Genomic DNA, 72089 nt, shown 5'->3' on the forward strand with positions numbered 1-72089 from the left:
ACAGAGAAACAACATGTTTTTGGTTTTACTGTATCAGCTTAATGCTTCACAGAGAACAACATGTTTTTGGTTTTACTGTATCAGCTTAATGCTTCACAGAGAAACAACATGTTTTTGGTTTTACTGTATCAGCTTAATGCTTCACAGAGAAACAACATGTTTTTGGTTTTACTGTATCAGCTTAATGCTTCACAGAGAAACAACATGTTTTTGGTTTTACTGTATCAGCTTTTTGCTATCATTTACCAGATACTTATTTATTTATTTATTTTTATGTAATTGATTTGCAATAAAGTTTGGTCTGAAGTGAAATGTCTGACAAATGTCTACTAAGAAAAAAAAGAGAGAAATAAGATTTGTATTGCTTATTTCATGTATTTAAATCCTAGAGAAAAAACATTTGTAAATGTGAAAATCACGCTTTGCAATAATGTATATCATTTAACTGATGATGTTAAAATTATGGATGATGAAAACACCCACATGTGAGTAACATTACACAAGATGAGTTTTAGAAACTAATTTGTGATATATATATACACAAGATGAGTTTTAGAAACTAATTTGTGATATATATATACACAAGATGGACTTAAATACTTAAGTTTCCCTGATATCCTGGATGGAAAATGGTATGAGGATGAGGAGGGAGGGTTGACCTTAAGGCCGGAGAACCATCCTTGGTCTGTGTCTACAGTGAGTTTTATCTTATTTATTGTTGGGTGTCACAAAATGCTTAAACCCCTTCATTTTACAAAAACTTGACCAGAGATATGTAAGCACTACAAATCTATCACAACATTGAGAATCACAGGTAATTTCAGAAGGATAGTCTGATACGAGAATTACTTACAGTAGTAAATTGGTACAAATATGAATACACCATTCAAAAATATGTGTAGCTTCAATTAACTGCTATATAATTTGCTATATTTTCAGTACATTTTACAAAACTACACACAGGCCATTAAATAATACTGCATTTATATATTATTTTTTTTTCATTTTTATCTCTCTAAATGTTATGTCTATAACTATATGAGACAGGAACACTACAATGATATGCGTTCAAATCTCTCACATTTCTATTAGTTATATAACTCGGTGTTACTAACATCTTAGTCAGCTAATATTTGGTATAGACCTTCAAAATCAAGGCTAACAAGATGTTCTGAAGTTTCGTCATAAAAAAGACATTATGATCAATTCTATTGTATAGTTATCACATCTGTATGTATTCACAGATTTTTCATTAAGTTTCAACATTATTTTGACAGTATTTATATCCACAAATTAATTTTGAAATTTTAAAAATTACTATCAAAGTAAAGAAATATCAGGTGATTCCAACATTTTCTGTAATTTGAGCCGGTCATGATATGACCAATTTTCTGTAATTTGAGCCGGTCATGATATGACCAATTTCAGGATGACCTGAAAACCTGGTAACTGTTACTAGTACAAAACACTAATTCTGTTACAAGTACAAAAATAAACAACATAAACACTATTATTATGATACAATTAAACATCAATTTTCTTTGAATAAAAAATAAACACCTAAACGAAACTTATACAGGTTTTGAAATATAAATACATGTAAAATATAAAATTGATTTTCTTTTAACAATTTTACTTGATACAGGATTGCGTATAAGTTTCGTCTGCGTACCTGGAGATTCTGTATTTACAAGTTAATAATGTTTTAACTCTAGATGCACCAATCTAATTACATGTATATTCAATATTTATGTGATTATAAAGAATTCTGTTTTATCACCACATAATGGAATGATTCATAACTCAAAAAGACCATTTCTGGTGAATAATTCAATTTGAAATGGCAGTTTCTAGTGAAATTATCTGTACTTTTTTGGTTACTGTTTGAAATTTATTTCAAGATTACAAGACGGTATGGTCTATTAGTATGTATAAACTTGAGTGAAAACAATAAACAATATCTACAAGTATTTTTATGTAAAGGATTTAAAAATATTTGCATAGTTGAAAATACAGTTACATTGCACTAAATCTTTTTTAATTTTTATGATAATTTACATTAATTACAAAAAGGCAGGTGCCCAACATGTACTATGATTGTTTATTAAAAATTGCACAGATGGGCACCATCATTTATTATTGATGAAAAGTCTATCAAAGACCATTCCAAACCTTAAGAAAGTTATATCTACAAATATTTTCATTTCTGGATTTGTTAAAAATGTCAAAAACCACAAGATATTAATACATAACAAAAGTTTTAAAACACAGATACATGATATACTTTGTAAAAACATTTTTTGCTTTACTGGAAATGGTGAGAAAAAAAGATTCAACAAGAATATTTACTTTGATATGTAAGTATTACAATAGTAAAGGCCAAACAATGACAGACCATTACATTTTGAACATTTAAGATTTGTGATAATGTACTGTTGAACTGCGAAGGCCAATCACAGGTTCCTGCCAGCAGTACTGCTGTTCCAGCCTTTCTTCATTAATGATTTACTACACAATGTTTAACAGTCTTCAAAAGCTTGCTGAATAGCTGAGAAGGTTATATCCAAAAATTCCTGCTTCCTGTACAATTGTGCCAAAGTCAGACCAGAGGTCAGGTTAAAGGTCAAGGTCAGGTTAAACATCAAGGTAGTGCTCAAAGGTCCACTTCTGAGAGTCTTTGTTGGGTGTACAGGTCATCACTAAACTATATCCTCCAGATTCTACTTTATCACGGTCTAGACACAGTCCAGACTGTGTGTGGATGATGGTGCCAGTGTTCTACAACAGACAATCTTATGTAAAAATTTGGAACAGTGATCCTTCAAAATCAAACTTGATTTATTTTAAAACAATTGTGAAAAAAGTTATTCCAGCTTATATTTATCAATCTTGTTGACCCCAATGGAAGTGTGAGGGGTCTTACTGGAGAAGGAATTGGAGAATCGATAGAAGACCAACATTGCCAGGTAGGTAGTCCCATATCTTTTCATATCCCTTCTGGAAATCAAACCCTGGACACCTAGGTGCCACCAGACAACCTCTAGTCTGATTTTCAGACCAGTACTAGTCTGGTCAGATACTTTCCCTTTAGCCTTGTAGGATGATATATGTCCAAGGACAGAAATTAGTGGTTAAAGTTTAACCGTTTCCAACTTTTACCACTAGTACGTGGGGGAAAGCTTATTTGTAATAAATATGGTAGTACAGGTATTTGAAGAATGTTTTGCATTTTTCAAAACTATATTAATTTATTGTGTAAAGACTGTAAGAAGACAGTCGTAAATGTTGAAATTGCAGGTCTTATTAGCATTAGCTAGCGGGAAGTTCTACTTATGTTAGGATTTTAATGCTTCAGTGAAGGAGAGGTCATAAGTTATAGCAGACAATATGCATTTTCTATTTCTCAGCTGTTTGTGACCCTTTACAGAGTGTCTTCAAACTTTAAAGATCTGTAACATTTACCTTGTCATGTTTCCACTTCTGGCTAGCGGCACCATTACAGTTAACAAGCTGTGGGTGACCTCCTGTCTGTCCGTGGTATGTCATACATCCTTCCTCCCTACGCAGCTCATTATCCATACTCAAAGAAAATACCTAATGCAGCAGGTAAAAAACATTTCAAACTCTAAAAACTGATTCTTAAATTCATTTCCTAACACCAAGGTCAGTCTAAGGCTAAGAATAACTTTCAAAAACCAAGATCAGTCAATCTTTCAGCAAAATGATTGACCATTAATTATTTACAGTACATACACCTAGGTAGGAAGTGCAGAATTTGTTCATATTCACCACAACCTAATTAACTAGTTTATGACACTGAGAAATTAAACTCTGCAAAAAAGAATCTTATCATAATATTGTATCCAAACTGAAATCTGGTGTCATTTGTCTATTTCTGACACATGATGGAGATATAAGGAAAATAATTAATGAAGTTTATTACTCATGAATTAATTACAGTCAATAAGTAATCAAATGTTGACAAATTTTATCAATCGGAATACCATCAGTAAAAACATTATTTTTAATGTCTAACAAATACTTTTATTATTGTGCTCAGTGAAATGGAGATGAGAAAGAGGAAGCATACATACCTCGCTAGCACTAGCACCATTCTGACAGCTGAACAATCCCACATCAAATGTCACCTTCTCATCCTTTCCCAAGGTGTCTAAACAAAGATTACTACCTGGATTTCTCACCTGTAAAAATTACAACATACTTGTACATATATTCTCTGAGGGTTAGCAAAGGACTGTGTTAATTAAACAAGGACTCACTCTCATATCCTTAAGGTCTTTATGATTGAGTTTAATCTGAAGTATACCATATGTATGTTTGCATGCTGGGTATATTGTCCCTTGAACAGCATTCAAGGTCATTTTGAGACAAGGTCTCCTTGAAGTAGCTGGTGGCTACCTCATTGAACAAAATAATGGGAAGCCCATCACTTGCCATCCGATGCATTATGGGTAAAGAGTTTTACCCAAGGACAAAATCATGTCATCACAATCTGGTCTGTTTCTCAGTTTCCTCAGAAATACAAACCATCTGGGGTAGGAAGCCTTGAACCACACGCCGTAGATCTTCACCTAAGGATGTGTAGGCCAAAGCTCTACTGATAAATACCACAATGCTTCTCATCCTTAGACTAAGATTGTGCAACATGACTCCTGACTTTTCATCTTTATCCGCAAAATAAAAAAAATTCCTTTATCTGACTTGAACATACACCTCAATCTGAGGTGAAGACCTACCATTCCCCAAGAGTGTACATTTTCATCTGGTATGAACTTTTCTGGGTACACGTTGTCAAGGTACCATTTAAAACTTTTACACTTGAGCTTCTCACGGAGAGCCTTCCTTTCTGATATATCCCCGTAGTCTTGTCCCTGAAATTTTAATTAAGATTACATTATGATTAAAAGTGATATTATCACCCATGAAGAATGATATTACAACCCATTAAGAATGACATTATCATCCATTAAATTTATCTTATTAGCTGTTAAAATGTATAAAATCAGTCATTCAAGCTTACTTCCTTTGCCAATATCGGACAGATTTTTTTAATTAATTAGAAAATATAGAAAAGTGAATACATTTTATCATTACACAAAATATATACTAATCCCCATCAAACTGAAAGTTGGAACTTTTTAGTACTGACCAGCAGGTCCCGCCTATGACTGTAAAACAGACGTTTGTATTCGTCCATCCACACTTCTGCAAGTCTCATTGAATTTATACCATGTGTGTCCTTGTTCCCTGAAAAAGAAACATTAGATTTTTATCATGGAAGGAAATCTTACAGACAGATCAAAACATTCCATCTTTATCCCATATAACAATATATATTAATTAAGTGTAGTGTTTTACCAGTATTTCTATTCCAGTTCTATGTACATATTTAAAAGTAATTATAAAATCACCTTTATTAATAACAAAAGGAAAATGTATTTATAGGGACACAAGGCCATGCCCTGCAATAAGCCTATTAATATTCAGTACTATTTTTATAGGGACACAAGGCCATGCCCTGCAATAAGCCTATTACTATTCAGTACTATTTTTATAGGGACACAAGGCCATGCCCTGCAATAAGCCTATTAATATTCAGTACTATTTTTATAGGGACACAAGGCCATGCCCTGCAATAAGCCTATTACTATTCAGTACTATTTTTATAGGGACACAAGGCCATGCCCTGCAATAAGCCTATTAATATTCAGTACTATTTTTATAGGGACACAAGGCCATGCCCTGCAATAAGCCTATCAATATTCAGTACTATTTTTATAGGGACACAAGGCCATGCCCTGCAATAAGCCTATTAATATTCAGTACTATTTTCATAGGGACACAAGGCCATGCCCTGCAATAAGCCTATTTTTATATTACTACTATTTTTAGGGACACAAGGCCATGCCCTGCAATAACTATTTTTATAGGGACACAAGGCCATGCCCTGCAATAAGCCTATTAATATTCAGTACTATTTTCATAGGGACACAAGGCCATGCCCTGCAATAAGCCTATTAATATTCAGTACTATTTTCATAGGGACACAAGGCCATGCCCTGCAATAAGCCTATTAATATTCAGTACTATTTCTGATGCTTAGTGTTAATTATTGTCATGTAATAAGCCTTCACCCAGATCTTCAGTAAGAAATAAATGTGTTGGCCAATTTGACTTTTTACAGGATAAATATAGCAAAATGTGGATACAGTGCTAACATGAGAGTTTTATAGTTTGATACGTAGGGGGAGGGGTTACTTCACATTATGCATGGACACCAGAATGCTTACAGTCTGATTTGCATCAGAAATTTGTAAAGGGATTCTTAAATCCGAACTCAGCCCAATCCAGATTCAAGACTTTCAGGTTTTTAATTATGGCTCTCAATTTAAAAGTCCTCAGTAAGTTTTACTTCATGACCTCTGGTAAATGGCTTCATGATATGACATAGTTACCTGGGAAAGTATAGGGATGACTGGAACGAAAAATATGGCCAACTCTAGAACAAGGTATGAATTCTAATTTGCCTCCACACATCCACACCTGTTCAGATAAAATAAGGTAAATAACAATAGATAAAGATAAATATTGATAAAAAATAAATATAACAGGTCTTAAATCAACACCAGTTATCTTTAACTACAGTCTATTTTGTCCATATTGTTAACCAACATTCTATAGTGGCTAATTACTAGTAAATGTATCACAATCCTTTCTGATTTTCACATCAAAACTAGTTGTAAAAAAAACGTTTTGTGAAAATAATAATCATGACCTCTGACCTACCCTGAAAGATATCTCAAGATTTTCTCCTCCCCATACATCCATGCCATTGTCGTAAGCTCCGACCTTGAAGAAAAAGTCTCGGTCAGCTGCAAACAGTCCACCTGCCATTGTAGGGGATCTGTAATACATATATATCATTACTGAATTGTGTATGATAAAATCCATTGTACACAGCTGCACTAATTAACAATCCAAGCTGAAGTAGTAAAGGTTTTACTGTAAGCAAACATTTTCTCCTCTTGGCCTTAATAAAAATGAAATGTTTTGTTTCACCAGAACGCTATTCTACTCAACGATCTGTCAGAATGTTCTCTCAAGATTGTCCTCAATATAACCTTTATGATAGCTTATATTTTGCAATTTTAAAAAGTAAGGAAGTTTTACAAATGAAATTATCTTTTTTCAAACTACATACACATCAAAATCATGATATAATTAAACGTTACACATGGCTACAATTACACTAAAGATATTATTACATAGTATATAATACAGTTGTACAAATAGTCAAGTAAATGCAAATGTCCATCACGACAAATATTTGTTAACTATCAAAAGCCAAAATACCAAATAACATTTTAGAGTTTCACAAGAAGCAATCTGAGAAAAAACATCTTTGAAATTCAGGAGGTTATAATCATTCATCATCACTGCATGTACTGTAGACAAAGAAAATTACTTCATGGGCGCTATGACTTTATCCAGTGGGGCAGTAATTGTAAATAATTGCAACTTCTGTAATTTCAAGGGTGCAGATAAAATGACAAAGGCACTAACTATAAAGGGACCATGTCAAATGTTAAAACTATACAAACTAAAAAAAAGCTGTAAATAAGTGACAAAGTCAGTCACATCCTTAAGATCAACAGCTTTAACCCCCCAATATAACCCTTATATATCTTTAAAAACCCATATGATCTTAATATACAAGATCTATGTTTTTTTATGCTGGAAAGAATATAGTAATCATGCCAATTCTAGTATGTAGCAACTCACTGATGCACCGTCAATATGATTCAGGATCGTCCTGAACCTACTACGCACTAAATCTATATAAAGCAGAGGTGAGCCAAACGTCAAACAGTCATGCTTCTGGGCCAAATAATGATTATAACCATAAATTTAAACATATCAAGAAAAAATGTCATTTGACTTTGTTTTAACTTTGGAAATATGCAAAGATTTGGGATCTCTAGCCGGGATAAAAGCCTAAATTTGACCCAATGTATACCAAAACAATTACCTGCCTTAAGCCTAGCATATTCATTTGAACGCATGATTATAGGTAGGATTTCCAGTGAGCTGTATAAGAAATTATTAAGTGAGGTAGTTTACCTAATCATTTATGTTAAATCATACAAACTTTCTTGTCCTAAATATCACTATGATAGCTATTTAGTCCAAAATGTCTGTCAGAATTACTAATCTTGTGATAGCAAATTTTATCCAAAATCAACTACCTAAAAATGTTGTTCTTTTTTGTTTTAATCACAAATCTTGTTTTTAAGTCCAAAGTGTTTACCTTGATATAAATATTTTGATAATAAATGACAAGACATAAACACAGTCAAACCTCATTTACTTGAAGTCCTTGGAACCTTGTGAAAACTTCAGGATAGCAGAGTATTGGATTTACTTGAGTTTGAAGGGTTGGTGTGAAGTTTGGAAGGGAACAACGAAATGCTTCGAATTAAACTGGGTTTTTGAATGATAGGAGTTTGAGACACTGAAGTTTGACTGTATCTATTTCAGTCCAAACTGCTAATCTCAAGATAGCATTTCAATTCAAATCAACATACTAATTACATATACTCAGTAGCTGTATTATATTTCCAGGCTATCATCCTCATCAATAGTCATTGCCATAACAGGATCAATCATTTTTTTCTAAAGTGGAGGGACTGTTTACACAGCATGTCATAACACTGTGTTTTTATGTAGCTAACAAATGTTATCAAATATTTCCTTTATCATGCCAAATCAAATCATGAAGAGCTAAATCAATATCATTGCTCTTTTGAAAAGCGTACCCCACAGGATCTGTATATTTCCGGGAGACTGTGTCCCGCTCCGGAACATTCCTCCACGTAAAATGCATGCTCCAAGTGAACCCCCCAACTTGGTAACCTCCGTTACCGGAGTACTCAAGGGTATCAGCATCAATAGCATCCACTATTGGACACAAAACTGCCTGTGGATTAGCCTTGATTCGGGCCAGCAGCGGCTCAATCCTAGAGGTCAAAAGAGGTCAAGGTGGAGGTCATAAATATGTCAAAGAACCTTAAAACCTTACTACAAATTCTGAAAAAAATCTACAGATTGAGGCAGTGGTGAACCAATCTCTAATATTCAATGAGATAGAAATCTTTCAAACATGACAAGAAAATCCTTTATATTGAAACACCTCCAATTTAGAATATTTTCTGGGATAAACTCACTGCACAGACTGTAAATTTTCATCAAAATTTTATGACAGTAAGTCATCTACATTTTCTACCAACACCCGACAGCTTCAGAGAAATCAGCACAAACTCGATCTGAAAGCTAAATGAAATGTTCCGTTAATAATGATGGTACAGCAGCTCCTAGCAGGGTAAATGTACCTAATCGGGTCTATGTCTGACTTGCGACGGTCCCTTTCATGTTGAGGAATTGGACGCCATGAGAAGTGGAGGCTCCACCAGAAGCCACCCACGGAATAACTGCCTGTGCCTCCATACTGGAGTGTATCCTTGTCAATCAGGTCTATCTCTGGGCAGAGCACAGTAGTCGGGTCCTCTTTTATTCTACTTAGTAGGGGCTCAATCCTACCAAAGAAATTGTACAAGGGTAACGCTCACCAAGCAATCATCATTAATCTATCACCGAGACCAAGCAATAGACTTTTTACAAAGTAGCTACCAAAAATTAAATGTACACAAATCAGTTGGAAATTAAAGGTGATATGTTATCTATATACTGTAAAGTCTGTATTCACAGACATCAAGATACATTAATGAAGTATGGCATAAATAAAGCTATGTGTCAAAGAAGTATGGTGTAAATAAAGTCATGTGTCAATGAAGTATGGCATAAATAAAGCTATGTGTCAAAGAAGTATGGTGTAAATAAAGTCATGTTTCAATGAAGTATGGTGTAAATAAAGTCATGTGTCAATGAAGTATGGTGTAAATAAAGCAATGTGTCAAAGAAGTATGGTGTAAATAAAGTCATATGTCAATGAAGCATGGTGTAAATAAAGTAATGTGTCAATGAAGTATGGTGTAAATAAAGTCATGTGTCAATGAAGTATGGTGTAAATAAAGTCATGTGTCAATGAAGTATGGTGTAAATAAAGCTATGTGTCAAAGAAGTATGGTGTAAATAAAGTCATGTGTCAATGAAGTATGGTGTAAATAAAGTCATGTGTCAATGAAGTATGGCATAAATAAAGCTATGTGTCAAAGAAGTATGGTGTAAATAAAGCTATGTGTCAATGAAGTATGGTGTAAATATATCTATGTGTCAATGAAATGTGGTGTAAATAAAGTCATGTGTCAATGAAGTGTGATGTAAATAAAGTTGTGTCATTGAAGTAAGATGTTGACAAGGTCATGTGTCAATGAAGTATGGAGTTGACAAGGTCATGTGTGAGTTACATATCAGTAAAATCAGCAACTTGTAAAGTCAGATATCATTAAAGTCAGATGTCAGTAAAGTCAGATGTCAGTAAAATCAAATATCATTAAAGTCAGATGTCAGCAAAGTCAGATGTCAGTAAAATCAGATATCATTAAAGTCAGATGTCAATAAAGTCAGATGTCAGTAAAGTCAGATGTCAGTCAGATGTCAGTAAAGTCAGATGTCAGTAAAGTCAGATGTCAGTAAAGTCAGATATCATTAAAGTCAGATGTCAATAAAGTCAGATGTCAGTAAAGTCAGATGTCAGTAAAGTCAGATATCATTAAAGTCAGATGTCAGTAAAGTCAGATGTCAGTAAAGTCAGATGTCAATAAAGTCAGATGTCAGTAAAGTCAGATGTCAGTAAAGTCAGATATCATTAAAGTCAGATGTCAGCAAAGTCAGATGTCAGTAAAATCAGATATCAGTAAAGTCAGATGTCAATAAAGTCCGATATCAGTAAAATCAAGTGTCAGTAAAGTCTGATATCATTAAAGTCTGGTGTTGGTTAAGACATGTGTTAGTTAAAGGCTTTTGGCAGTAGTGTCAGGTGTCAGTAAAGCCAAGTGTTAGTAAATTTCAGGTGTCAATTAAGTTGTGTATCAGAGAGGCCAGGCCAGAGGAAATTAAGGTGTTAACACTTTCAGAGAGATACTGACAGCAATGAATATTTATACCACTGAAAGGAAAACACAAATGAAAAATCATTTCAACCCTACAACCTGGCTGTGTTGGTCTAAAATCCATTCATGTGATAAATGACTAGTTTTCACTCCAATGAACTTCTATCATCAAAAGTTTACAAATGAGAATACAAGGATATAACTATGAGAAAAGACAAGATGATTTTTTTTTCATTCTGTTGCAAGCTATGATATAGAATATACTATTTGATCCAGTGATACAGAAAATCCTTTATATACAATAAGTCAAATTCTATTTCATTTTCTCCTGTAATCAAGATTGTAATAAAATTTGCATGGAAAATTAACAAGGAAAATTGGAAATTTCACACACACTGCACAAGAGGAAAGGGAGAGAAGAAGCCCCTTAGGTTATATATAAACACTAGTGGACAGCCTGTGGTAAATGCAGGTAAATGCTTACTGACAACATTGTTTGACAATCATCTGAATATTTATATACCTTGCGATCCAAATATAGACAGAACTATTTACATAATATCATTAAAATGAAACACGACATATCAACATATCAAGTGAAGTCACATGTCAACAGGATCATTATGGCACATTTTAGCTGTGGTAGATTAAATACAAACATCCTATGGCTAAAAAGGTTTCTTTCTGAAAATATGTTATAAGATTGCCTTCCTTTACTAATTTAAAGAAATATATTCATTAAGGTAGCATGCAGATGTTTGTCAGTCTTAAAACAATTTGTTTTTCTCAAGCATAAATGATGATCAAACTAGTAACAAATGGTGAAACAAACATCATACAGAATTTACTCAGTAAATGCAATGACCAACATGGAAATTCAAGTTTTAAGTTAAAGGGTGGACCATGAAATTGTTTGTATTGTGGATGTAATTCTATTCAACAACAACATTTATGAGTAAGCTTTACACAAGCTGATGTAAATGTACATATTTTAATGGTGATATTATCTCAGTCATTTCATGCTGAAAGGATTATACTCAAATATAATTTTTACTATAATGTCAAAATGTGATGTTTACACCTGTACAGGTGTAACAGAAGCTATTTAAGTTCAATACTTTCCTTGGGAATTGAAAAACAAATAACCATGGCTTACCCAAAATATACAGTCAACTTAAAAGAAAATTGCTCGTCAAAAGTTGTATATTATAGCTTATTTACCTGAAAGACGAGACATGTTCAGAATTAATACGGTCACATACTCATAACACAAATGACTCTAAAAGCAGCTTTAATTCGATGTAGAATTATGCTGATTTTTAACACCCGAAGTCTAAAACAACATGATTCACAGAGAAACGAAATATATATATCGTATACAGAACATTAATTTTCATCATTGAGAGAATTAAAAGATCATTTTTATTACATTATCCTACAAATTTTATCCAAATGACATTTCAATGTAATGTGAACAACCAGTTGTTGATGCAGTTTCAATTCATCATGATCATTCTGCACTTTGATTACTGTATTTTCCGGGTTATAAGCTGCGACCTTTTTCCTCTGCGGTCAGGTGTGCGGCAGCATATTTAACATTATAGACACCGATGGAGATAATGTTAAGTAGTCTGTACTAAACATCAGACCCTATATCTGTGTAAAGACAACCTTTGGAGGCTACCAAGAGTTTGATAATTGCTATTCTACATCAATAAAATAAAGGATTATCTGTGTATAATTCATGTGCAAACTTGTAATAAATCTTTCACTGACAATCTTGATATTTGCCTTCCACTGTCTGTTATGTCAAAAAACTTTGGTCAACATAACAGTTACCAAATCATAAGAAAAGGTGCAACTTATAACCCAGTGCATTTTACATGTAGATCAAATCGAAAAAATAGTTAAAAACCAGCCCTGAGGCTTATACTTGGGTGCCGTTTATATCCCGGAAAATATGGTACTAACAAATTTTTCCTGCAGGTACAGAATCTGATTTGGTTTTCAATAAGCTTTCTTGAAAATTTCTGTCAAAGTAACTATGTAAAGCTATCAGGATATGAATTGAAAGTTCTGGTTCTGAACAGATTTCACAACAGAATTACTGCATACAGTTGGCTAAATGATATGTTGTACACATATGGATATGTAAGTCAAAAGGTCTTGTAAATTTTCACATAGCTTAGAGGTGCCAGTATCTTAAGGTCTCTGTCCTGTCAAGAGAATATATATAAACTCCCATCCACCAAACACTGGACAAAGTGAAAGGGCAAAGTAGGACAACCATATTAGTAATGACTGGATTAACAAAGAGGGATTGTGGAACAACCAGATTATTCATGGCTGGAGTAACAAAGAGGGATTGTGGAACATCCAGATCAGTAATGACTGGATTAACAAAGAGGAATTGTGGAACAACCAGGTTAGTCATGACTGGATTAACAAAGATGGATTGTGGAACAACCAGATTAGTGATGGCCGGATTAACAGAGAGGGATTGTGGAACAAACAGATTAGTGATGGTTGAATTAACAAAGATGGATTGTGGAACAACCAGATTAGTCATGACTGGATTAACAAAGAGGGATTGTGGAACAACCAGGTTAGTAATGACTGGATAAACAAAGATGGATTGTGGAACAAACAGATTAGTGATGCCTGGATTAACAAAGAGGGATTGTGGAACAACAAGGATAGTCATGACTGGATTAACAAAGAGGGATTGTGGAACAACCAGATTAGTGATGACTGGATTAACAAAGAGGGATTGTGGAATAACCAGATTAGTGATGACTGGATTAACAAAGAGGGATAGCAGAACAACCAGATTAGTGATGACTGGATTAACAAAGAGGGATAGCAGAACAACCAGATTAGTGATGACTGGATTAACAAAGAGGGATTGTGGAACAACTAGATTAGTCATGAGTGGATTAACAAAGAGGGATTGTGGAACAACCAGGTTAGTCATGACTGGATTAACAAAGAGGGATTGTGGAACAAACAGGTTAGTCATGACTGGATTAACAAAGAGGGATTGTGGAACAAACAGATTAGTGATGCCTGGATTAACAAAGAGGGATTGTGGAACAACCAGGTTAGTCATGACTGGATTAACAAAGAGGGATTGTGGAACAACCAGATTAGTGATGACTGGATTAACAAAGAGGGATTGTGGAACAACCAGATTAGTGATGACTGGATTAACAAAGAGGGATAGCGGAACAACCAGATTAGTGATGACTGGATTAACAAAGAGGGATTGTGGAACAACTAGATTAGTCATGGTTGGATTAATGAAAAGGGATAGTGGAACAACCAGATGACTGATGGCTGGTTTAACAAAGAGGGATTGTTAAATAACCTGATTAGTGATGTTTGGATTAACAAAGATGTATAGATGGACAACCAGATTAGTGATGACTGGATTAATGAAAAGGGATAGTGGAACAACCAGGTTAGTCATGACTGGATTAACAAAGAGGGACAGCGGAACAACCAGGTTAGTCATGACTGGATTAACAAAGAGGGATAGTGGAACAACCAGATTAGTGATGGTTGGATTAACAAGAGGGATTGTGGAACAACCAGATTAGTGATGACTGGATTAACAAAGGAACAACCAGGTGATGACTGGATTAACAAAGAGGGATAGCGGAACAACCAGATTAGTGATGACTGGATTAACAAAGAGGGATTGTGGAACAACCAGATTAGTGATGACTGGATTAACAAAGAGGGATAGCGGAACAACCAGATTAGTGATGACTGGATTAACAAAGAGGGATAGCGGAACAACCAGGTTAGTCATGACTGGATTAACAAAGATGGATTGTGGAACAACCAGATTAGTGATGCCTGGATTAACAAAGAGGGATTGTGGAACAACAAGGATAGTCATGACTGGATTAACAAAGAGGGATTGTGGAACAACCAGATTAGTGATGACTGGATTAACAAAGAGGGATTGTGGAACAACCAGATTAGTGATGACTGGATTAACAAAGAGGGACTGGGATTAGTGATGACTGGATTAACAAAGAGGGATTGTGGAACAACCAGATTAGTGATGACTGGATTAACAAAGAGGGATTGTGGAACAACCAGATTAGTGATGACTGGATTAACAAAGAGGGATAGTGGAACAACCACTGGATTAACAAAGATGGATTGTGGAACAACCAGATTAGTGATGGCTGGATTAACAAAGAGGGATTGTGGAACAACCAGATTAGTGATGACTGGATTAACGAAAAGGGATTGTGGAACAACCAGATTAGTGATAGTTGGATTAACAAAGAGGGGTGGAACAACCAGATTAATGGATTAACAAAAGGGATAGTGGAACAACCAGATGACTGATGGCTGGATTAACAAAGAGGGATTGTTAAATAACCTGATTAGTGATGTTTGGATTAACAAAGATGTATAGATGGACAACCAGATTAGTGATGACTGGATTAATGAAAAGGGATAGTGGAACAACCAGGTTAGTCATGACTGGATTAACAAAGAGGGATAGCGGAACAACCAGGTTAGTCATGACTGGATTAACAAAGAGGGATAGTGGAACAACCAGATTAGTGATGGTTGGATTAACAAGAGGGATTGTGGAACAACCAGATTAGTGATGACTGGATTAACAAAGAGGGATAGCGGAACAACCAGATTAGTGATGACTGGATTAACAAAGAGGGATAGCGGAACAACCAGATTAGTGATGGTTGGATTAACAAGAGGGATTGTGGAACAACCAGATTAGTGATGGTTGGATTAACAAAGAGGGATTGTGGAACAACCATATTAGTGATGGTTGGATTAACAAGAGGGATTGTGGAACAACCAGATTAGTCATGGTTGGATTAATGAAAAGGGATAGTGGAACAACCAGATGAGTGATGGCTGGTTTAACAAAGAGGGATTGTTGAATAACCTGATTAGTGATGTTTGGATTAACAAAGATGTATAGATGGACAACCAGATTAGTGATGACTGGATTAACAAAGAGGGATTGTGGAACAACCAGATTAGTGATGACTGGATTAACAAAGAGGGATTGTGGAACAACCAGATTAGTCATGGCTGGATTAACAAAGAGGGATTGTGGAACAACCAGATTAGTGATGACTGGATTAACAAAGAGGGATTGTGGAACAACCAGATTAGTCATGGCTGGATTAACAAAGAGGGATTGTGGAACAACCAGATTAGTCATGGCTCGATTAACAAAGAGGGATTGTGGAACAACCAGATTAGTCATGGCTGGATTAACAAGAGGGATTGTGGAACAACCAGATTAGTGATGGTTGGATTAACAAAGAGGGATTGTGGAACAACCATATTAGTGATGGTTGGATTAACAAGAGGGATTGTGGAACAACCAGATTAGTCATGGTTGGATTAATGAAAAGGGATAGTGGAACAACCAGATGACTGATGGCTGGTTTAACAAAGAGGGATTGTTGAATAACCTGATTAGTGATGTTTGGATTAACAAAGATGTATAGATGGACAACCAGATTAGTGATGACTGGATTAACAAAGAGGGATTGTGGAACAACCAGATTAGTGATGACTGGATTAACAAAGAGGGATAGTGGAACAACCAGATTATTCATGGCTGGAGTAACAAAGAGGGATTGTGGAACAAACAGATTAGTGATGCCTGGATTAACAAAGAGGGATTGTGGAACAACCAGATTAGTCATGGCTCGATTAACAAAGAGGGATTGTGGAACAACCAGATTAGTCATGGCTGGATTAACAAAGAGGGATAGTGGAACAACCAGATTAGTCATGGCTGGATTAACAAAGAGGGATAGTGGAACAACCAGATTAGTCATGGCTGGATTAACAAAGAGGGATTGTGGAACAACCAGATTAGTGATGACTGGATTAATGAAAAGGGATAGTGGAACAACCAGATTAGTCATGGCTGGATTAACAAAGATTGATAGTGGAACAACCAGATTAGTCATGGCTGGATTAACAAAGATGGATTGAGGGACAACCAGAATAAAAAGTATGGAGTGCACTTAATTTATCACTTGATCATGTTATTTTTCTTCTGATCATACAGATCCTGAGGTATATCAGAGGTATAGATACTCAAGAATACCTCATGATTAGCATGGACAAGCTAAACTAACATACAATCAAAAGTAAAGCAACACACTGTCAAACGGCAGGTTCACAAAGGCATTGTACAGGTTTCAATTTACACAAACAATATTGTAGGTTTGATAAGCAAAAGCATGCCAGTATTAAAAGCTAATATGTTTGAATTGCACAGGGAGATATCCATATTGTTATGTGTTTAATATTAGATTAATATATCAATATTTTCAGATATACCGTATTTATTTCAATAAACACCCTGTCTCTAATAAACGCCCCCCACCTGTTCTTTTAACCAAAATTTGATACTTTCCTCGTTTGCCCAGGATTTTTGTCCAGCCCCGCACATGTATACCACAATACCACTTGGTATGCCATCTTTCGGAAGGGGACGAATGCCTGGCATGTGCACAAGGGGGGCGATTTTAGTCCCATCGGCATATGCTGCCAGTGTCACCGTTATTTTTTGTTTTTCGTGGCCAGTACTGTAAACTCTGACCTCCTTTTCCCCCTTTATTGCCATTGTCGATTTTCCTGGCATGCCAAACCACACCGGGGTTTCGTCCATGTTAGCGATATGGCTATCAGGGTATTCTCATAGCTGACGCATTCTTAACACGAAATTCAAAAAACTGTCAATACGATCATCAATTAATGAAACTTCATGTTGTGCCACATGCGTAGATCGCCTGAACGAAATGTTATGTCTCTTTTTGAATTTAGAAAACCATCTATATGAGGCTTTGAACGATTGACTACCATTTGCCTTATGCATACGCAGGGCCTCAAACCGCAATGCTTTCCCAGTCACTCGTATTACGGCCTCCCGTCTGTCCTATGGCCATCTCATCAGATTTTTGTCAATATCTTCATATCTGACATGCCTTTCACCTCTTTTACAGCATTCAGATGTTTTAGAAAGATTTTTTAATTTTTCTTTGTTTTGACACCAGTCCCGCACTCGTTTTCTGTCAACACAAAACACTTTCGAGGCAGCATGTTTACCCTTCTCCTCTGCGAAGGCGATTACTTTAAGCTTGAAAGCAGTGTCGTAATTTCGTTTTGTCGCAGACATTGTTATCAGGTATGTGGAATTTATTAAGAAACAGACTGGCTTATATACTGCTGTGTTTTTTTTTATTTTGTTATGCAAACTAGGCCTACAAGCGATGATGAACATTGTGTGTTTTTGACTGAAGCTGACACGATTGACATCTTGTCATTTCATACAAGAATTCAGGTTATCAGAATGCAATTGACAACACTGTTTAAAGCTACAACGATGTTGGAATTACTGCAATTTTCAAATGCATTCTTTGCCGAGTAATTCGTTAGTTTGTTAAACAATGTTTTTAAGTGGCAGCCATGGCATGTCACGACCAACAAATTATGAAACTTTGTGTTCTATTAATCGCCCCCTGTCTGAAAAATTTCACGCCCCAGGGGCGTTTATTGGAATAAATACGGTATATATATATATATATATTTATTTGATCCATTGATGTTCTGTGTTTGTACATGTTTTACAACATACTCAGTGATTGTATTAGAGCTATAACAATGTGAAGATAACATTTGATAAGAAACATCCGATCAATCTGGACCAATGTTTTATAAAACATTCCTGAACATTCAGAGACATGGTCAAGGTTTCCACATACAAGAAAGACTTATTATTAACAAGCAAGGGGAATTTAACATAATCAAAGGTTCTTTTTAAGCAAAAATTGTGTTATTGAGTTAGGAAATGTTCATAAATCAAGGGCCCACAAAGATATATGTTCAACAAATCACAGACAACAAAATGAGAAAAATTGTGTACAGATTCCATTTTAGTATAAATCAAGCTTCAGTATTTTGCAAATTATCATTAACTTCAAAAATATAATTTCTATTTCTATCAAAAAACATAGAATTATTTTTTTCTGTAGCGCATGGCTCAATAAAAATCTATATGCAAAAAATTAGACAAAAAAAATCATTGAGCCTATTTGAGACTTTGACCATATCATAGAATACCTTGTAAATTATTTATCCGGTAGTATTACTGTTAGCCATGATCTGGAAAACTGATACCATAAAATAATTAATTTTAGAGAGCAATATATTTTCTTGGAAATTGTTAGCACTCTTGATCCACAAATTTATATGAAAAGATAAATCGATAAGAGCTGACAATGATTTTAGTACTTGTGGATTTCTTCAACAAAATTTACATGCCGCCATAACATCAAATGGAACTTGAAGTCAACAAAAATATGCCATTTTACAGCACACTAATCCGCATCTATTTCAGTGTCTGTAGGGAAGCCAACAAACGCACTGCTTATTTTTGAAGTAAGGGATAATGTGTTGGCCCCCATGCATCATTGTTAGATAAAAAGAGTATTTTCAAAAAATGTAAATCAAATAAACTTTATATACAATATGTTCAATGGTTACAAGGTCAGCTGAAATGACTTACCAACCAGTGGATGCCTCACAGTGCGAGTCAAGGAAAATGAGTACATCGCCTTTAGCTGCTACAGCTCCAGCAAGCCTAGCTCTGATTAGACCACTTCTCTCCATGGTGCGGACGATTCGAACTACACCATCTGGCCACGTTGTTTCCACATACTTGTTTAACTTTTCTCCAAGTTCCGCTGCAAACGTTAAGAATGCATGAAACCAAAATGTGTATGTAACATATACCAGATACTGAAGAAACAAAAAAATCTTAAATTGTAATACCAGTAACTGATATTTATTGGCGACAGTACATTCATCCACTACCTATACATAAAACAATTAGATCTGTCTTACCTATGAGGTTCATATAATTGATATTCAATGTTGTCAAACACTTTATAATTTTACATAAGGCCACACAAAAAAATCCCTATTTCCTGTGACACTACTTACCCTTATACTCTGTGCCTGCTGCTATTCAATGTTGTCAAACACTTTTATCTTACATAAGGCCATACAAAAAAAATCCCTATTTCCTGTGACACTACCTTCCCTCATATTTTTTGTGCCTGCTACAATAAATATTTTCAGATTGTTTTCAAAAAACCTACCTACCAACCTACCTACCTACCTATTCTTTGTTCAACATGTTACTGGAAACATTTTTGTTCTGATTTGGCCTAGCAGAGAAATAAAAAACTGTAGTATACAGCTAGCTAAATATTGAGAAAGCAAATTTTCTGGTCATATGTATATGCTTTGTTCTACAAAATATTAACATAATTATTGTACCCAAAAATTGCACTAAACAAAGATTTGTAGATAAAAAAACCATTTCCTCCCTCATTATATAATACCTACAACAATCAACATTTTTATAAAATCTGACTTGGAAGGACTGAAGAACTTACGTCGGTCACTGAAGTCGTCCAATAAGATGACCTCATGAAGGTATTCTGGGGGTGAACGGTTGACCACGCTGTGTGCTGTCCGAAGTAGAGGTGACCAAGCCTCATTATGGAAAATAATTACCACACTTGCCGTTGGTAGGCTTTTTGGATATTCTATAGATTTACATCTACAAAACAAAATACAAGGTATCAAACTTTGAGAAACAATTATAAAAAGTCTATACAAGTTTTACTACAATGATACAAATTATATACACATTTTAATATAATAAAAAAATACTGAAGACCAGACAACATCTGTAGGAAGAGTTAAAACTGTTTAATAGTTGACATGTTTCAGCATACTAGGTATGCCGTCCTCAGAACAGAGTTACTTTTCAAAATACTGCACTTATATACTTTCTCTACCTAGTAACTACACATGTTATTTACAGTTGACATCATAGATGATACACGGGTTACAATGACGTAGTCTTTTAGTGATGTCATAATGTACAAACCTTGGTTGCATTAAACTAGATACTGTAATGATACACAGGTTACAATGACGTGTATAAGTGACGTCATAATGTACAAACCTTGGTTGAATTACGTTAGATACTGTAATGATACACAGGTTACAAGAAGGTTGTGTATAAGTGACATCATAATGTACAAACCTTGGTTGAATTACGTTAGATACTGTAATGATACACAGGTTACAAGAAGGTTGTGTATAAGTGACATCATAATGTACAAACCTAGGTTGAATTAAACTAGATACTGTAATGATACACAGGTTACAAGAACGTTGTGTATAAGTGACATCATAATGTACAAACCTAGGTTGAATTAAACTAGATACTGTAATGATACACAGGTTACAAGAACGTTGTGTATAAGTGACATCATAATGTACAAACCTAGGTTGAATTAAACTAGATACTGTAATGATACACAGGTTACAAGAAGGTTGTGTATAAGTGACATCATAATGTACAAACCTTGGTTGAATTAAACTAGATACTGTAATGATACACAGGTTACAAGAACGTTGTGTATAAGTGACATCATAATGTACAAACCTAGGTTGAATTAAACTAGATACTGTAATGATACACAGGTTACAAGAAGGTTGTGTATAAGTGACATCATAATGTACAAACCTAGGTTGAATTAAACTAGATACTGTAATGATACACAGGTTACAAGAACTTTGTGTATAAGTGACGTCATAATGTACAAACCTTAGTTGAATTACGTTAGATACTGTAATGATATACAGGTTACAAAGACATTGTGTATAAGTGACCTCATAATGTACAAACCTTGGTTGAATTACGTTAGATACTGTAATGATACACAGGTTACAATGACCTTGTGTATAAGTGACGTCATAATGTACAAACCTTGGTTGAATTACGTTAGATACTGTAATGATACACAGGTTACAATGACATTGTGTATAAGTGACCTCATAATGTACAAACCTTGGTTGCATTGAACTAGATACTGTAATGATACACAGGTTAACAATATAAATAATGATAAAACAGAAATAACTACAAGTCCATATCAGTAACGTAACCCTACAGTATATATGTCTATGTAGAAGTACAAACGTGAAATATAGAACAGGTAAGTAAAATTCTATGTCAGCTATAAGAGAGCTTCCACAGGCAGTGGGCGGGTACAGAATATCTACAGGTATGTACACTAAGTTTAATATGTGAATTAGAACTATTTTCTAGATTAGTTTAATTGAAATAAAAAAAAAAATGAAATTACAGTCGAGTTGACTAGTGTCTGGTACATGGATAAAGGTGCATATAAATTAGAATAAATTAGAATTGTAATTGAAGTTAAACCATCTGTAATAAGTAGCCAAAAAAAAAATAAACGAAGTTCTTTCATTATCCTTGTCTGATATTAAGTCCTTCTGGTTCAGTGGTGTTTAGAAAGGAGATGAAGGCCTCTTCAGTGCGTAAGCATGTATTTAAGTGTTTGGAGGTGGTTCTGAGACAGATAATTTTCATATAACTGGTGTCATGTCCGGTGGATGTATAGTGTTGCAAAACTGGTTTGTGTTTATTGTTGTACAAGTATTGGTGAAATGGCCATGGAAGTGTTTGTGGATAGTGTTTCCAGTTTGTCCAATGTATTGTATTCCACATTATGTGTTGACCGTGGGAATCAAATTTAGTAATGAAAGGAACAACAGTTTTGGTGTCTGGATTGGCTTTCCTTAGTAATGATAATCTTGGTATTCCTTGCCTTTTCCTTAGTGGATTCTAAAACATTCCGTGGACAACCTCGTATTCCAAAGTTTTCACACATGGCTTTGCTGTGTTTTTCAAACTCGTTCAAAGTTGAGCATATGCAGCATACCCTAAGAAGTTGCTTTAATGGAATGTGTTGAATTTGTTGATGCGGGTGGGTTCAGTTGTAGTGTAGGTATAAGTACACATCCGTGGGCTTAGTGTATAGTGTGGTCTGTAGAGTGCCATCTTGCTCTTTGATCATCCTGGTGTCTAGGACATAAATCCGGATAGAGCTCACCTCGTAAGTAAAATGGATCTTAGGATGAAATCAGTTAAGACTATCCATGAACCCAGCAAGGTCCTCGCAGGGGAAGGTCAAATTAAAAAACACATCATCGATAAACTTCCACCAAATTAGAGGTTTGAGAGGCTGAGTCCCTATAAAATTTGTTTCGAGTTGGTCTGTAAATAATATGGTGTAATTAGGTGCACATTTGGTACCTATACTGGTACCCTGTTCTTGTAGGTAGTGTTTGTTATTGAACATAAAACAGTCCGTGGTAAAATGTAGAAATCTTAAGAGGATCCAAGTCAGTGGAGAATTGTCAACCCTGGTGTCCAGGGCTTGTTCTGCTGTGAGAATGTCATCTCTGTGTGGCACTGGTGTATAGAAAGAGGATACATCTGCACCGACTAGAAGACCATGTGTTTGGATTCGGGAAAGATTGTTAATTTTATTGAGGAAGTCTGTTGTATCTTTCAGGTATGATTTTACTCTGATCACAAGTGGTTCGAGATACTAATCGACTGTAGCTGACAACTTTTCTGTAGGTCTGCCTATAGCACATACTATTGGTCTACGCGGGTTTCCTGGTTTATGTATTTTAGGTAGGAGATAGAAAAGACAGGTCATGGCATCCCTGATAGTATTGAATGAGACAATGTCTTTCTCAAGTTTGGATTTAACTATCTGAAGAAAATGGCTATGCCCTGAGTTAGATCTGCATCTGACAGTCTGTAGTGTTCAGTGTTGCCGAGTTGGCATTTTGTGTCGGCTATATAATCACAGCAGTTAAGAATGACAATAGCTCCGCCTTTGTCAGCAGGCTTGATAATGAGATCTGTGTTCTGTTTGAGGGTGATGAGTGCTTGAGACTCTTTTGGTTTGAGATTGCATAACATGTTTTGTTTTGGGGGAGTGTTTGTAATAAAAAATGAAGTTATATTAAGGAAAGTGTCCAAATCTGCATTAAGGCCACGTTGTGGTGTCCAGTCTGACGTAGGTTTGAATGGGTTAGGAGCAAACATATTACTTATATCATTCCCATAATCCTTAAAGAAAACATGATGTCTCACTCTGGGTCGAAATAGGTTGATGTCCGTTAAACGATCATTAGGTTCTGTAATCGGTGATGTGGGACAAAAAGAAAGTCCCTTGGATGTAAGTGAAAGTTTATGACTAAATGTATGATTTTGGATAGGTTAACAACCACATTCGTGCGGGCTGTCCAGGCTTGACGTTTCCTGTATGTATGTTTGTTTATAAATCTAAGATTACGCTTACATGGAGGGATGTCCATGGTGGTCAATAAGTAGAAGACTCACAGTACCAAGCAGTTTCACTGGTGTTACCTATTTCTTTGGGCTGCGTTGTTTTTTTCATTTTGTACAGACAATTTGGTGGAAACTAGTAGATCATTTATGATTTCATCATCATAAACACCACTGAACCAGAAGGACTTAATATCAGACACAGACAATCAAACAATTTAGTTACTTATTTCATGGCTACTTATTACAGATGGTTTAACTTCAATTACAATTCTAATTTATTCTAATTTATATGCACCTTTATCCATGTACCAGACACTAGTCAACTCGACTGTAATTTCATTTTTTTTTTATTTCAATTAAACTAATCTAGAAAATAGTTCTAATTCACATATTAAACTTAGTGTACATACCTGTAGATATTCTGTACCCCGCCCACTGCCTGTGGAAGCTCTCTTATAGCTGACATAGAATTTTACTTACCTGTTCTATATTTCACGTTTGTACTTCTACATAGACATATATACTGTAGGGTTACGTTACTGATATGAACTTGTAGTTATTTCTGTTTTATCATTATTTATATTGTTAACCTGTGTATCATTACAGTATCTAACGTAATTCAACCAAGGTTTGTACATTATGAGGTCACTAAAAGACTACGTCATTGTAACCTGTGTATCATTACAGTATTTAGTTAAATTCAACCTAGGTTTGTACATTATGACATCACTTATACACAACGTTCTTGTAACCTGTGTATCATTACAGTATCTAACGTAATTCAACCAAGGTTTGTACATTATGAAGTCACTAAAAGACTACGTCATTGTAACCTGTGTATCATTACAGTATTTAGTTTAATTCAACCTAGGTTTGTGCATTATGACGTCACTTATACACAAAGTTCTTGTAACCTGCGTATCATTACAGTATCTAGTTTAATTCAACCTAGGTTTGTACATTATGACGTCACTTGTACACAACGTCATTGTAACCTGTGTATCATTACAGTATCTAGTTTAATTCAACCAAGGTTTGTACATTATGAGGTCACTAAAAGACTACGTCATTGTAACCTGTGTATCATTACAGTATCTAACGTAATTCAACCAAGGTTTGTACATTATGACGTCACTTATACACAACGTTCTTGTAACCTGTGTATCATTACAGTATCTAACGTATTTCAACCAAGGTTTGCACATTATGACGTCACTTATACACAACGTTCTTGTAACCTGTGTATCATTACAGTATCTAACGTAGTTCAACCAACGTTTGTACATTATGATGTCACTTATACACAACGTTCTTGTAACCTGTGTATCATTACAGTATCTAGTTTAATTCAACCTAGGTTTGTACATTATGATGTCACTTATACACAACGTTCTTGTAACCTGTGTATCATTACAGTATCTAGTTTAATTCAACCAAGGTTTGTACATTATGACGTCACTTATACACAACGTCATTGTAACCTGTGTATCATTACAGTATCTAGTTTAATTCAACCAAGGTGTGTACATTATGATGTCACTTATACACAACGTTCTTGTAACCTGTGTATCATTACAGTATCTAGTTTAATTCAACCAAGGTGTGTACATTATGATGTCACTTATACACAACGTCATTGTAACCTGTGTATCATTACAGTATCTAGTTTAATTCAACCAAGGTGTGTACATTATGATGTCACTTATACACAACGTTCTTGTAACCTGTGTATCATTACAATATCTAGTTTAATTCAACCAAGGTGTGTACATTATGACGTCACTAAAAGACTACGTCACTGTAACCTGTGTATCATCTATGTCAACTGTAAATAACTTGTGTAGTTGCTAGGTAGAGATAGTCTATAAGTCTGGTATTTTAAAAAGTTCCTCTGTTCTGTTATGAAATGTTACAATCAATCATTGTATAAGATGATGCTAAGCAATTACGTAAATGATCATATCAATATTCAGTGAATCCTGAACCTGATAGCAATATCTATTCATTTACTCTGCCAGGAAAATAATTCTACAGCATATAACTGCTAAGTTAATTATAGACATATAAATGATGCTAAAATCATCTTGTAAATGTTGTCCTCATCTTCATCATGCTAAAATTTTGATTATTCAAAAAATAAACACAAAAGAGTTCTCCCAATTTATAAAAATGAAAAAAAAAATGTTTATTTTTATGATTCATCTTTAAAATACAGTCCCACAAATGTTGCTATTGAAGTATAAAGTCTTTTCACCACAACATGTGATAAATCAGGTTGACCCAAACAATGGGAAATAGATTTTTCTATGCATAGACAACAGCTGGACTTGATAGATTTGAAAAGAATGAAAAAACAAATCCCATTTTCATGAATGATTTTGTATAAAACCTCCAGGTAGCTATGCAAAGATGATATCAGAGGAATTGAGTAATATACATACAAGTCCCACGTCATTTACTAAAGAATTTTAACGGGACTCAAAGATGTTTTGAAAATAGTTGAATTTAACCTTGTGGGACCTGTTGTTTTTAGCAATTCAGCTTGTATTGATAAACACCATTAGTTTTAATGTATTGGATGGAATTTATATTACAAATGTAGTTTCGATGCGATCTTGAAAGTCATGTGAAATGCATATAGCTTTTAGGCACACAGTTAGTTCTCCCTTTCGAACATAAGCCAGCATTAAAACTGATGACATTTTACCAGATCTGGAGCCTGGGAAGCAGTATCACATTTGCAACATTCATATATATATACTCCAAAGGGACTGAATATCCTAATGAAAAGCCATTCTATACCTAACACCCATCCTATAATTGATTGTGAATGTTAGCATAGGCCAACAAATTTGTTACAGAGGAGCCTCATGCCTGTTCAATTTTTAAATCAATGGTTTTAAATGATTTCTATATGCTAACACTCCTTAACCTGCTTATACATATTCATATTTCAGCTGTTTCATAGTCAATACTGAGAGATTTTCTAGCTGCAAGAACACATCTACCAGCCTCAGGCATAAAGTAAGCTATATATAGGAATAATATAACATGATCTGCATCTTTTTATAACATAAATGCTTGACATGTAACAATGTACATTAAACATGTATATGCTATTTGTCAAAAATATTTGTAGAACAGTTTCAAAGTATTGCCCCTAGCAATACATATGCTGTTGAAAATTCAGAATATTATTTGAATATTGACAACAGTTCTGTTCAAGTTTTCTAAATCATAATAATTTTTTACTAGACAACTGAAGGGTACAACTACTAAGTAGTATTATAGTAAGTATGTAAACTTGTTTATGGAAAAGATTTTCTAAAATATAAGGAGGCAATGATATTGAGTCAATAATTGAAAATAACCGTAAAATTGCTATACCTCATATTTAAGAAATAAAACTAATTAATACCAAAATTGCAAGGATCTACACAATTAACAGGTAGCGTTCAGAAATGATTCAGAGATCCCAGAAAAGCAGAAATCAAGTGACTACAGGTACATTTATTCCTGATGTAAAGTTGAAGAAATCAAGTGACTACAGGTACATTTATTCCTGATGTAAAGTTGAAGAAATCAAGTGACTACAGGTACATTTATTCCTGATGTAAAGTTGAAGAAATCAAGTGACTACAGGTACATTTATTCCTGATGTAAAGTTGAAGAAATCAAGTGACTTCAGGTACATTTATTCCTGATGTAAAGTTGAAGAAATCAAGTGACTACAGGTACATTTATTCCTGATGTAAAGTTGAAGAAATCAAGTGACTACAGGTACATTTATTCCTGATGTAAAGTTGAAGAAATCAAGTGATTACAGGTACATTTATTCCTGATGTAAAGTTGAAGAAGTAACTCATGAAGTACATATAATCAGTTAAGTAGAAAATACAAATAGTAACATATGCCAAGCATCTAGAAACATTGATTTCAACAATTACACAATTTCAATGTAAGAACAACTCCAACTTAATTTTACATTTGATATGTGATCAAATCAATCTTTTACAGATTACACAAAATTATTTAGATATACACAGGTAACAGCTGATATAAATATACTCCAAGATGAACTGGACCATTTGTCAGCTTAAAGAGATAAATGGCATGAAATTCCTTCCTCCAAAATTAAAATTAATGTATATTGGCTGGTATGGCATTGAAAGACAATAATACCTTAACAAAGAAGAATTACATGAAGTGGACAAGGAAACGAACATTGGAGTAATTAAAAATCGGTCTCTGTCTTTTTAAGATAAGTACACAAGTTAAACAAGTATATAGTATGTTAATAAGGAGAACTTTTTATTTTCTTGTAATACCTGTAGATAACACTATCTTTTACTATACAAGACACTAGTACATCTAGAGCACACAAATACTGTACGGAACCCGAATAAAATGAAACATATCGATCGAATCTGTGCAACAGGGAGCAACTAAACAGTTACCTGGATTTAGGGAAATGTCTTATTCAGGTACACTTTAAAGGCTTAGATTGCCATCATTTCCTTCACAAAGATCCAGGGAGATATGAACAAATGCTTGTGATAAAGACAGCAACAGATTTTATTCAACTCTGGAATGACATGGTCTATTAAACCAGTGGACAGGAGGACATTGTAAACTGGATATAAGGGAAAATATTTTGGTCTATGCTTAGTCAAAATATGGAACAACCTCCCAGAATAATAGAATCCCATTGGAGGTGAGATATGTAGATCTCAACCCAAGGGGAACAATTATTAAGTTAGCAAACACAAGGTTTTGCACCCTAGGATGAGACAAGGAAATCTCACAATGGTAAAATCACAGATATATCAGTCCAAGGTAAAGAAACCTTGGCACCACCAGTTAATTAATTCCCTCAAAAACAGATAAGATCAAGATCTTTTACATAATTACGAAATTTCATAAAATTTGGAACTGTTGTCATTATTAAATTTACTCAATGTAATGTTGTTATTGTATGTTTGAATCTTAAATGATTCTGTACTGGTAATAAACTTAACTTCATTTATTATGTGTATTTAAGTGTTGATTTTGAAAAAGCAACCAATTCCCATCATAGTGTGATGGCTATTTCTCTTTCTGAAAGATTTTAGACAAACATATACATTATATAAACATAATGAAGTAAACACCTTTTTTCCAGTTTTCTTAAGATTTTCATTTCTCTATTTTTTAAGGATAAATCACTTTAGCATTTTAGAGAGTGATACAGTAGAACTCCCTTAACATTATGTTCCATTTGGCAGAGGGAAAAGAGATAATAACTGTAACTTGACAATAACAGCTGACACGTTTTTCTGACATCTAAACATGCATGTTTATTTTCTGATGCACCGAAATGACTTATTTCTTAAAGAAACTGTTTTGAAGACAAAAATCAGTAATTTGCTTCCTTTTACCCTTAAGCTATGTGATTTTTTGTAACTTTTCTTTGTTGATTCTTTGAAATATCTAACCTCCTACCAAAGATTTTCATGAAAGAACATACACGTCACAATTACAGTTTACATGTGGTACAATTTGTACAAGACACTACCGTGCCATCAGCTGATATTTTGCTGCATAAATCATTTATCCAGTATTGTGTAGGCTCCATGATATTTGATCACACTAGCCTTAATACAAACATCTGGTATGTATTGATTTTATCCTCAATTTTATATTCAAAATCTACATAAAAGAGGTCACAAGATATTTGGGAACTGAATATACCTTTAGTACTTTAAATTAATGAAAATTAAATAAATTAAATAATTAGTTTCAAATACAAGGACATATGGGAACTTCCACAAAAAAAATTGTTTATCTTTTATCTCCATTTGAAACGACATTGGAAGATCATAAACAGTTATAGATTTATATAGATGTATCATGAAGACAACACTAAGATTGAAGAAGGCATTCTGATAAGGAGTTTTAAATAATGCACTACACATAATTCATTTCCACTGCCTATAGCTATTTGTATTTATGCTTGTATGTACATGCCACCAGCAATGAAGGTACATCTTTGATGTACAGGTACAATTAAATCACCTCAGGTGTAAAAATCGATGAATGTAATATACAATGATGTTCGTGATATCATACTATGTATATAGAAAACTGACTAGGACACTGACATCCTAAAATTGACACCTAAACTGTTTTCATTTAATGTAATTGCTATCTAATAAGGCTTTCAAAAATAACTGTCAGGTTTTTAGTAGGTTTACAACTCTAGTTCTGAAGCCTCAGTGACTACCCTCAGTTTTCATATATCACAGAAACATCAAGTCATGTGAATGCTTGGAATAAAGGAATAATCATTCTGTAAGAATTCAGCAAAATTCTAGCATAATGGAAACAAAATAAGACAAGATTAATGTGAAGCAGACTAGCAGTTACATGTATGTGATTTACATCCAAGTTTTGCAACAGTTCATCGCTGCAGTTTTAATGACAGGGATGAAAAATAACAAATATCATAACACACAAAGACTCAGTATTTAAGTTTTTGATCACTGCATACTTTTTGTAGGAATACTGATTTACAAACTCTTGAAAAAAAGCATTGCCTGAAGACTTCTTTCTATCTTTTATATGACAAAACTGAATGTAAATTGGTTAAAATACTTCTGAAGGCATATTCGATTACCTGACATTAAATATTTTATAGGCTATGATAAATATAGATTTATTGATTACATGCAGCTTTAAGACAGTATTACTACTTTTACTGCTATACATATACACAATAGCCGTAGCCTTTTCATTTTTTCCCCATTTTGTTGCAGTGATTAAATATTGGTTTTCAAAACACTTTTTATATTTATTATTTCTCCTAGCATTTGGAGCTGAATATAGAATTTAAGTACTGGTAACTTGCTATATATACTAGATATTGTTATCAACCTTATGAATCTTTCTAAAGCACATTGACGGTAATTTGCATATTATGTAGGTATTAAGTAAGTATAATTAGACTTGTAGAAATGAGGAAAAGTCACATCAAAGAAGATTGTTTGTTTGGTTTATCGCTCTACGAAAAGACAGGGTCATTTTGAGGTAATAACTGGTGGTTACCTCAATGAACAACACATGGAAGGCACATTACATGCCATCTAAAGCAATGCGGGTAAAGTTTCTTGCCCAAGGCCAAAACCAGGTCAGCACAGATCAGACTGGTCCTGAAGTAAACGAACCCACCCACCATGGGTTTGGAGTATCAAACCATGCACCTTGGATCTTCACTTAAGGTTATGTAGGCTACTGATCAAACCAACTAAACTATCACAGAACAAATTGATTTTCTATGGTAACACCAGGCCATGAAGAGACACATAGGTAGATGCATGTTCATATAGTTCTTGTGCCTGCAAAATTTCAGTTCTTCACAAGTCTTTGTCTTTTGAAATATACACAACAAGCAACATTGTATCATTTTCCTTATATTTTGCAATAATATTTTAAAACATAGCTAAATACACATAGTATCTAAGGTAAACTTGCAGGTGAGTCCAGCAATTGGAAAATTGTACTGCATGTTGTCTTGATTTAGAAATTTACTTAGTAAGTTCACCTTAAAGCTACTATGTCATACGTAATACTTCAGGTAATGGTAATGTAGCCTAGCTACAGTAGCTACTATTAGTAGTGGTTGGGTGTCTACTTAAAAAAAGAGAGATTATATAACGTTTGGTTTTGCCTCAGCTGTGGGGGCTGTTAGTTTGCTCTAAACCAGAATCATCAGACGGTAATTTTGAAGTATATGATTATGATCAGGTTTTCAGGAACAACATAGATTGTAGCTGTCTACAGAGTCAAAGACTTGTGAAGCACTGAAGGGAGAACTGTGTAAAGAGAAAGTACAGGTCACTTTATTAGTCTAGGCTATCACAGGCTGGATATAACCTTAATCTAATAACAATATTGCAAAAATATACAATACTGTAAATTCAATTCAAAGGATTTACGTCATAGAATTGATACACACCTCTTGATATGGTATTTATGTAAAATTCATAGATAAGATGGTTACTGTCATGTCTCTGTCAATCAGTCTATTATTATTTTAGATGGTATGTCTGATTTCTTCTGTCAGTATAAATACATGCTCATTACATACACTTCTGACATGAAAGGTTTCACGTCTGTTGAATCATGTTTAATGATAGCGGAACGGACTAAAAATAATTCAAATATTGAAGAAATCATACAAGTCCTTAGAGAATGTGTGACATAGAACACCACAATAGCATCATATGTATGTACATCACACACTCTGCTGACAGAGTCCGTTACATTAGCTTATATTAACATCTTGTGTACTTACTTCGAGTCTCGGACGTCTTTAATTGACCTCTCTAGTGATATTTTATCACTTGCAATTATATTAAAAGCTTCCTTCTTAAACAATGAAGCTGCCAATGCTTTTTCTTCGCCTTCTAAAATCACTGGTGCTCCCATTTCTCCGGGACCCTTCCTGTTACTCTCCACTGCTTGATAGTCAATGAAGCGTTTTCGTCGCTCTTTTAAGAACACGTTTGGATTAGGTAAATCAGTTTGGTGGTAGTAGTATACATACACATATACTGCAATCGTTATTAAAGCGATTATTGCTAATATTTTCCAACTTAGTCGTTTTCTTCTGAGGAAACGTGGCAAATTCATGTTGTCAGTGTAACTCTCCAGGACGGTTTCGGCATTATATATTGTAAGTGTGTAAACACCCGATGCAATCCGAAAGTGAATAAAGAAATAACCTACGACCCGAAAGACGGTGTGAAATTTCCGTAATACTTGTACACGTAGTTTCCGTTACAATGTAATGTGTAAGGTCTAAGCAATTCGTAATACTGTGACACGTTTTTGTCACTCCATTCGATCTCCTTAAATTCTGTTTAGATGCATTTCTTCTCCATTTTTAAAAGAGCTCAGTACGTACGTCAACTCAAGTGACAATAATACGGACAAAATAATTTTATTAACTTTCTACTAAATTTGCAAATTTGTTACGTTCAATACAAAAATAAGGCCAATGTTATTTTTAGATAAAATTCAGGTTATATGGATGAGGATCTTGAACAGATTTTTAATGGAAATATTTTGAATTTTAGTAATATGCAGCACAAATATGTTGGTCGAATCAGATAAAGACGTTGGAAATCTATCAGTATGTAATAAAAAAAAGAAAAAAAAAGAAGTATTTTACGACCTTACACATGTTCAAAAACAGGTTGGGCCACTTGCACGAGCACAGGTGTCAAGAGTGACACCAAAAGTGAGAGAAAGGCGAAGAAACAAAATAGTGAAATAATAGAGTATAGGTGAGGATGGGTGTGCTATGGTCGATTCTGATTTAGAGAGGGCACAGCTTGAATCAGACAAAAACAGATCACCATCATACGTTAGAAATGAATCTTTCTATACATACATTGACTGGTATTTAGTTTAATTATATATAAGAACGAGACGGTAACTAGCTACAATGCAACCTCTATGGTAGCGAGAGATTCGATATGCTTCAAGACAGAATTATAGCTATATAATTAGTTATTCTATATCATTAACTGTTGTTGAATTGCAATCATCAGGAGACGACTATTGAATAAGTTGCAGTAACTTGGGACAAATCATTTTTGCCATTCTGGTCATTAGAATGTTTAGATAAAGTTAAATGTGTTAATCGGTATACCTGGTGTGTTATGTGAACGTTTAAAGGTGTTAGTTTAAAACATTCCGTCAGCAAGTGATAAGAATATAAAGCTTATCTATTATAAAAATATATATAAAAAATACGAGTGTTGATTGATAAGTTGTGAGCCACATATTAAAAGATTTGTGTTTTGGCAGGCATATTGCATTATTTGTCAACACAATCCCCTTCAATATCTCACGATACACTTTTGCCATGGTTAAAGGTCTCAATATCACTTTTAAAAAAGTCCTTTTCTTGACCGTTCAGACAGTCCTCCACTGCATATATAGCGTTATCATCTGACCGAAATTGGGTACTTTTTTCAATTTTGGAATAAGATGAATGGCTGATGGAGTGAGATAAGGTTATTAAGGCGGATGCTCAATTCAGTGACAAGCGTTAATATCAGCCATGACAATGACAGACTAGTGAACATGGTCATTGTCCTAGTGGAACAACACACATTTACGAAGTTTTTCACGAGTTTAATGTTTTCTTTGAACTATCCAAGACGTGATGCAGAATATGTGCCATTGATTGTTTGGCCCTTTTGCAGAAAGTCTACCATCAGAATACTATCAGCATCCCAGAAAACCAAGGCCATTACTTTTCCAGCTGATGGAACAGTCTTTGCCTTCTTTGGCGGGGGTGAACCAGGGTGCTTTCCATTGTTTAGACTGTTGTTTGACCTCTGGAGTGAAATGATAGACCCATGTTTCATCCATATTGACAAATCTATGCAGAAAGTGAGCAGGATATGCCTCTAAAAAGTTCAGACTAGCAGTCGACAAAGTTCGCCTGGTGTGATTCCGATTGACTGTCTGAAGTTTTAGTACCCAACGGCCTGAGAGCTCTCTCATTGCAAGATCTTTCATAAGAATGGATTGTACTCTTTCCAGTGAAATCTCAACTGTACAGGTGATATATATATACACCTGTAACTCGCATGTCAGTCTGCCACAACAATATCATGTACTATGTTGACCATTTCTGGGGTTGCAACAGTGACAGGTCTTCCAGGACAGGCATCATCCCGAAGGCTCTGTCTGTCACGTTTAAACTCCACCATCCACCTTTTCACTGTGGCATATGAAGGGCATCATTCCCTAGTGTTGCTACCGTACCAGTATGGATAGCTTTAGGTGCTAGACCTTTCTTATGCCAATATTGAATCACTGCTCTTGTTTACTTTAAAGTGCTACCTCTTCGACAAAAGCTGACCACATGACACCATCCCTAGGCTGCACAGCCTTAAAAGTAGAGCTGTAAGAGGGCACTCCTGCTTAACGCATCCTGTCCTCGTATCATGAGTGTTTGTGATTTGCTCTGGTTATGACAATTCTGAAACGATACTGTTATCTATAAATGTTGTGTTTGCATGCATTGTACCATATTGATTGTTTACACAAAAAAAACGTGTTTATGATTATTTGTCACAATATGTGTAGATAGTACTATACAGTAGCCAGCTCTGTACACCATCGCAATATTTGTAATTTTACTGTATAGAATTTATTTGTTGTTATTAAATTGTTGAATTTTAACCAAGTTGTTGGGTTTTATTTGCTGTACGTTAATTCCGCAACGTAACAATACATTTTCCCGTCTAATATGTGATGTTCTTCATTTGCCGTCGAGTAGCCAGTGACTTTTAAAATATGTCGACTGAAATGTATGGTGGCCGGTTAGATCCATCTCCATTTTCGATAATCCAGGGGTTACACTCACTCTCTACACCCCGGGAACATTTCATGGCAAAATTAAAGGTTCCGTTTGCGGCACCTTTCGGATAAGACGAGAAAACAAGTTTGATCTTTTGATGTACATCAAACGAATCTCGAGTGGAGCGTCACTGTGATTGGTAAGTTTCCCGAAACTTTCTCTAGACCAAGTAAATTACTTCTCTTGAGCCCTCAATTTTGCCACGAAAAGCTTCAGGGGTGTGAGAGGTATAGTGAGCATTGGAGTACCGAGGATGGGCTATCTCGCGATAACCCGGAAATCATACGTATACGTTGGCTTTCATCGACATTGATACCTTAAACAAAGTACTAACAGTTCTGTAGTCAGCTTCAAATGACATGTACGACTGACCCACAGAGTGCTACTTGCAAGCTTACCAGCACTCATCTGGTCTTCATATTTAGGTTTATCAATGTGGCGTCCAGTTGCTTTACAATATGGTGTAGTCTAATGAATTACGAGCTTTCTTCGTAATAGCGAGATCTCGACAATATGCGATCGCTCTGATGGAAATAGGAGTTTTACTGTTAAAATTAAAACCTGTTACTGGACTTGAATGACGTCAAGGAAAATAATGTATAGAATTTGACTCTTCACACAGGTTTGTGATTAACATAAATTATAATGTTATCAGAAAGACTACCCTATACATAAGGGTATGATTATATACTTTGTTATGTGGAGGTACAAGGTAAAACATTAATCAAAAGCTAAAGAAAAATAATCCAGCAGAAAAAATCTGAAAACTGTTATGATTTAAAAGAAATGTGTTTTGCGTGGTCACAGAAATTAGCTGGTATTGTCAGTATGGAGACCATACCAACCGGAAACCTGTGTTGCATCAGCCCGACTTATGCAAGCCATTGAACCCTTCCATTATCATGTAAAGGTCACACTGTTGGAATTTGATCATATAAATTTCCGTTATTAGAACCCCGTACGAGATACCATTTATAGGAAAACGTGGTGGCTAATCAACTGGCTTCAGTTGATTTAATCTGGTGTAACACAGCTATAACACAGGGCCCCGTGTTTAGTTGTTAAACCAACACGATAAGTTTGTTTCAACAAACGTTCAAGATTGATCACTAGTCAGCATTGCCGAGTATACTTCAATCACCTCATGGAATCAAGATTTTAGGTAAAATGTGTGCATCCTGTCCAAAACAATCATCTGTTGATCCGAAGATTTACATTGTGTCGTTAAACATCTTTAAATTATTTTCCAATAACTTCCGATCGTCCGATATCAAGGGTATATCAAACATACAGATAAAATCATACTGAGAATATTGTTGTAAGAACTTCTATAAACTGTTTTCGTCCCATGGACCGGAAGGCTGGTCGACGTATTAGGTTTGTTTGGTAGAGAAAGTCGGAGAAAAACTTACAACTTGCAGCCAGTACCTGTCATTCTGATCTCCCAGAGTTACTTCTCTTCGTTTGACATCTTAACTTGAGATCTCCTCAAGTTGAGATTTTCCTCAGCTGATATCTCCTCAAAAACGGCTTGTATAAGATTTTCTCAAGGAACAGGAGGAAGGCATCGGCTAGGATGTCCTGAAATTCCTTGAGGAATTTTCATACAAGATATTTTCAAGGAGATATTAGCTGAGGAAAATCTGGGCTTGAGGAAATCTGAAATTGAGATGTTTTATACAAGTGGGGCCAGATAGTATAACGATAATCCGACGAAGCCGAGAGTGGTACTTGGCGATTGACCAACGAGGGCCTCGAACCCGCAATCCAGAGGTGTTGGCCACCGTGGCGTCTATAAACGCTGGGAAATTATCATGGGAAATGTGGACATATATCGACTGTAGTCAATAATCAGAGATAAATCAATGGGTCACGTGAGGGAACAAATCAGACAGCATGGTTTTATAGCCGACAGATCGATGGTACTACATCTAATCCCTTTTGGCGAAGGGCATTGTCAAACGTCCGATATAAATGAGTCATAAGGAGAAATCCCAAAAAGGATTAGTACTTTCCTGATTTAAGTTCAGGATAAATGGGCAGATATTTTCATTGAAGGAGGATGTGTGAATGTAATTTGCTGTTATTTCATGAAAGGTAAACTTCGCCGTCATGGATCGGTACATAAATTAGCGACATGTATATCGCATTTCTTGATCTCCAATGTCCGATTGGATAAAAACTTTCTTGCTTGGCAGGAAACAAAAATGAAGAAGACTATGCAATAATACAGCAGGCCATTTGTTGCGGAACACATAGTCTTATTCTCCTTGTAGTTTTTCAGGAGTCTTTGTGGACTTTCTCGCGGAACACATAGTCTTATTCTCCTTGTAGTTTTTCAGGAGTCTTTGTGGACTTTCTTGCGGAACACATAGTCTTATTCTCCTTGTAGTTTTTCAGGAGTCTTTGTGGACTTTCTCGCGGAACACATAGTCTTATTCTCCTTGTAGTTTTTCAGGAGTCTTTGTGGACTTTCTTGCGGAACACATAGTCTTATTCTCCTTGTAGTTTTTCAGGAGTCTTTGTGGACTTTCTCGCGGAACACATAGTCTTATTCTCCTTGTAGTTTTTCAGGAGTCTTTGTGGACTTTCTCGCGGAACACATAGTCTTATTCTCCTTGTAGTTTTTCAGGAGTCTTTGTGGACTTTCTTGTGGAACACATAGTCTTATTCTCCTTGTAGTTTTTCAGGAGTCTTTGTGGACTTTCTTGCGGAACACATAGTCTTATTCTCCTTGTAGTTTTTCAGGAGTCTTTGTGGACTTTCTTGTGGAACACATAGTCTTATTCTCCTTGTAGTTTTTCAGGAGTCTTTGTGGACTTTCTTGCGGAACACATAGTCTTATTCTCCTTGTAGTTTTTCCATGACGATCGTTGTCTTAACAGGAACACCTTTCGTTTTTGGATAACCTGGTTTCACTTGGTGTAATGTCTTAGATCCTTTCATACACAAAAGTCTTTCCTTTCATGCAAGTGCTTAAGTGATTTTTTAATTTGAATTATTGTTTTACCAAAAGGCTGCACTTTTCACTTGCTTGTATTTGTAGTCTTGAAGTTACTTGCATTTCACTTGTGCCGATAACGGTAAGAAGACTATTACACTTTCAGAATTCCCGGTCTAATTCTCTTCTTGGATATTTTTAATGATTACTTGTTGTAATTTAGAATGACATTTTTACGGTGTACGTTTGATTTTGAAATACAATGCACATTTTAATTCTAATTTCGATTTTGTAAGGTTCATTGGTGACAAAATTCAGAATCCTTATTCAGGACTTTTATTTAATTTTGGGGACACACCACTTCTCCATTCTGATTGTACAAACAACACACAAATATAAATTTTTGAAACAAACTAGAAAAATCGACACATACTTCGCTGAATAATGAATAAAGGTACAGCTTACAACCATTTCGTCCTTTTAGTGTTGCGTTAGGCCAAAAGTATGAATATTTAGGAGGAGGGGGTGAAATCAGAATCAGCCTAGAAAGACAAACCTAAGTTGATTTATTTTAAAACAATTACAAAACAAGTTTTAGTTTTTCAACTTATACTAATCACTCTTGTTAGCATGTCAAACAGAAGAATATAAATATATGTAACCTTAATATCTATATACATATACAGTACATATATACATATATATATACATATATAGTACATTATATATACATATATATATACTATATATATAGTACACTATCTATATACATATACAGTACACTATCTATATACATATATAGTACACTATCTATATACATATATAGTACACTATCTATATACATATACAGTACACTATCTATATACATATATAGTACATTATCTATATACATATACAGTACATTATCTATATACATATATAGTACATTATCTATATACATATACAGTACATTATCTATATACATATACAGTACATTATCTATATACATATACAGTACATTATCTATATACATATACAGTACATTATCTATATACATATACAGTACATTATCTATATACATATATAGTATATATATACTATATACTATATACATATACAGTACATTATCTATATATAGTACATTATCTATATACATATATCATATATATATACTATATACATATATAGTATATTATCATATATTGTCGCCTGGTTCCTTTTCATGGAATTGGTGTTGTCTTATAAGTTATTGTTAAGTCCTTTTAAAACGTTTCTTATTAACATTTAACATATCAAAATTATTGAAAGCAAATCAAATTATCAAACATCTCATATTTATCTTTTCGATTGATTCTGAACAAGTAATTTTACTTGGAATGTATTTTTCTTTTCTTTCTGTTAGTATGAAACATTTAAATATTTTCGCCGTGTAATATGCTAAATCTAACAAGACGAATACAGGCCCCTCGAGCCTCTTGCAAATCGTTTGAAACATGGTAAAATAAAAAAAAAAAAAAAAACCAAATGTATTGATATTACATCATGTCTGTCCCCTGTGTCCGATTAGTGGTGATTCATTGGTTTATACTGACGCTGAAACTATCCAACACACATCTAACCCACGGCACTGACCAGGAAGCGATAAAAGTTACTAATATCCTGACATTTTTCATTGCTCCACTCAATCCGATATTATCACGAATAACTGTAATCATGACAAATATGGATGAAATGTTTAAACTTTGGATAGTTTCTTTTTGTGGGATTTTCATTTGTTCAGCCGACGATGTGGACTATTTGCAGAGTTTCCTAAACAAGGATAGTGGACTTGATAACAATGTGGTTTGTAATTTGGAAACGAACTGTTCTGTACCTAATATTGAGGGAGTGACAGTTGTGAACCCGGAGATGGAATGTCCAGAAAGTAAGACACTGTTACTATTGTTGTAATAAAATACCTTGAGAATCTCGCACGATATTCAATACCAGTACGTTTAAAAAATGTTCTCAAAAATCAATATAACTAAATCAACCAATTATCTTATTTATTTGTATATTTAAACAATAAACGAATAAATAAATGAATTTAAAATTAAAACAATTAACAAAAATTCATTTGTGTTTGTTTACAAGTGTAACAAGATAAGCATTTTGGATACAACAAATATGAATTGCAGTATCTCGAGCATTTAAATGTTTTTGTAGGAAATGCTACAAAATACATTGAAATTGACATAACATAATGTTTGTGGATTCCTCATGATGACTATACATCTTGAGGTACAATGTGTTCCCATATTCTCAGGGTTTCTTTCCTCCATCTCATATCAACACGTCCATTGGTGGTATAATACCAGCACAGGGACTTGGCACGAATTCCAAACCCACGGTCCTTATTAATGTATCTTATGGTAATATCTTATATGGACCGTGGGTTTGGAATTCGTGCCAAGTCCCTGTTGTTTCCAGATCAAGTATAAGTCGGTACTCAAAATTAAACAGAATATTTTTCATGTTTTAATCTGTATGTCACGTGCTTCTTTTGTTCCCAAAGGAAAGCAGAATGAACCAATGCAACAATGAATCTCTTTGATACCGACATTCTAAACACGTGTCCTTGTTCTACATATTTTTGACTACTGCAGCTTATCGCTAATAAGAAATTCTTACCAATAAGGTATAGATTTGAATGAATTGCCTTCACCATTACTGAAGGAGCAACATCCCAATGAAATATTTCCTAGAGCGCATCGCGGTACCCTGAAATGTTTTCTCCCCGAGTTCAGTCGTCACGCCTCGGTTTATTCACTTACTACGTCATCTAAAGGTACCGGAAATAACCGAGGTTAGCCGATGCCACGAAATGTCGAAATTCTGGTACTCCTCAGTACGAGCAGATGCTCAATACAAAGGCAACAAAAACGATGTTTTGACAAGCAGTGTATTAGAAGGGAAAAGGTAACCAAGCGGTAGATAGAATGCTGGTATCCCATCAAATTTTATAGGTTTATTATATATGTACACGACAATATTCTTAAATTATCAAATACTATATACGAAAATTTATAAATGTATCGAACTATGGGGCTAATGCACACCCCTTTAGTTTTGATCACTTTTTATTTTTTCAGTCACCTCCTAGGCTTTAAAATCTAGGTCGTTAACAGCTGTATGTTGCAGTTTAGTTACTTGTTTGACTCTAAATTTGTATTGACGGTACTCTTCACTTATGTATTTTGTGTATCAGTCGTCAGATACTTTCACCACTGCGATTGAACAAGTTCCAAAATCCGGGATAACGTTTCCCGTGGCGATTATCAGATGACCATGTCCAAAATAATCTAGATTTCAGCCGATCCGTAATCCAAAATGGCCTTAATGTCGGCCAACCTGTGGTGCGGTCGAGCTGAAACTCGATGGGGATGTTAATGAAATGATGCCAACATATCGAAGTATCACCCTGGTCTGGTCAGAAGTTTGATATGGCAGCCATTTTTAATTACAAATGTTTGAGCATTCTAAAGATTCGATTGTGTCTGTCAGTAGTCTGAGATGATCAGATTCTGACCAAGTGTAATTATTTTTTCAGGACGCCATCGCGCTAGCTCAATGAACGACGATAATAAAGAAGAAATCTTAAATTCATTAAAGGTATAAACCAACACCACAATACCACATTCTTCACCTCTCTCCGATTCTAATGTCGTTGATTTTTTTTATTTTATCAGAAAGATATAGTAATCCTCCAGAAGAAACATACAAGTGTCCCGTCTCCTTTTGTCAGCACGTGAGTTACATGTGTGAGGCTTACTGCACAGGACAGAAAACAGATGGCGAATGTGGTATGTGTATACACCAAGAGAAATAAAACCGTTAGTAAACTGAAAATAAAACCAGGCGTTACTGTAAAATCAGATCTTTTAATGGGGTTCATCTTTTATGGTTTTACAAAACATCCCCATTTCATGGACACTTGATTTGTCGGATTATAGTAGCTCAATAAATCTACTTTCACTAATTTTATCACTTCATGGACATATGAATTCGTTGATAGAGAGTATCCGCGAAAATTAATGCTTAATGTCAAATTTAATTTCAAAATTTAAAATTTTGGGGAGTTATTCAATCCTCGAAAACAACAATCATTATATTAAGTCATGACCTAAATGATATTAGTTTATTTTTGGTGTGATACATTCCTTGTCCAAGATAGCTAAAACAGATAGACTCTGGTCGATCTTATACTGTTATACTACTTCCTTGAATTAAGGATTCAATGTTTTGGACATGTCAAATGTGTGAAATAAGATTGTGAAAATCAGAAAGAGGAGGTCTTTGTTAATCAAAACTTTGTATCGTTTACGTTTATCAACTCTTAGGGAAAGTTTGTTAATATTTCTATATAGATCAAGAGAAAATCTCCATTATAAAAGATCTTCCTCGTAGTCAGAAACATTGTTTTTTTTCTCCATTTTCTAGAACTCTACAACTGTTCTGGCAGCTTCCACTGCTCCTCTGAACATCGACACACCATCCCGATTACAGAGGTTTGTGATGGAAGAGACAACTGTCCCGAATCTGACGACGAATCCACATGTCCGAAACTCTGCCAGCCATTTTGCAAGTGTATTGGCTTAACGGTCATCTTAAATGAAAGTCCACTGGTTACCTCAAGCCTCTTTTTCAATAATACGTCCTCAGTTTATGACAATAGTAGTGGCCCATTATTAGAGTTCCTCCATCCGCCGTATCTTTCTTATCTAGCTGTGGTTAATGTACATGCATTTTCCAGTAATTGCCTGTCTGGGTTATACAACCTTAAATCACTGGACCTATCTGAAAACAGCATATTGTCTCTACCATCTAAAGCGTTTAGCGACCTGTCAAACCTCATATTACTAAATTTGTCATCTAACGGACTAAATGATTTGTCTAGTAATGTGTTTTCTGGACTTCTTGCACTGAGAAGACTCGATCTTTCCAGCAACAAGTTAGGGATTCTCCCAGAGAATGTGTTTCATGGATTTTCTGCGCTTACATTTCTTGATATGTCCTATAATCGCATAACTGTTTTACCTCCTCATGTGTTCAATGAGCTGATTCTGCTAGCACATATTTCTCTGAATTCAAATCGGATTGTGAGTCTTCCCGATAAACTCTTCAGAGGTCTCCCTGATCTCACAACGTTGGTGCTCTCTGACAACAAGATCAAACGGCTCCCTGTAACTTTGTTCAAGGGGTTATCGGATCTAACGGAGCTCGATCTATCCAATAACATACTGAAGAGTCTCCCACGTGCTATTTTTAAAGGACTTTCAGAACTTACTGAACTTGATCTGTCCGATAACCAAATAAAACGTCTGCCTGGTGGCGTATTCAGAAAATTAATGGAGCTTACCACACTGATTCTGGCTAACAATACATTGAAACGTCTTCCATACGCTGTTTTCAATGGACTCTCTGAGCTAACGGACTTGGATTTGTCTGATAATCAGATTAAATATGTTCCTGAGAATGTATTTAGTGAAATGCAAGCTCTCACCAAGCTCTTCCTTAACGCCAACCAAATTACAGCTCTCCCAAGCAATGTGTTTTTAGGACTTTCTGAATTGGCAAGGCTGGGCTTGTCAAAAAATAGAATAAAGCGCCTTCCTGATACTGTGTTCCATGGACTATCTGAACTGTCCCAACTCGATCTGTCTTACAATAAACTAAACCTTCTTCCTGAAACTGTTTTCTTTGATTTATCTGAACTTTCTGAACTGAATCTTTCTCATAACATGATAGAAATACTCCACAAAGATTCAATAAACGGACTCTCGCTTCTTACACTGCTAGATTTATCTCATAATAAAATAGAGGTTCTCGAAGGTTCTGTATTCAAAGATCTCTCTAGACTCACCCATCTGTACCTTTCCAACAACAAGCTTGCCTTTCTCTCCGATAACTTGTTCAGAGATTTCTCTGAACTTATGGAAGTGGATTTGTCGAACAATCTTATAACAAATTTATCCAATGCTGTCTTTAGAGGGCTGACGAAACTAACTAAAATTTCGCTGTCCGACAATCTGATAAACGTTTTCGCTATAGATGTACATGTACCGACTCGAGTATTAAATCGCAAAAATCAGGTTTTATATAACAGTACAGTCTCGCCTCATTTCGATACTATTCTCCCCGAGTTTGAACCAACTCTGCCTGATATTTTTAGCGACCTTTCAGTACTTACAGAACTTGACTTGTCCAACAACAAAATAACTAGCCTGCCACGTTATTTGTTCACTTACTTACCTGTCCTCAACCAACTCTACCTACAAGGTAATTTGCTTAAGGTTCTCCCCGATCATGTATTTCTTGAACTATCGAAATTAAAAATTCTGAACCTTTCAAACAATAGTATTGAAGATCTCTCTCATGTTGTATTCAAAGGTTTGTCAATGCTTACCCACCTCTCCCTTCATAACAATATGATTAAAACTCTCCCTGATCGTGTGTTCAGTGATCAAGCACAACTTACTGAACTGGGTCTATCGAACAATAATATCAGACGTCTAAAAAGTAGGGTATTCAATCACTTAGGCAAACTTAAAAAACTCGATTTGTCGTACAATAGAATAATACTTACTAAAGATACAGTTTTACGAGGAATGCCGAAACTTTCCCAATTAGTCTTATCAAATAACAAGATCGGGTTTCTACGAAATAACGCATTAAGCGCGCTGTCTGAACTTACAGAACTCGATTTGTCTTACAATAAGATAAAAGAACTCCCGAACAAGCTTTTCAGCAAACATGCAAAACTTCACATTCTTAGTCTATCCCATAATAAGATTAAAGTTGTCCCTGCTACCGTGTTCAGTAAACTTTCAAATCTTGTTGAGTTGGATCTGTCTGATAATAAGATAAAAACTATCGATAAAGCAGTGTTTGGTGGACTGTCAAATCTCACCAAATTGGATTTGTCTAAAAATAAAATAAAACTTCTCCCCGATACCTTATTTAGAAAACTCTCGAAGCTCTCCAAACTTGTTCTTTCTGGTAATAGAGTAAGAGGTCTTCCGAATGGTATATTTCTTGGTCTTTCTGGCCTGACTGAATTATCTCTTTCAAATAATGACATATGGACTCTCCGTAGTGAAACGTTTACAGGACTTTCGATGCTTTTCAAACTAGATTTATCGAATAATCAGATTACAGATCTATCAAATGATATTTTTAATGGGTTGTCAAGTCTATCTTATCTCTACCTACAAAATAATCAGATTGTGTCTCTTTCAGGTCAAGTGTTTCATGGATTATCAAGCCTCTTTTCACTCAGATTGTCTAATAATCACTTATCCAATCTCCCCGATTTTGTGTTTAGCAGAGTGTATGTAGTTAATCTTTATCTAGACAATAACAAACTTTCTGGTCTTCCTACCTTGCCACCTAATCTGAATAATCTGGATTTATCAAACAATAGCCTAACAGAACTACCTCCTGGAATTTTCATCAATAACAGCAGGTTATCTCATTTAAATATTCTTGGTAATAAACTAGAAGTGACGGAGAATATTTTTGAAGGTTTGAAAAATCTAGTTATTTTGTTGACTGACACTCCATTCATGTGTTGTGTGAAACCGAAATCTGTCGCTGATAGTAAGTGTTTAAGAACATCAGTCCAGTGTTCAAAGGATGACAAGATTTGTAAATCAAAGAATGATGCCATATCTTCCTGCTATGCTCTGATAAGCTCTGGTGTACTACGGGTATTTCTGTGGACTATTGGTCTGTGTGCTGTCCTGGGAAATTTGGTTGTCATATTCTATCGTACATTCATAGATAAAGATAATATCACTAAAAGTTATTCTCTCTTTGTTTTAAATTTAGCTTTGTCTGACTTTCTGATGGGGATTTATTTGTTGATAATTGGCGTTGTTGATGCATATTACAACAAAGTTTATGCTTGGAATGAACATAAATGGAGGACAAGTTTTGCTTGTACAACAGCTGGAATTTTCTCTAGTATCTCAAGTGAAATGTCAACATTTCTAATTCTACTAATAACAATAGATAGGTTAATCGTTGTTGTGTTCCCAATGTCACGTCTCTCCCAGTGGAACATATCCTGGAGACAAGCCACAGTTGTCTCAGTGTTCCTCTGGCTGATATCTATTACACTCGCGGTAGTTCCTACTTTTGTTGCGCAATCCTACTTCAAAGGAGAATATTACTCTCAGTCTGGAGTTTGCCTCGCCCTGCCACTGACGAACGTTGCACAGCCAGGTGCGGAATATTCGTTTGCAGTGTTCGTATGCCTGAATAGCATAGTTTTTGTCGTTATAGTAACAGGACAAATTTGGATGTTAAAAAGTTTAAGGGCCAGATGTAGTCGGATTACCTCGTCGCAGACTCGACAACGAGAGATGGTAGTAGCGAGGACCTTGTTCCTAGTTGTGGCGACTGACTTCTGCTGCTGGTGTCCTATCGGTATTATGGGTAGGTATGCTCTACCATCCTCTCATTAAGTGTAACGTCACAAGAATCTCTTTATCTGTGCCACATTAGGGTTTCTTGTATATAAGCCAGAATAATCAATTTTCCAAATTGATGTGATAGCCTAAAAAAAAAAAAAAAGAGTCTGAAATATTGTAGTCGACATGAATCACAATCAAAACATTTGGCTTCGTTTGTTTAGGGCATCCTCATATCAGTCAAGTTTATATGATGACGGCATCATACACGAGGAATTCATTCCATGACTATTAAACAAGGACATCATGAAGAGAATATTGTTCGCGTATTTCTTCCAGCACTTACAATTTCCTCGTCTTTAGCTAAAGAAGATTTTATCACCTTATACCCAAGAGCATTGATGAAACTAGCCTTATTGGTAATTGCCTTAAGATATTATGATTCTACAATGAAACTATCACTTTGAAGTAATAAATTCCAGGTATACTGTCTAAGTGTGGGATAACGATTCCAGACCATGCTTATGCATGGGTGATGGTGTTCGTCTTACCAGTTAATGCTGCTGTCAATCCGTTCTTGTACACAATCACAGCGATATGGAAGAGGCGACGACAGCGGGTGAGTTGATCCGATGATTATATAGAAATTTTACTGTGGTATGAAAGTGTTAACGTTAGCAGTTTCAAATAACTTAATAGCCTCTCAATTACGAGATGAAGTTCCCGAACATTAGAATCAATTAGTTAAACATGGACAAAAAACAAGCAAGCAGCAGTTGTCACTTCCAATAAACACAGACGTTACATTCTTGAATATTTTGCTCAAATTGAAATAACTAATAATAGAGTTGTCATTTCCTCTGGAGGAGCTGAAGAACGTCCATGTCAGTAAATAAGTATGCAAATCTGGACGAGAACAGGTGCAAGAATGTCGAATTGGACGGCCGCATCTTGTAATGATAAAAACGCAGAAATCTTCGGTATACCTAATATGCAAGCTGTGTGTGAAGAAATGATGTGTAAATTGTTATAACGATTAATATAGAAAAGAAGAGATATCTGTGCTGGAAAATTGATACACGTTTTGTATTTTCTAGTTCCATAATTGACAAAGTACTATTGGTGTTTCAGGAACAAGACTCGACAGCGATGACGTCACGGATAAGTGTTTTCCTGCGTCAAGCAGTCGGTAACGTGGCCGAGACACATGTTTAAAGACGCCCCAGTCAATAGTTTACGAAATTTTAGGCAGTACAGTGTCACAGACAACTTTGTAACATCGTCTTGTATCGTGTTCAAGACACTCGTTTAAAATAACACTAGTAAATACCATGAGGTAGCCAGCCATCCGTTTAACGAAACACCAGTCAGTTTCATACCAGATCTAGACATCCGTTAAACCAAACACCAGCCAGTCTCATACCGGAGCTAGACAACCGTTAAACCAAACACCAGCCAGTCTCATACCGGAGCTAGACATCCGTTAAACCAAATTCCAGCCAGTCTCATACCGGAGCTAGACAACCGTTAAACCAAACACCAGCCAGTCTCATACCGGAGCTAGACATCCGTTAAACCAAACCCCAGCCAGTCTCATACCACAGCTAGACAACCGTTTAACGAAACACGAACCAGTCTCGTACCAGCGCTAGACAACCGTTTAACGAAACTCCAGCCAGTCTCATACCAGATCTAGACAACCGTTTAACAAACCCTATCCAGTACCGTGCCCTGGACGCATGTTTTATGTAATACCAGTTTATAGCGTGTCGGAAACATATGTGTCAATAAACACCAGCTTTCAGCGTGCCGGAGACACTAGTGTCAAAAAAAACCATTATAGCGTTCCGGAGACACACGTTTCAATAAACACCAGCTATCAGCGTGCCGGAGACACCCGTGTCAATAAACATCAGCTATCAGCGTGTCGGAGACACACGTGTCAATAAACACCAGCTATCAGCGTGTCGGAAACATATGTGTCAATAAACACCAGCTTTCAGCGTGCCGGAGACACTAGTGTAAAAAAAAACCATTATAGCGTTCCGGAGACACACGTTTCAATAAACACCAGCTATCAGCGTGCCGGAGACACCCGTGTCAATAAACATCAGCTATCAGCGTGTCGGAGACACACGTGTCAATAAACACCAGCTATCAGCGTGTCGGAAACATATGTGTCAATAAACACCAGCTTTCAGCGTGCCGGAGACACTAGTGTCAAAAAAACCATTATAGCGTTCCGGAGACACACGTTTCAATAAACACCAGCTATCAGCGTGCCGGAGACACCCGTGTCAATAAACATCAGCTATCAGCGTGTCGGAGACACACGTGTCAATAAACACCAGCTATCAGCGTGTCGGAGACACACGTGTCAATAAACACCAGCTATCAGCGTGTCGGAGACACACGTGTCAATAAACACCAGCTATCAGCGTGCCGGAGACACCCATGTTAATTTACACCAGCTATCAGCGTGCCGGAGACACCCGTGTTAATTTACACCAGCTATCAGCGTGACGGAGACACCCGTGTTAATTTACACCAGCTATCAGCGTGACGGAGACACACGTGTCAATAAACACCAGCTATCAGCGTGTCGGAGACACACGTGTCAATAAACACCAGCTATCAGCGTGCCGGAGACACCCATGTTAATTTACACCAGCTATCAGCGTGCCGGAGACACCCGTGTTAATTTACACCAGCTATCAGCGTGACGGAGACACACGTGTCAATAAACACCAGCTACAGCGTGCCGGAGACACACGTGTCAATAAACACCAGCTATCAGCGTGCCGGAGACACCCGAGTTAATTTACACTAGCTATCAGCGTGCCGGAGACACACGTGTACATAAACACCAGCTATCAGCGTGCCGGAGACACCCGAGTTAATTTACACTAGCTATCAGCGTGCCGGAGACACACGTGTACATAAACACCAGCTATTAGCGTGCCGGAGACACTTGTTTAAAAATACACTAGCTAGTATTCTGTCGTATCTTGACATTCGTTCACGAAACACTAGCTAGTGCCATGCTGGAGCCGTCAATTTAACGAAGTAGTGACATGAGAATATTTCATAAAAACACATTTGTCAGAGTATATTTGTTATCTAGAAATTACCGTGAAGCATTTAATGACACTGATTATTTCCCCTAGAAGATTACGGATTTATGAGGCGTTAAATATATATATATATATATATATATTTATATATGTGTGTGTGTGTGTGTGTTTTGTTATTTGTTTTTCTAATCTGCTTGTGTTTTTACCAAAGATTTTTCAGGGAGATTTATATAGTGCCATATTTTCAAACAAAAATATGTCTTCAAACTGAACGATTGAAATGATCTTTTATGAACAAATAAAAATCCAGAAACAAACTACCTTCACTTGTTTACTTGTGTCATAACAGCCTTGATAGTGGAAAGTATGCGACATGACTTTCGTAGAGTACAAGGAGAATAAGTGTTCCGGAATGGTAGGAAGCTTCTGTTTCGTCGACGACTATCGCCATATAAATCAAGATCAAATGAAATGAAACTGATTTTTTTTATAAAAGTATCTGAAAGAACACAAGACGCATAAAATCCCAGTCACATGCAAGCTCAGTCACATAAAATCCCAGTCACATACAAGCTCAGTCACATAAAATTCCAGTCACATACAAGCTCAGTCACATAAAATCCCAGTCACAAATAATCCCAGTTACATTTGTAAGAAATTAGTTAAGCTGAAAAAGTATTATTAATACCTGGAACAGGCGAAATCTAACTCCCACAAAGTCCATTAAATAAAGTCGTTAATGATTTGACAATTTAATCATTATTTCTCTCCTTAAGCTAAAAAAAAAATAGTAAAGAAAATAAATTCTTTATCATTTGAGTTTTTAAAACACAGTAAAGTATATATATAGAGATTTTTTTATAAGTTTCATAAAGATATAGAAAGATCATCGTTAAGTATTATGATCTTGTTGGTTCACAAATGATTAATCATTGAAGATAGGATAAGTTGGATTAAAAGACTATCAGTCTTAAGGCAAACGGAAAAAAATCGTTTGGTGAAATCATTAAACATATATAGACTTTTGAACGATGGAGGGGACTATATAAAACAGTACCAATATATATATGTCAAAATATATCTGGTCGTATGTATTAGAGACTTGGTCTAGATCGGAAATTTCATATAACGTGAACACACTTAAAGGGAAATCACTCTTGCAAAAACACCTGGTACAATAATAGTACAACTATTTGTGGTAAGTCCACACACACACACACACACACACACACACACACACACATCTTTATTACGATGAATTTATCAAAAAAAAGAAAGAAAGAAAAAATTAGCATTTATGTTTTTTTCTGAACTATGATGGAACAATCTATTAGGTAATGTTTACAGAATTATGATATCGGGGAGAATGAACTGATTCATCCTAATCTACCTGTTAACATTGCTTTGTTTCTAAAAAAAAAACAAGAAAATATCAACATGTCAACATAATGATAATCCAAACACAAATTCAATTTAACCAGGGCAAAATATGAATAGAAGAAGGATTTACACGGAGACTCATGAAAAAGTTCCCAGAGAATGAGATTTGGTGTTCTGGAGGATGTAAACGTCTTCTGCTTCATTGACGACACCAGCCATGTCAATCTTGGTCAATTCGAGACCTCCGTGAAGTTGATTCCCTATTCCCTATTTCTTATTCCATTACTTATTCGAAATTTTCATTCCTAATTCAATACCTATTATTTATTCATGTAATCAATATGTAATAACACTATAAATGCTTCTGAATAATTATCAAACGTGCCCATTCTATTGTTCCTCCTTTCTATTATGTATTCAGTTCCTTTTCGATATTCCTCCCCTCATTATTTATAGACAATAAAGATCATTTTAAATGAATGCATAAATGTTTTAATTCCTTTCTTAGACCTATACAACACATGCAGAATGCTGATTACTTATTCGAAACCTTTATTACTTATTCGATTTCCTCATTACTTATTCGATTTTCTCATTACTTTTTTCGAATTATTATCACTTATCAACAATGAGATAGTTTTAAATGAAAGAATAAACCGTTTTTATTCCCATTTCGACTTGTGAAACACGTATAAAGTATTCATTACTTATTCGAAACCTTTATTACTTATTCGATTTCCTCGTTACTTAGGATTTTCCTAACGTTAATTTGTACCCTAACCCATACCCCCTAACTGACGAATCCCGGTAAGTATATATCATTCGGATCTAACGGGTCAGATAAAAAAAAACTGAGTATAGCAATATCTGCATGTATCGTAGGAGAAACATTTGGAGTTCATTTTTTCTTACCTTTACTTTGATTTTTATTACGAATTCAATTAATGTAAATGAACAGGATTTCTATATGTGTTGTTTTTATATCTTAACGATGAAAATGGTACCTAAATTATGTATGTTGAGTTAAAAATGTGTTGTTATCTGACATTTTGTATTTTAATATGAATGAGTTAGGAAATTTACGAGAGAAGCCATAATGTATATGTTCACAATGGTGTTTATGTTTGTCTCTTTTCCTACAAAATGCTTCAATTTGATTGGTCTTTTTTATGCCTCTGTGATTTGTGCCATGTAGACATAGGTAAATGTCATTTTGTATTGACTAGTGTCACTTTTCATACCGTTTAAGCTTAGATTTGCATAGGATAGACAGCTGTATGCATTTAAACACATAAAAATCACAATGGTATCGAATTGAAATCTTCTTTAAATTGGTACACTCGAGTGGAGGGGAAAAACAACAATATTTTTTCTACATACCGGACAATACAGAAGGACATTACTCATTAAAACATTTCATAATTCAATTATATATTTGCCAATCATCTTGCAGCCATTTTGTATGGACCGTATTCATATGACCTGACGAGATTTTCTAAAGTTTCCATTTAATATTCCATCATGTTTTTTGTAGCTAAATGGCTGCGAAATGATAGAAACATGGACTAATAGGATTGTTAGGATTACTAATAATTGATTAACGTTTTCATCTATATTGTCAGTAATGCCAGTCGGTAAATAAACTTTGGATTACAGTCAAAATAAACGTACAAGATACAGCAAACTGATATATTAAAATAAAAGAAAATAAGAAAATTATTCATTGTAAAGGATTCGAGCAGGAAGTGAACATTGGTTTCGACATATAAAACTCAAATAAGTAATAGAAATACCCAATGATTTGTTTTAACCAAGTATGGACAGAAAAGTGGACAAAGGGTAAAGAGTAAGAAAAGTGAGAATTCAATTCAGTAATACCAGTTTCAGAATAAGAAATGAAAGTATGAATAAGTTATGGATATAATGATTGATACGTATTTCACCGTTCATTTTGGCAATAGATTCTAAAGAAATATCAGATTCTAATACATAATGAGTACAGTATCTCCGATAAACAGGTCGAAAATAGAATGAAATCGTCTAATTCTTCATTTAAAACTATCTACATTATTTATAAATGATAATAAATCGATTAAGTAATGAGAAAATCGAATAAGTAATGAAGGATTGGAATAAGTAATGAGCACTTTACATATGTTGTATAGGTGGAAAATGCAATTAAAATGTTTATTCATTCATTAAAACTATTTTTATTGTTTATAAGTAATGGGAATATCGAATTAGAAATGAGGGATTAAGAAAAGTGTACTGAATATGTACACTGTAATAGAAAAGAGGAATAATAGAATGAGCACGTTTAATAATTATTTAGAAACATTTATTGTGTTATTTCATAATTTTTAAATGAATAAATAATAGGTATTGAATTAGGAATGAAAATTTCGAATAAGTAATGGAATAAGGAATAGGGAATCAACTTCACGGACGTCAATTCGAGTAAGTGTGATGTCACGTTCAAAAATAAGAACAAGGTATACAACAACGGAACCAACAGGCAAACTAACTAGTATCAAATACGTTCAGCTTCATATCGCACAAAGAAATAGAATGTTTCTCAAATAGATCACCATGACGACCATCAACCAACATCATTTGAAACCGTGTTACGAGTTTGCCTGTAAGTTGACGACTTCTTGCACGTGATAATGGGAATAGACCATTAATATCGAATCAACTGCAACATGGAAACGCCATAGATTGGGGATGCAGGGATGTTGCTGAAAAAAACAGAAGGTTCAAAAGTGTTTTACGGCGTGTGGAACAGCAAGAAAAATCTCATAAGTAACGACAAAGGTAAGTGGGACGACCTCTTTCATCTGAACGATGTTGACTGGTCAAATATATAAAGACAGGATTTCATTTCAGTAAAACCTCTAAACTTAAGAGGTTACAGTTTACAATCTCCCACCATATTTGAACTATAAACTCGTTTCTTTTTAAAGCAAACTTAGTTGAGAGACCTCTCTAAAACCTCTGTTACTCAGAAAGGGAAACTATTGTACGTTTATTTTGGAAATCTGATTAAGTGCAATATTTAATTCAAAGTCTGGACAAGTTGTTGGACGCGTTAAATTAAATAAACAAACATTACTTTCTGGCATAATTAGTAATACCAACAATCCAATATATAAAGTTGGCCATCAGGTTTTTTCACTTATAAAGCCGTATATTTCTGGAACGATATGTCTTCACAAGTCACTTAATATTAATGCATTACTCTGTGCCATTCATGGTCATTATAAACCCCAGAAATATATCACTGGTAATAAAGGGGAGATAGGAAAAGAAACCTGAATACAAAAAATAGGTATCCGAGTGTGCATATGGATGTGTATGTGTACAGTCTACTAAGTATATATAAAAATCTGGCAAAAATAAATATAAAAAGGAGAAGATCCAATTTTGATAAACGTTTTTCTTAGGCCTTTTGTACTAATTACGTCATTTCGAGTAGTTCTTCATTCATCCCAGGAGGTTGGGATATCTATTTGTTTAGCTTAGGAATGTTGACGATTTCTCCGTGTTATGTTCAGTCTAATTTCATTTGTCATCCAAATTTTATCCATTGTTTGTCCACATATCTTCAACTTTAAACACCTTTATTGTATATACGTTTTCTAATGCTGATTTTCTATGCATGTGAATGAATGAGATCGGAAATTCCTTTTCAACTGAGCGAAAAACCAGGGCTAATGCTTGACAGAGAATGTAGCCTTCCTCACTTGGGTGACGGTTAACTCTTCCGCCAAACGTAATCTCAAATGGGACATTAGAAGCATTTTCCTCGTCTCTCTATTTCGAGTTTTTATTCATTTTTTATTAATATTTTTTATTATTAAACTTTTCACACGGTTAAACCTTCTTGTACTGGATATTGGACTGAAGAGACATTTTCTAGTCAAAAACATCATTTCCTTAAACATGTGGCACACTTATTTTTAAAAACGTGTATAGATGAAATTGTTTGGAATTTGACCGCTCTTGTCGGCCATGGTAGTATGAAACATGTTCTTATCAAAGTACTTGTCCACTGCACAGTTAGTTCTGTTCGAACAGACAATACAATAGCGCCTTGGAAGTGATAGTAATGTACTGTAGACTTTTAAGACTAGCCGATAAGAACTAGGCTAGTTAACCAATGACATATCTGAATTGTTTTATAGAGTGGCAGATTTTCGCAATAGCAACACGCTAGTCTTCCAACGAGACGTCCGGAGTTCGATTCCCCGAACGGACAAGAAAATGTATGGAATCACCTGTCCGACCACTTGATTTTCCCCGGGTAAGCTGGTTTCCTCTCACAGTAGGTGCCCTTACGCGGGGCCAACAAATAAATATTTATAAAAGTTGGAATAACTTGTTTCACAATCATTGTAAAATAAAATGTACACTAATTAAATGCTGAGATGAACCCTGTCAAAACTCACTGTGATCTATAAAATACATCAAACACAGACACCTGCAGGGTTGTGCAGTACATACGTCTCCTTCGCTTTGTCGACTGACTTCCACTCTATCATTAAATATAAAATGGTTATATAATTGATCTGAAAAGGAAACAGGTCAGTTAATGTTGCTAAAGGATAAAAATGAACATTGCTGCTGTGAAAGCTTTGATTAAGGACATATATTACTTCTGGTTGGCATTTCAGAAGGCGGCATGAACTTTATTTTCACCAAGCGTTTGACAAGGTTTTGCGATCGATGAATCCCGCTTTGGTTGAAACAGAACAAGTGAAGCGTTTAAATTGTGCTAAAACCATTCTATAAAAGTAACTTAACTCAAGAAATACTTCTGAGGATTCATTATTATAATAAAAAGGAGAGAATGTCAAGCAGACATTCAAAATCATGTAGAATTATTTGTGTCTTTTCACATTCCTATAAACAATGAATGATTGTTTCTGGATAAGTGCCACAACAGAAGCTGGAAGAACTATTTTCTACCCCTGTTTTCACAAACTAAGCCTTACTGGATGGAATATGTTCATTTATTCTGTATTTAACACTAGCAGTTTTGTATGTTTCTTACATAGAAAGATGAAGGGTATATTTGTTTCCATCTTTCATTACTGCATTCCAACACATTTTTGACGATGGAGACTTCCTGGTATATTTCTATAGGGTCAACGTCGAACTTGTGACGTCACAGATGTGGACGACTTCCCATATCGAGGTGGTCATAAAGTCGTCCCTCCAAAACAGATTTTTACATCGTTTTAAACCATTAACTTACATGTATCATTATTGACTGTAATTTTCGTTTCTATGTTTGTTATCCATTTTCCGTTTTATGCAACTTGTCTTCTGGCCCATGTCAGTTTCAGAACTCTGATAAAATACTTTAAATTCGGCACAACATTATACATATCCTTTTGTTATTATCTCTCTTTTCGCCACATTTCATAAACTTTTCATCAAGACTTGGCTATGATAGAAATAGATAATTAATTACATATATTTCCTCAATTGGAGTAAGGGCTTTATGCTTTTAATTATTATCTTAAGCTGTACAGGTGTGTTTGTTTTGTATTTTTTTTTAATCGAAATTTTAATCATCTGGCCCGAAATTCGACTTTGGCTAAGAATGAATACCTAGTCCGAAAGCCTAAATGGTTATGACTATCTAACCTTTACTTCGGACCAGGTGAGCTGAATATGAAATAAAGGTTATGTCGCACGTATGCATGTGGTTGTGTGGGTTTTTCTACTTAACAGCTTTATGTGTAATAAATACAACAATCCAAAGCCGTTTACATGACACAGTTTATTGAACATTTAAACACATATACACGGAGACAGTCACCTGAAATAAAAATACAATACCTTAATATAGAACTTACGCGCATAAACGTTAACACCTAATATTCAATACCGTAAAGAATTAAATATTTATAGACATTTATTAACTTGTATATCTTATTACAGAGAATTATATATCTACAATTACAACTCCTGTTTTGACCCCAACCTATGATATACAGAAGCTGCCCACGTATGTATTTAATTCTGGCCTAAGATGTTAAATAGTTAAAATACGGACGGTCATTTAGATGAAAGTACTCTTTTACATAATATTTTAGAGTAATATTTAAATGTAGTTCTAAATATTTTTAAGTAAATTAAACAACACTTACCTGCACTGTGGCAGTAATGCACACAGGCAATATCAGTGAGTGTATACAACATTAAGCCTGTACACAGGACAGTGGCCTGGCACACAGTAATTTGAGAAACTTCACGTGCAGGGACAGGGTCATGCAGGGCCAAAGTGCAGGTCACTCTCATCCAACCACTTTCACAGTACATTACTATACACAGGCACACAATACACAGCGCAAGTATTAACATATACATGTACACGGTATATATTACATTAATTAAATTACTGGCCAAACTATATATATAACTACATGTATATATAAGTTTGACCACCGTGACAGTTAGATAGTCATAACCCTCTAGGCTTTCGGACTAGGTAGTCATTATTAGCCAAAGTCGAGTCTTGAAAATTATCATGGTGCGGTCTTGTTGGCATTCGGTATACGCTGCCTCTTCTGTTGAATGCGTGTATGTCTCCTCTGAATCTTGGATTCATTTGGACAGAAAAGGACAAGATAATAGTTAAAATAACTGAGACAGCTCTGTCTATCGTTAAAGCAAACGTCCACCATCCTCCATTACACTGAAATTGTAATACGCGCCTACCAATTGAACGTTTAATACGCGTTGGATAATTGGATAAAATATTTTGTAATCCTAATTCCAACTAGTCAACAGCTTTATTTCTCGGGAGCATCCCATATTGTGAAAGAACTGAAAACATTTTAACTCACAGCTATGAAGAAACACTAATAATTAGAAAGTTTTGTATGTCGTTAAAAGAAACAACACACAGGAAACAACGGATTACCTGACGTAGTATTTTTTCATTTTGATAATGAAAATGATCAATTTCATTGTTGAATGTAACTTACAAATGTGAGTATCATGCTCAATTGTAAACCGAATTAAAACCGTTTTTGGTAAATCAGGTAGATATTATATCGCAGATTGTGGTTCTATTGGGAGCAGATAAATGTTAAAACACTTTGTTGATTAAGGACGCAATCTGCAGAAGAAAACGACATACCAGGCCTTTTATTAGTAATTGACTTCGAAAAAGCCTTTGATTCAGTTGAATGGAAATTTAGTGACAAAGTAATTACCTTTTTTAAAAGTTTGGTGAGGAATGGATTTTCATCATATTCACCTCAATTCATCGGTTAATGAGTCTGTCGACAGATTAACTTATTGCACCCTATTTACTTAATTTATTTTATGAGTCGAAACCCCTGTAATAAGTTAAGAAACAATGGTAGTGTAGGGAACGAGGGTGGCGCACTTGGCTGTTCCCTGTGGAGGTCGGCTGTAGAGGGTTCCCGGCACGCTCAGTCTGGAAGACGTTTCAGGCTTTGGGTGTGGTCGGGAGGACACGGAAGAGGGTGGTGCTCAGACTAGCGGAGGCTGCGGAACGCGCATCATGCTGGCTGTGGAGTAGACGGGAGGAGAAAGACAGGCAGAGAGTTGATCATCACTGTCGACCCACCATCACGAGGACGTTCCGGGACAGGAGTTGAAACGTCCAGAGACTAATGGAGCAGTACTCCACCGACTGTATAGGTACATACTTCTTCTGGGAAACCAGTGACTTCCAAGAAAGGCTGGATGGCAATGGAAAAAAAAGGGGGGGGAGGGGGGGAGGGGGGGGGGGAGCGGGGGAGGCTGAAAGGCTCACACACTCTGATCTAACGGAAATGACACGGACACGGACGCAGAGACGTATGGTACAAACAACGCTGACAGGAGCATCAGCAGTAGTTAAAAAGCCAGTGCGGGAAGGTGTGCAAGAACATTCGAGGCTTGAGGATCCATCAAGCAAGGACGAAGTGCAGACTTGTCGAGTTACAGACGCAGCGCTCAGAAGTATTTTCTGGTGAGACGCAGGAGGACCCCAGCCAGGAGGCACCCCATAGCGTTGGGGACCTCTCCGCTTCGGTTTCGTCACAGGTCAGCAACTCTGACTTGAGTGATACAAACCGCGACCACAGTGTTCAAGCACATCGAGCACAGCCAGCACGGAGGGAGAAGATAGAGTGGCCAAAGATAAACAACGATGAAGCGTGGAGAAGTTTGGATGCTGACTTAGAGACCATCCTGGAGTCGGCTCTAATCGGAAGCTTAGACAGGAAAGTTGAGGCAATGGGAACTATAATCTACACTTTCAGCAAGGAGAGATTCGGAGTAGAAGAAAAGAGGAGAAATCCTAAGATTACCATCAATCCGAATAGAAGAGTGAATACCATCCAACGACTCAGAAGAGAACTGGAAGCAGTGACGCGGCAGGACAGGAAGGCAAATGATGAAGAGAGGATATGATTACATCAGCTGCGAGACGACATCAGGGAGAACTTGACAAGACTCAGGAAGGCAGAACAGATAAAGAAAACAAGGAAGGAAAGAGCAAGGAAGAGGGCATCCTTTATCAAGGACCCCTGCTCCTTTACAAAGACTCTGTTGGGAGGGGTAAGATCTGGCCGTTTGGAAAGTTCAACAACAGATATTGAGCAGTACCTGAAAGAAACGTATGGAGATGAAGAAAGGGAGATTCCATTGTGGGAATGTCCACGGATAGAAGTAGAAGAGCCTCCTGAGTTTCCTCTGGACATCAAGGAACCAACCTGGAAAGAGATTCAGGATGTCGTGAAGAAGGCCAGAACAGGGTTAGCGCCAGGCCCAAGTGGAATTCCTTATAAAGTTTATAAGAAGTGTCCGCGACTGCTGATGAGACTGTGGCAGTTATTGAGGAAAGTTTGGAGAAAGGGAAAGATACCATCATGTTGGCAGAAGGCAGAGGGATGTTTTGTTGATAAGAAGAAGGATTCTAAAGACATTGGGCAATTCAGGACAATTTCTTTGTTGAATGTGGAAGGCATGATTTTCTTTGCGGTGTTGACAAGAAGAATGACAACATACTTGACCAATGGATACATAGATACGTCAGTACAGAAAGGAGGTATCCCAGACTTCTCAGGTTGTGTGGAGCATACCAGTGTGCTAGCTAAGCCAGCTAATTAGAGAGGCCAAGTCCAGCCGAGGGAACCTGACAGTAGTGTGGCTAGACCTGGCAAATGCATATGGATCAATACCATACCAGCTGATTGAAGTTGCCCTACAACACTACTTTATCCCAGATCACATACAGGGAATAGTACAAGCTACTTCAATGGAATCCAGTTGCGTTTTACTGTTGGTGAGGCTTCAACATGTTGGCAAAACCTGGAGAAAGGAATAGTGACGGGATGCACCATACCCATCATTCTTTTCGTCATGGGAATGAACCTAATAATCAAGGCGGCAGGACGGGAAACCAGGGGGCCCAGGACGGAATCAGGGATCTACCAACCATCAAATCGAGGATTTATGGATGACTTGACCGTGACTACCACCACGCATGTCCAAGCAAGATGGGTTATCTCTGCATTGGAGGAGGTAGTTTCATAGGCCAGGATGACATTCAAGGCAAGGAAATCTAGATGCATGATACTGAAGAAAGGCCATCTGACCCAGCAGTTCAAGTTGAAGGTACAAGGACAAGAGATCCCATCAATCGTGGACAACCCTATCAGGTGCCTAGGAAAGTGGTTCGATGCATCACTGAAAGAAGCAGGCAACTGAGTCGATGAGGAAGATAGATAAGTCAGGCCTTCCGGGGAAGTTCAAAGCATGGATCTTCCAATATGGACTGCTGCCGAGACTCATGTGGCCACTGATGCTATATGAGGTTCCTTTGACAACAGTGGAAGGACTGGAGAGATCCATCTCCAGCTACCTGCGAAGGTGGTTTGGAGTCCAGCCGAGTTTTTCCAACATCGGGCTCTACAGCCGGACATCAGCACTACAGCTCCCACTGTCATCAGTGGTGGAGAAATTTAAGGTCACAAAAGCCAGACTGGTGATGACGCTGCGGGACTCGAAGGACGCGAAGATAAGACAAGCAGGGATCCAGACTAGGACAGGAAGGAAATGGTCCGCAAGCAAGTCAGTGGAGCAGGCCGAGGGAGCTCTCAAGCACCGGGACATCATCGGAGCAACCTGCTCAGGGCGGCAAGGATTGGGGACAACACATTTCCAGAGGTGGGAAGGAACAGACGACAAGGAGAAAAGATCAATGGTACAGGGAGAGATTCGAAGAGAGGAAGGGGCATGGACGCTATGAACCATTGAGGATCCAGTTCCTGCTGCGGTCGGTATATGACACCCTACCATCGCCAATGAACTAGTTGAAGAGCCAAAATGTCAGCTTTGCCAAGAACGTGGAACCATGAGTCATATCCTTTCAGCGTGCAAGACCGCACTGACTCAGGGACGATACCGATGGAGGCATGACCAGGTGCTTAGGGAAATGGCAGAAGTTCTCGAGGTGGAGAGGAAACGGAAGAGTCCGCCACGAAACCACAAACCATCCGCCATCCGGTTTGTGAAAGCAAGGGATAAGGGGACCAGGACAACACCAGGCATCACAGGCATTCTTGAAGGGGCAGAGACATGGGAGATGAGAGTGGACCTGGGGAAGAAGTTTATGTTTCCGGACGTGGTACAAAAAACACTACGTCCTGATGTGATGATAGGGTGTGCCGAATCCAGGCAGATCGTAGTTATCGAGCTGACTGTACCCTGGGAAGAGCGATGTGACCAGGCCAACGAGAGAAAAAGAGCCAAGTATGCAGACCTTATGGAACAGTGTAGGGAACGAGGGTGGCGCACTTGGCTGTTCCCTGTGGAGGTCGGCTGTAGAGGGTTCCCGGCACGCTCAGTCTGGAAGACATTTCAGGCTTTGGGTGTGGTCGGGAGGACACGGAAGAGGGTGGTGTGCAGACTAGCGGAGGCTGCGGAACGCGTATCATGCTGGCTGTGGAGTAGACGGGAGGAGAAAGACTGGAAGCCATCCATTGACAGGCAGTGAGTTGATCGTCACTGTCGACCCACCATCACGAGGACGTTCTGGGACAGGGGTTGAAACGTCAAGAGACTGATGGACCCGGCTGATGATGTCAGTGGATTAGCAGTACTCCACCGACTGTAGGCACATACGTAATATAAAAGAATGATGAAATATAAAAAATACATCTAATCTTTTTTCTAGATCTGCAGATAGCACATCTGTTATACAGGATGGTGCTAGGAAGTCCTCAAAAGAAATGAATTGACAAGTAAATGCCCATAAATGAAGTGATCTGTACAAGGAGTGATACATTGATAAAGTTTTCTATCCGGAACTCAATCTACAATGACGGATTCATATACATTGTTTTAAGTATTTACTTATGTTGACTTATATGAAATACCGAAAATTAATTTCGATTTAAAAAACCAAAACAAACACATGTGTAAAGCTTAAGATTACAATCAAAAGTATGAGAGCCCTTACTCCAATTGAGGAATTATATGTTACAGTTTAATTATCTATTTCTATCAAAGCCAAGTCTTGATGATTACATTGTGAGGTGAATTTTTGTACCAAAAAGGAACTTGGATGCCATTTTAAACCATTTTTCGGTCAATTTCATCGTATGAGGGTACTAGATTTATCAGAAAGCTGACCTCACAGATCCTGTGCTATCGTTTCCTTGGGCATGACACTTCAGTCTAATTGCTTTCGGTAGCATGTAGTGATCCTCTCTCATAATGTTCAATGAGGTAGCCACCAACTACTACAGGAATACCCTGTTTTTATGTGATCGTGGCTGCTCTTGGATCAATAACCTAAAATAATATAAACAATAAAAAATTACTGTGTTGAACAGTTTTTCTGTAATATCTGTATCATGGTTTCATAACCACTTCCAGATGCCGATACAGAATGCATATTAAAAGACCTGGGCCCGTATTCATGAAACAATTCTCATGCTCAAGCATAGATTTTGTGCTCAAACAGGTTTTTTTTATACTTCGCCGTAATCATATAAAATAATACAAATGTCAGATATAAACATTGAATATAACTTATTATTTTATATTATTATATTATTTTACATCCATGCCATTCTATTGGATTTTCACATCCATGCCATTTTATTTGATTTTTACATCCATGCCATTCTATTGGATTTTTACATCCATGCCATTTTATTAATTTTTTACATTCATGCGATTTTATTGGATTTTAAAATCTATGCCATTGAATTAGATTTTTACATCCATGACATTTTATAGGAATTTTACATCCATGCTGTTGTATTAAATTTTAACATCAATGCCATTTTATTAGATTTTAAAATCTATGCCATTTTATTTGATTTTTACATCCATGCCGATCTATTAAATTTTCACATCCATGCCATTTTATAGGAATTTTACATCCATGCCGTTGTATTAAATTTTAACATCAATGCCATTTTATTAGATTTTAAAATCTATGCCATTTTATTTGATTTTTACATCCATGCCGTTTTATTGAATTTTCACAGCCATGCCATTTTATAGGAATTTTACATCCATGCCGTTGTATTAAATTTTTACATCAATGCCGTTTTATTGTATTTTTAAATCTATTTGATTAGATTTGATTTTTACATCCATTCGATTGAATTAAATTTTTACATCCATGCCATTTTACTGGATTTTTACCTCCATGCCATTTTACAGAATTTTTACATCCTCCCAATTCAATTGGATTTTTACATCTATGCGATATTATTTGATTTTTACATCTATGTGTTTTTATGGGATTTTTACATCCACGCGTTTTATTGTATTTTTACATCCATCCCATTTTATTGAATTTTTACATCCATGCCATTTTATTGAATTTTTACATCCATGCCATTTTATTGGATATTTAAATCTATGTCATTTTATTCATTTTTTATATCCATGTGATTAAATTGGATTTTTACATCCATGTCGTTTTATTAAATCTTAAATCCATGCCATTTGATTGGATTTTTACATCCATGCCGTTTTATTGTATTTTTAAATCTATGCGATTGGATTGGATTTTTACATCCATTCGATTGAATTGGAGTTTTACCTCTATGCCATTTTACAGAATTTTTACATCCTACCAATTCAATTGGATTCTTTTTTCATCCAGGCCATTTTATTGGATTTTTACATCCGCCCCATTCTATTTGATTTTTATATCCACCCAAATTTATTCATCAATGTTATTTTATTCGATTTTTACATCCATGCTGATTTATTAAATTTTTACATCCATCAGATTTTATTGGATATTTCAATCTATGCCATTTTATTAAATTTTTACATCCACCGAGATTTATTTGATTTTTACATCCATGCCTTTTAATTGCATTTTTAATCTTTGTCATTGGACTAGATTTTTACATCCATGTGATTTTATTTGGATTTTTACATCCATGTGCTTTTATTGGATTTTTACATCCATGTGTTTTTATTGGATTTTTACATCCATTCCCTTTTACTTATATTTTTACATCCACCCACTTTTATTGCATTTTTACATCCATGCCATTATACAAAATTTTTACATCCTCCCAATTTTATTGGATTTTTTTTTTACATCAATGCCATTTTATTTGATTTTACATCCATGCCGATTTATTAAATTTTTACATGCATGCGAGTTTATTGGATATTTAAATCTATGCCATTTTATAAGATTATTACATCCATCGAAATTTATTTGACTTTTACATCCATGCCATTTTATTGAATTTTTATAAAACGGTATGGATGTAAAATTTCAATAAAATCGCATGAAAGTTAAAATCCAATACCATGGCATAGATTTCAAAAAACAATAAAACGGCATGGATGTAAAAATCTAATAAAATTGGGTGGATGTAAAAATCAAATAGAATGACAAGGATGTTAAAATCCAATAAAATGGCATAGATTCAAAAATTCAATAAAATGGCATGGTTGAAAAAATTAAAGAAAATTTAGTGGATGTAAAATCTTAATTTAATGGCATGGATATAAAAAAAATCCAATAAAATGACAGTGCTGTAAAAATCCAATAATATGGCATGGATGTAAAAATCCAATAACATGGCATGGATGTAAAAATTTAGGAAAATGGCTTAGATGTAAATCCAATAACATGGCATGGATTTAAAATTCAAATAAAATGAGGCGGATGAAAAAAAAATCAATAAAAACGCATGGATATAAAAAGTTCATAAAACGGCATGGATATAAAAATCCAATTAAATGGCATGGACATAAGAATCCAATAACTTGGGTGGATGTAAACATCTAATTAAATGGCATGGATTTAAAAATTTAATAAAACGGCATGGATGTAAAAATCCAATAAAATGGTCTGGATTTAAAAATCCGATCAAATGACATGGATGTAAAAATCAAATAAAATGGGGAGGATGTGAAAATTTAATAAAACGACATTGATGTAAAAATCCAATAAAATCACATAGATGTAAAAATCTAGTCCAATGAAATAGATTAAAAATGCAATTAAATGGCATGGATGTAAAAATCAAATAAATCTTAATTTTTTATTTATCCAAAAACACATGAGGAATAAATAGATTCATATATACTATCAGTCTATAACTCCCACTGTCACACACTTACAGAGTATAGTCATGCATCATTTTCACCACTAAACACACAGCATTTTGAGTTGCACACTATATCTTAACTATCATAGACACTAGGTAGCACAATCACTCTAAACGTATATTTATAAATTGCAGCATCAGCATCTGACATCAACGTCATCATATACAATCATCATCCTCGTCTCACATTAGCATCATCACATACCATCAGCATCAGTATGGTCACCTATCAACATTAGCATCATCTTCAGCAGCATTTTACATCCGCATTATCACATACCAAAATCAGCATCGTCACACCTCAACATCATCATATATACCAACATCAGCAGCATCACATAGCAGCATCACACATCCGCATTATCAGCTTCTTCACCCACTTTAACCTCCATGCATAAGGATGCTGCAGATTCTTAGACATAGTCAACATCATTATCTTCATCATCAAGCATACATACATATATACATAGACATGCTAAGTTCAGTAATTTCTCCATAAACTAGTGTGGACTCATAACAAGTGAGCAACTAACAGTTGTCACTATATCACTGCAAGATCAATGTTCCTAGATGTAATGAAATAGACAAATACAAAACGAAACATGTGATGATTTTTTTTATTTTATAATCCAATAAAATGCAAAAAATTCAATAAAATCTCATCGATGTCAAAAATTCATAAAACGGCAATGATGTCAAACTCCAATAATATCGCATGAATTTTAAAATCCAATCCAATGGCATAGATGTAAAAATTGAATTAAATGGCATTGATGTAAAAATCCAATAAAATGTCATGGATGTAAAAAATCAAACAAAATCGCATTGATGTAAAAATCCGATAAAATGGCTTGGTTGTTAAAAATTAAATGATGTTAAAATCCAATAAAATGGCATGTATTTAAAAATCCAATCCAATGGCATAGATGTAAAAATTGAATTAAATGGCATTGATGTAAAAATCCAATAAAATGTCATGGATGTAAAAAATCAAACAAAATCGCATTGATGTAAAAATCCGATAAAATGGCTTGGTTGTTAAAAATTAATAAAACGGCATGGATGTTAAAATCCAATAAAATGGCATGTATTTAAAAATCCAATCCAATGGCATAGATGTAAAAATTGAATTAAATGGCATGGTTGTAAATATCAAATAAAATTGGGTAAATTTTATTGGATTTTAACATCCATGCCGTTTTATGAATTTTTTTACATCCATGCCATTTTATTGGATTTTTACATCCACCCCATTTTTTTGGATTTTCACATCCATGCAATTTTATTGGATTTTTACATTTACCCAATTTTATTTTATATTTACAACCATGCCATTTAATTCAATTTTTACATCTATGCCATTGGATTGGATTTTTAAATTCATGCGATATTATTGGATTTTTACATCATTGCCGTTTTATGAATTTTTGACATCGATGAGATTTTATTGAATTTTTTGCATTTTATTGGATATGCTCCAAGTGTAAGGGTATATGGTTTATAAGGATGTGTATTTTCTATATCATTGCCATTTTTTGTATGTGTAAATGCTAATTTGAGAAAAATGATTAAAAATAAGATATCAACAACGGATTATACTAGCTTAGCGAATGCCATAGAGGCACCCACCCGTATCCTAATACAAACAGGTAACACCGGACAGGTAAATATAGGCAAGAGTACGCGTGAGCCAGAGGTCATGCGCTCTTTCTAATGAGTTGTAGCGAGTGAGCAGAACCTATGCCCGTTTATTACTGTCGCCGATTCCGGACATGGAACTGTCTCTGACGAGATCCGGAATGATAGTAGTAATCCAGATGCAGGTGATGACTATCAACCGCCTCATGGGTACGGCACGGCCACGCCGGTTTTTTTTTTTAAAGAAACAGATGTTTTTGGTTCCCAAACCTATACAGGAAATAAACAGTGGCTTAACAATTTGGAAGTGTATCAGAGTCTCGGAAGTGTCATATGTCCTGAACATTTAAGTGGTATACGCCCAGACACGAGACAACGAGAATACGCGTTTCGAACATACCTCTCTCCTTAGATGACCGCGTTATCAAACGCGCTCTGGAAAACAAAGGATGTCATATCATTGGTTTATACAGAGAAAAAATACTAGTTGATAATAAACTTACAAACTGCGATACGGGAGATCGTATAGTATGCACACGAAAACTGACCACGCATTTGCCACGATCTTTGAAGGTCGGATCTAGATACTATGGTAACGTGTGGTACTTTGGACAACCAAAAGAGAACATTCACAGGACAGAGACAAAAAAAATGTACAAAATGTAAACAAGACGGACATGAGAGGTCAGAATGTGTAAATGAATGGATATGCAACAAATGTAATGAAAGTGGACATAAGCAAAATGAATGCAAAAATCACACAAAGGAAGCAGAGGGACAAACTCAAGGAGAAGAAGAGGAAGACCATGACGGTGAAGTCACAACATATGACTATAAGGAGAGAGAAATAGTAGAAAGGAACGAAAACAAAGATGAACGGAAGTAAAACAGTGAGGAACTGAAAAAAAAACAGGGGAAAGGAAGAGCAGTTATGGAAGATACAGAAAGGAATTAGAGGACACGAATAAATCAAATGACAACACTCTGAGAAATTTTGGGTTCACGATTGGAGGCTTTGAAACACCAGTGCAGCAGAGTGACCGCAGCAAATCAAAACAGCGTTCTCCACCCTCTCCACAAGAACAAGGAGTAAAAAAAGGCAAAAAATAACCAAATCTAATGATGAAAAACGACATTTAAAAATTCACCCATGTAAGCAAAATGGCTACTAATCATATGATATCTCTTAATACTCAAGGGCTACGAGATAAAAATAAAAGATGGATGTTTTATGAATGGATTAAATAACAGAAGTCTAATATTGTCCTTCTGCAAGAGACACATTTTACGAAAGAAATGAGTGAAACAATTTACAAAGAATATTACGAGTTTGGTAACTTTTATAACAGTTATGGGAGTAGTAAAAGTCGAGGAGTATCTTGTTATTAATTATTAAAAAGCCATTAACTCAAAAGGTGGTGAATTTTAAAGTATCTGAAGACGGGCGATTTATATTAATGAATTTGGAGGTAGAAAAAACAATTATAACTGATGAAATGATGAGAAAAATCGAAATATATATTTCAAGAAATTAATAGCAGAGACTGAAGATTTCAAAATGGGATTCCTAATAATTGGTGGGGACTTTAACGAAGTACAAAGTGAAGTAGATAGAAAGAGTACGTCAGAAAACACGAAAATAAGAAGTACATACAGGTTAAAGAAATTAAAGCAATCATACAAACTAGTAGATATATGGAAAATGAGAAATAGAATAAAAAATCAATATACATGGAGAAAGGGTAGAATATTAGCAAGTAGAATTGATTACTTTTTAATCGAAGACGATTTTACAAATGCAATAAGAATTGTAGATATTAGGCCGGCACAAATTAAATGTACTGACCACCAAGCTGTATCGATGAAAACATTATTAGAAACTAATAATAAATCTGGGCCAGGAATTTGGAAATTAAATAACAGTATCTTGGAAGACAAAGACTATATCAAACACCTGCAACAATGTCTCGAACAAACATTGGAAGAAACTAAAAAAGGACATATAAATAAAAGACAGACTTGGGACTATTGCAAAGCAATCATTAAAAATGAAACAATATAATTTTGTAGAAAAAAATCTCAAGAAAGAAAATCTACTATTAACAGGTTAGAAAATAAACTGAGCTTTTTGAATGGCAAAAGAAATATATCTGTGGAAGAAACAAATGAGATAGTTGCTTTTGAAAAAGAGTTAGAACATTTATACGACCAGAAAGCAAAAGGGGCACAGATAAGGACAAGAGAAAAGTGGTTAGAACAAGGTGGTTTTCTTAGTTTGGAAAAGAGCAGGCAATCAAAAGTGTCATTAGAAGTAAAAAAAACGAAACAGGCCAGGTGGTTTCTGAACCATGTGATGTATTAAAATCCATACACGTTTTCTATGAAAAATTGTATCAGTCTGTTAACACAAATATAAATGACATTGATGAGTATATAAATAATACTGAAAGAGAAGCTAAGCTGACAGAAATCGAGAGTAAAAATGTGATTGGTATATTACTTTGGAAGAAAGTACAAAAGCTGTTCATAAGATGAAATTAAATAAAAGCCAAGGAATGGACGGATTAAGTGTATAATTTTATCAGACGTTTTGGGATAGGATTGGACATATAGTTACCGAATCTTGAAATGAAACGTATGAACAGAAAGAATTGAGTGAAACACAAAGATTAGGCTTAGTTAACCCTTTTAAATATTGATTATAAGATAGCAGCATATGTATTAGCGACTAGACTAAAAAAAAATTCCAAAAATTATTCACACAGACCAAAACGGATATATAAAAAATAGATTTATCGGATATAATATTAGGCAAATACAAGACATAATTGATTATTCAGAAAAAATTAATTTAGATGCATCCATAATTTTCATAGATTTCAAAAAAGCCTTTGACACAATTGATTGGAATTTCATGTTTTCTTGTTTGACAAAATTTGGTTTTGGTAATTCTTTTAAGGATTGAGTTAAAACGTTTTATTCTGATATCAGGGGATGTGTAAAAAATAATAACTGGATAACTCCAGATTACGAAATAACAACAGGAATTCGACAGGGGTGTCCACTCTCATGCCTACTCTTTGTAATAGCTGTCGAGATAATGGCTTGTAGAATAAGAAATAATGAGAACATATCGGGATTTAACATATGTAATAAGAAAATAAAGATCTCACAGCTGGCAGATGACACGACATTGTTTTGGAAATATAGAGACATATTGAATGCCTTAAATATAATAGAAGAGTTTGGAAAATTATTTGGACTAAGTTTAATTAGAGGGAAAACAGAAGCTTTATGGCTAGGCTGTAATAAAAACAGGGGTACGTTTTATGAAAATATCAAATGGACAAGAAACGATATTAAGTCATTGGGGGTGTATTTCGGTACAAATAAGAAAGTTTGCAATAACATGAACTGGGAAAGCAAAATGGTAACAATTGACGCATTGATGAAAAACTGGAAAAGAAGATAATCAACTTTAATAGGGAGAGTTCTGATAGTGCAACCCTTCTCATACCAAAAATTACGTATCACGACAGTACACAAACTGTCTCGGGTAAACAGATAAAAGAACTTGAACAAAAGATTTATGATTTCATATGGGAAGGAAAAATAGACAAAGTAAAACGAAGAACTATAATTGGAAATTATAATCAAGTGGGGCTAAAATTAAGAGATATAGAATCTCATTTAGACATATTAAGAATTTGCTGGGTTAAAAGATTAAATGATGGAATGGTGGCTAATTGAAAAATTATTCCAAACCTAAAGTATGAAAAATATGGAAAGGACTTACTTATTTTCAAAAAGAATATTGCATATTTAACAGATATAGAAAACGTGAACAGTGACCTGTTTGATTTCTATTATGACATTTCAAAATCGTGGGTTAAGATTAAAGGTTCAATTAAAGTTTACCCCATATAATAGAGATATAAGAAACTCTATTATATGGGGTAAAGGAGATATACGCATACGGAAATCACTAATAAACAAAACTTGGACGGATAGTGACGTAGCTTTTGTAGAAGATATAATAAACAGACAAGGACAAATTGACGAAAATATCATTTACAAGAAACTAAAAGATAAACGAAATTGAATTGTGGAAACAACAAGGGTGAAGAAAGCAATACCAAAAGAATGGAAAGAAATATTGCTATCTGAACAATCGCGTAAAACAAAACTTAAATTGGGTAAACGAATAACGAT

General features: G+C 35.3%; 2 protein-coding genes across 2 annotated transcripts; one reads left to right on the forward strand and one right to left on the reverse strand.

Moving 5' to 3' along the window:
• Positions 1-2616: 2616 nt before the first annotated feature.
• Positions 2617-33033, reverse strand: LOC132559134 (probable N-acetylgalactosaminyltransferase 9). Its single transcript, XM_060223741.1, has 11 exons — positions 32696-33033; positions 20570-20736; positions 19675-19852; positions 9411-9614; positions 6808-6925; positions 6477-6564; positions 5171-5268; positions 4758-4892; positions 4095-4202; positions 3463-3594; positions 2617-2778 (listed from the first exon to the last, which is right to left on the reverse strand). The coding sequence occupies exons 1-11, from the start codon at positions 33031-33033 to the stop codon at positions 2635-2637; spliced, it is 1710 nt and encodes a 569-aa protein (XP_060079724.1). The 3' UTR covers positions 2617-2634.
• Positions 33034-40424: 7391 nt separating this feature from the next.
• LOC132559130 (leucine-rich repeat-containing G-protein coupled receptor 5-like) lies at positions 40425-48370 on the forward strand. The gene is made up of 4 exons (XM_060223737.1): positions 40425-40626; positions 43182-47180; positions 47638-47774; positions 48287-48370. Exons 1-4 carry the CDS (start codon positions 40425-40427, stop codon positions 48368-48370), a joined length of 4422 nt encoding a protein of 1473 aa, XP_060079720.1.
• Positions 48371-72089: the final 23719 nt, after the last annotated feature.

This window comes from Ylistrum balloti, unplaced genomic scaffold (genome assembly GCF_031769215.1).
Source record: "Ylistrum balloti isolate Yb309-2 unplaced genomic scaffold, AGI_CSIRO_Ybal_v1 Utg370858, whole genome shotgun sequence".
Classification (NCBI taxonomy): Eukaryota; Metazoa; Mollusca; class Bivalvia; order Pectinida; family Pectinidae; genus Ylistrum; species Ylistrum balloti.

Bases quoted from the DNA above. Each gene is read 5' to 3' on its own strand.
- LOC132559130 (XM_060223737.1), top strand. From the start codon at position 40,425: ATGGATGAAATGTTTAAACTTTGGATAGTTTCTTTTTGTGGGATTTTC. The intron at 40,627-43,181 runs GTAAGACACTGT...TCCATTTTCTAG, and splicing joins GGAGATGGAATGTCCAGAAA to AACTCTACAACTGTTCTGGC. The intron at 47,775-48,286 runs GTGAGTTGATCC...TTGGTGTTTCAG, and splicing joins GGAAGAGGCGACGACAGCGG to GAACAAGACTCGACAGCGAT.
- LOC132559134 (XM_060223741.1), bottom strand. From the start codon at position 33,033: ATGAATTTGCCACGTTTCCTCAGAAGAAAACGACTAAGTTGGAAAATA. The intron at 9,615-19,674 runs GTAAGTCATTTC...TTTCTTTGGTAG, and splicing joins TGTGAGGCATCCACTGGTTG to GATTGAGCCCCTACTAAGTA. The intron at 6,565-6,807 runs GTAGGTCAGAGG...TTATCTGAACAG, and splicing joins ATCTTGAGATATCTTTCAGG to GTGTGGATGTGTGGAGGCAA.